Here is a 69,598-nt window from a genome sequence, read left to right on the forward strand (position 1 = left end):
GAATCAGAGGAAACATCCACTTCCTCTCTCCTAGCAGAGGAATGTTCATTCTCCTGATAAAACGGCATCAAACACGGACTGATGGAGACAGTAACTCACGACAAACTGACAAAACTCTGGGCCGAGATGATGAGGATTCGCCCTCAATAATGATCATTCACCCTCAATGATGATCATCCACAGTTAATCGTGACCATTGCCAGTCAATGATGACCATTCAGTGTGAACGATGGTGAAGTCGATTTCGATGATAAATTGTCGTTTTCAGTGTGGAGGTTGGGGGGGGTTTGGGTTCACCTTCTCGATGCAGTCGTCGAAGAAGGCGAGCCCGGTGTCCTTGTCGCTGACGAAGGTGCACTCCTCGATGAAGCGGATGAAGATCTGCGTCTTGGTCAGCTGGCCGTAGAACTTCTGGTGGGTGCGGTCGCGGCTCTTCAGGAACCCTGGAGGAACGCAGGAGGCGTCGTGAGACCAAAACCGGGGACCACTCAACGACTGAGCGTTGAACTAAACGTCTGCATAGCACACATTTCAATTCAGGGCGTTTAGCAGACGCTGTTATCCACAGTGACTTACATTTAGTACATTTGTCAGAAGAGGAGAAACAATATACTGTATACGTCTGTCGGAACAGTGAGGATGTTCATAGAAACAAGTGCCAAGCACTAACAATCGCTCGGTTAACCCATTGCAACACAACACATAGTTAGGATAAGATGCTACACAATGCTAAGTACTAAGTAAGTTCCTTTTGCTTGCATGGTGGAGTTAAGAGAATCTATATTTTCGAGGAGGGGACGTCAAACTTTAAAACATCTCAATTTGTTTTCTTTATTCCCGGTTCGCCCCTTTGCCGTGGATTATTTTGAGTAATGCTTCAATCTATTTCCCAGCCACAGGCCAAACGTCTCTTTAGAGCCAATAGCGTAGATCATTGATCGCTGTACAACACCTAAAATGGCTCCTTAAAATAGATATGCCAATAAAATCAGGCATTAGAAGAGGCGAGCCAGTGAATGAATAATGCATTAAGCTAAGTAACTTGTGTGAGCCAGCTTCTACATAACATCCCATAAAACAAAGACCATCATAATATTGATCCACCGTTAGGCTCTCCTTATTGGTCCCAAATCAACACCTTCACCCCTGTTTATGACTCTGTTCCCACAGGAACAACATAAAGATACAATTCCATGTGTAAACTCATCAACACAACAAAAAACAATATTGTGGGAGAGCGAGTGGGAGAGTGAGGGGGAGAGTGAGGGGGAGAGTGAGGGGGAGAGTGAGGGGGAGACCGGGGGAGAGAGAGAGGGAGAGAGAGTGAGGGAGAGAGCAAAGGGGAGAGAGCGAGGGGGAGAGAGTGAGGGAGAGAGCGAGGGGGAAGAGAGCGAGGGGGAGAGAGCGAGGGGGAGAGAGCGAGGGAGAGAGCGAGGGGGAGAGAGCGAGGGGGAAGAGAGCGAGGGGGAGAGAGCGAGGGGGAGAGAGCGAGGGGGAAGAGAGCGAGGGGGAGAGAGTGAGGGAGAGAGCGAGGGGGAGAGAGCGAGGGGGAGAGAGCGAGGGGGAAGAGAGCGAGGGGGAGAGAGCGAGGGGGAGAGAGTGAGGGAGAGAGCGAGGGGGAGAGAGCGAGGGGGAGAGAGCGAGGGGGAAGAGAGCGAGGGGGAGAGAGCGAGGGGGAAGAGAGTGAGGGAGAGAGAGTGAGGGAGAGAGCGAGGGGGAGAGAGCGAGGGGGAAGAGAGCGAGGGGGAGAGAGCGAGGGGGAGAGCGAGGGGGAAGAGAGCGAGGGGGAGAGAGTGAGGGAGAGAGCGAGGGGGAGAGAGCGAGGGGGAGAGAGCGAGGGGGAGAGAGCGAGGGGGAGAGAGCGAGGGGGAGAGAGCGAGGGGGAGAGAGCGAGGGGGAGAGAGCGAGGGGGAGAGAGCGAGGGGGAGAGAGCGAGGGGGAGAGAGCGAGGGGGAGAGAGCGAGGGGGAGAGATCGAGGGGGAAGAGAGCGAGGGGGAAGAGAGCGAGGGGGAAGAGAGCGAGGGGGAGAGAGCGAGGGGGAGAGAGCGAGGGGGAGAGAGCGAGGGGGAGAGTGCGAGGGGGAAGACAGCGAGGGGGAGAGAGCGAGGGGGAGAGAGCGAGGGGGAGAAAGCGAGGGGGAGAGAGCGAGGGGGAGAGAGCGAGGGGGAAGAGAGCGAGGGGGAATAGAGCGAGGGGGAGAGCGAGGGGGAGAGAGCGAGGGGGAGAGTGCGAGGGGGAAGAGAGCGAGGGGGAGAGAGCGAGGGGGAAGAGAGCGAGGGGGAATAGAGCGAGGCGGAGAGAGCGAGGGGGAGGGCGAGAGAGACGGCGGGCTCCCAGCACCTTGCAGGTCGTAGAGGGAGTCGGCGGAGGTGGCCTTCTCGGACGGCGCCTGGGTGATGGGCTTCAGGTAGCTGCGGTAGCCCTTCAGGATGGTGGCCATGAAGCGCAGGAACACCTCCTGGATCTCCATCTCGCGCAGCGTGGTCTTCTTGTGCAGGGTAAAGTCCACCTCCACGGGGCTCGCCTCCACTGGGGGGCCCTCCGCTCTCCGCGCTACGGGGGGGGGGGGGGGGGGGCGTGACAGCAGACGTTAAAAAATACACCAAATGGTCAAATACAAAACGTTCAAATCTAAAGTAATGTACAGATATGTATCCAGCTGCTATTTGTATAAAACATTTAATGAAAAAATAATAATAATCGAAAACTCCGGTTATATCAGTTTGGTGATCGTTTGACGCTAAAAATCGAAATCGCGATCAAAATTCGATTAATCAGCCAGCCCTAGCAGACGTTTTACAAAAACAGAAGCTAAAGAAATGCGCTTTTGTTATTCGGTTGGATTTTGTGTGTCTTTACGGACACGACGGCCAAGAGAGAGAGAAGAGCAGGTAAGAGAAGAGAGGGGGGGCATGTAGCCTAGCACCCCAGGAGGGATTGAACCCAGGCACACTGCCGACAGCGCCAACGCATGAAGGGGTAGAGACATGAGCCCTCGCAGATCTTTAGCTTTCACTAAACTCCTAGTTTGTGTCATAGTTACAAAGGAGGGTTTTCTTTCCCCTTAAATGGTGATGATCTGTTTATGACCCTTTCAAGTGAAAGAGAAAGAGAGAAAGCGGAAGAGATATTCCTAGAATTTGTTAAATATAAAAACATTTGACTTTATTGTTGCGGAACAATAAAGTCAAGACCAGAACTAGAAGTACGACAGTATGACCTATGATCAGCCACTTAGGAGTAAGGAGTTAGGAGTCGAGGTGTTAGGAGTCAAGGTGAGTCAAGGTGAGGTGAGGCCTGCGTTCGTACCGGCGGCCAGCGTGCTCAGGGAGTTCACCAGGCTCTTGCAAGGCTTCTTGGGAAGGTTCTTCCAGCTGCTGTGTCTCTTCTCGTCAGACCTGTCACAAAGTCAAGAAGAGGAAGATACAGTGAAAAACACCAAAATGGCCGAGTTTAGCCGAGAGCCACCGTCATAACCGAGGTGATTTGTTGAATCTACATCATTTGCCTGGTGAAGCTAAATAAACAGCCCAACAGCGCGTGTTGCTGGTAGAATCCCCTCCTCGTGGAAACACAATTTAGCAGTCGTAGTACAAAAAAAATGCATTCACCATTGTGTAGAATCTTATCCTGGCTATCTTTGCTGTAAACCGGGAATGGTTTAACCTAGCGATTGTAAATGCTTGGCACTTGTTTCGATGAACATCCTTACTGCACCGACAGAGACATATTGTCGTTGTACTTACTGTACGTCGCTTCGGACCAAAGCGTCTGAACGGGCTCTACGACCTGAATGTAAACGTGCATTACGTCGAGCCGCCCAGGCGACCAAGAGGGGGGAGAGAGGAGTGCGGGGAACAGAGCGGCACGTACTGGTAGATGGTCTGGGTGTCCAGGTCCACGCAGACCACGTCGGGGGGGGGGTCGTACAGGTCGAAGTAGCGCGAGTCTACCCCCACGATGAAGGGGCAGGGCGCGTTCAGGACGTCGGCCAGCGAGAGGGGGCACAGGGGGACGTACGGGCACTGCCACTGGAAGGGGAAGATCATCTGGGGAGGGGGTGGATGACACAGGAAGCATTGAAGCCACACTAACCCTCACCACACACATCGGACGGAAGGGACTTTTCGCAGCGCAAAGCCATATACGTCTGTTTCGCTTATGATAATAATGGATTGAATTTATATAGCGCTTTTCTAGACACTCAAAGACGCTTTAGAGTGAAGGGGGGACCTCACTCACCACCACCAGTGTGTCGCACCCACTGGGGGGATGCACGGCAGCCAGTCTGCGCCAGAACGCTCGCCACACACCAGCTGGAGGTGGAGGGTGAGGGAAACCCCTACTCTTTGCGATAAGTGCCCTGGGATCTTTGATGACCTCAGTGAGTCAGGACCTCGGTTTTACGTCTCCTCCGAAGGACGGAATGGCTTTGATCTCGAGAATTGATAAATGACAACTAAACAAAAACACAAAAGAAACGTACTAAACGTTACCCGTAACTGTGAAACAAACTCTCCCGTTCTAGTGAGGGAGAGGGGAGGGAGACAGAGAGGGGGTGAGTGAGGGAGACAGAGAGGGGGTGAGTGAGGGAGACAGAGAGGGGGTAAGTGAGGGAGAGGGGAGGGAGACAGAGAGGGGGTGAGTGAGGGAGAGGGGAGGGAGACAGAGAGGGGGTGAGTGAGGGAGACAGAGAGGGGGTGAGTGAGGGAGACAGAGAGGGGGTAAGTGAGGGAGAGGGGAGGGAGACAGAGAGGGGGTGAGTGAGGGAGACAGAGAGGGGGTGAGTGAGGGAGACAGAGAGGGGGTGAGTGAGGGAGACAGAGAGGGGGTGAGTGAGGAAGACAGAGAGGGGGTGAGTGAGGGAGAGGGGAGGGAGACAGAGAGGGGGTGAGTGAGGGAGACAGAGAGGGGGTGAGGGAGGGAGACAGCGAGGGGGTGAGTGAGGGAGAGGGCGAGGGGGAGAGGTACTCACCCCCACCACGGCCTCGGCCACCCTGGTGGAAGGGGAGGGAGCGAGAGGGGGAGAGCGAGGGGGAGGGCGAGGGAGAGGGCGAGGGAGAGCCCCAGGGGGACAGCCAGGGGAACACCCAGGGGGGGGGATAGTGAGGGGGACTCACGGCCACCACGGCCTCGGCCACGCCGGTCAGCACGTCGGGCCTCAGAGAGTGCAGCAGGATCTTGCTCTCCATCAGCACCAGGTGCAGCAGCGTGCCGCAGTTCTCCGGGCCCAGGTTGGTCACCAGGGTGCCGTAGTCTGCCCCGCTGGGGGCCGCAAGGGGGGACATCGTTCATTTATTCATTCGGTTGTTAAAGAAAGGAAGAAAAAAAAAACGACGGAATTGCATTATAAGTAGGGCTGCGTAAAAAAAAAAATCGATTTAATCGAATTTGGGTAGATTTCATTAAAAAAAAAATGTTGTTACCATCATTATTATTTTTGCACTTTAATAAACAATGCCTTAATGCAATTTGCATTGATGGGATGTTGTAGTTCAAGTACACTTTCACTTGCAATTCCTTTCTAATTTCAAAATTGCACTTTTGAGACTTGAGACACTTTTGTTTACAGCTCGAGCTTAAACTGTCCAATTTACAAGTTTGCACTTAAACCTAATGCACCTAAACCTAAGAAGAAGAGAAAAAATTAAGTACATTTGTATTTCGTAACACAGTTGAGCCATTTTCGAATCGAATCATGATTAATCGATTCAGAACCTTATGAATCGAAATCGAATCGATTTAGGAAATTGGCCCAGCCCTAATTATAAACTAACCTTTGATTCTACTTACTTTTATTCTTTTTCGTTATTTTATTGCCAGTTATGTAACACGCAATATAATACATAAGTTGAAAGGGAGCAGGAAAGAAGGAGATAAGTGCAGAGGCAGTGAGGAAGAGGAGACATGAATGGATGAGGGGATCCAGACAGCTGTTCTGTTTTTAAAACGTTTCACATGAACGGGCCTACGATGAGAAAACCAGGACAACCCAAACAATGTGAGACGTTTACTGAAGACTTGTGAAACTAAATACAGGCAGGGAAACAAAAAGTCTGCGATCGCGATAAACAAGTTCACATCCAAGTTGTCCAAGCGTTATTAAAACTGTTTTTCTAACAATTATCAATCCGAAACCAGGGAAATAAACGCTACAACCATCTGTGCCGTGTGCTATGCTACGGTCTTTGCAGGAGTCATTTAAATAATGGAATCGTTTTTTCACATTTCCCGGAGAAACTGACTTTGGTTTGGGAAGTTGGCAGTGGGAGGGTTGACCTTGGAAAACTTAAAAACGGGCACAATTAGCCCAGTGGCGTGCCAGGAAAATGAAATGGATTTCTTTAATAGCCTCGCTGCTTCCCCTCTGGAACGCTTCGCCTTCTCTGTGATGGTGCAGAGGCACCCCACCCAAACTATGTCTGGAGTAAGACCCAGTCCCCGATCCTACGTCCACTTGGCAGCGGTGTAGAGTAATGAATTAACTACTCCAGCTACTGAAATCTAGTAGCTTTTTAGTGGAGTGTTAATGCACTTTTTGGGGAATTTTTTCTTAAAGGTGTCGTGTGTAGAATTGTGTGGCATCTTGCGGAATATACTTAAATATAATTTTTGTATTTCTAAGTATGTTTGTATTAGTATAAAATCCCTACTAAAATACCTAATATATATATTCTAATGCTGCTACTAACTAAGTGTTTTGTACTTTCACTTTGGACAAAAGAATGTGCTTAAGCACTAAATGTCAACTAATGCTCACCTGAGAGGTAAGGGGGTGCAGACCGGCTGGGAGAGCATCAGGGTGTCAAACAACGAGAGCTGAAAGGAACATTTCAGGTTATGTCATGTGACCAGCCACAGATGTTATGTTATCAGGCCGCAATTAACACAATAAAAGCCCCTCCCCAACATTCATGCAAATAGAGTTAAACAATAGTTTGAACTGTTGGAATACATACATAAACATGTGGTGTGTGTGTGTGTGTGTGTGTGTGTGTGTGTGTGTGTGTGTGTGTGTGTGTGTGTGTGTGTGTGTGTGTGTGTGTGTGTGTGTGTGTGTGTGTGTGTGTGTGTGAGTATGTTCACCTGAACAAGGATTCTTGGCCTCTGTGGGGAAGGAAACGACACGTTGTGCATGAAGTGTGAGATGTGCCTGTGAAGAGATCAACAGAGAGATGGGTTATTGTCTCGCCTCTGTAGTTCAGGGCTGTGAAAACCCCTACGTACACTTCACTTTTTTTGTTTGCTACTGTAACCCTTCAAGTTCCCTTCAGGGATTAATAAAGCATTACATTTTCCTAACCGCTACATGCACTTTCACTTTGTTATTTTGCTCCCATAACCCTGCATGTTCCCTTCAGGGATTAATAAAGTGTTTTCTTTTTTTTGTGTGTCTCATGCTTGTCACTTCACCCGAGTGTATTTATTTTATATAAATTTCCCCAGTATTTTATCGATGCTTTAACTTATTGAGTTTATGAAAAACCCTTTCATATAAAATATACATCTTATCTTATCATCATACATCTCATCGTCTCAGCGTTCTGATGTTGGCAGCTAGCAACCATGTGATGTTCGCTAACTTCAGCAAGCAGCCTTCTGACGGCTAAGCACCGAACCACCACCCTGGGACTACGAGCCACGAGAACGACTATGGCCGCGGCCCGACCCAAACCCTCCTCCATCTCCTTCTCTCCCATACGACCAGCTCCCCCGGCGCCCCCCGACACCCTTACTTCTCGATGGGCAGAGGCTGCGGGCCCGAGACGGACAGCTGGTGCAGGAACACCAGGAACTTGCGGAAGGAGTCGAAGAAGGGCCAGCGGGAGAGCAGGCAGATGCACTTGTTGGCCGTGACGTGGCGGCCCGGCACCGGCTTCTTCTCCACCGTGGTGAGCAGACCCAGCTGGATCTTCTGCTTCTCGCTCAGCAGCTCCTCCGAGTACGGCTCGTAGAACTGGATGGCCGAACCGTACACCTGGTGGAGCAGAGACCGTTTCGATACTCGCGAACAAAACAAACGGCAAATAACGACCGCTTATGCTGTGAATCGCGCCTGATTGCAGATTGTACTCAAAAAACAGACGGAAGAGAACAGAGGGCAGTGGAATCCCCCCCCCCCCCCCCGACCCCATCTTCAGGAAACACCTGAAGACTGACCGACAGGAACGTCTGCATCTCAAGCTGCACTGATGTTCATGTTAATATTTAGCTCTGTTGTACCGTCGCTGAGGGAGTCAAAAGGCATCGGGGAACACGATAGATCTAGTGTAACCGTTTGAATTGCTACTCATACAAAACTAGTTTGGCTTTCATTCCTATGTCTGCTTTGTTCAAAAAATGTAATGTTCTGTTGTGTTTGTTGTTGTCCTCATGTAACTTTGGATAAAAGCGTATGCTGAATGAGCGTCATGTAAACGATAAGAGGTAAGTGGACTGCATTTATACAGCGCTTTTGTAACCAATGGCCACTCAAAGGGCTTTACAATAATGCCCAACATTCAGCCTTTGGCTGGCATGTGGCTCAGGGGTCTGGAGGGGTGGAGGCCAGCTCACCTTCTCCCCCGTGGAGATGGTCAGGACGAAGGTGGAGAACACAGGCAGGGGGTCCTTGGTGCTGGGGGCCCAGCACTCGATCTTGGCCCCCATGGGCAGACAGAAGAGGGGCACGGACTCGGACAGCGGGAAGGACTCGTAGTCCTCCTCCGGGTAACGGAAGATGAGACCTGAGGACAGAGAAACACAAGGAGGAGGAAGAAGAAGAAGAAGAAGAAGAAGAAGAAGAAGAAGAAGAAGAAGAAGAAGAAGAAGAAGAAGAAGAAGAAGAAGAAGAAGAAGAAGAAGAAGAAGAAGAAGGAGGAGGAGGAGGAGGAGGAGGAGGAGGAGGAGGAGGAGGAGGAGGAGGAGGAGGAGGATGTTCATGATGTTGTTGTGAAGCAGAAATTTGAAAACGAGGGACGTAAGCACCAGTCTATGATTCTGTATTTATTTCTGTGCTAAAATACCAGAAAGAATTCACTTAACCTTCACATATCTAGTCAAATAAGTTATTTATTTAAAGAAACAAGGTCTTTGAAGTGAGGCGACATTATGTCAATATTAACTCCTTTTGTGAGAAAAAAATAGACTGACAAGTCATTTCAAAAAACATAAAAATTTGTTTTGACAGGAAACACTGCTGACAAAGATTACTTAAACAGCCGATTCACAGCGAAACATACAGCCGTAGATACCGACACTGTGGGTGAGGTTGCACAAATTCACACTCATGTGTTTGTTTAACGTGTTTGTCTTCTGTGTGTCGTGGTTGTGTATTTATTTCACAAGGAACCATTTCGCAATGTAGATTAAGAGGAATTCAGAAGCAAAGATTACAATTCATAAGTCTAGCAGATGCTACAGCAGTTCCCCAGATCCTATCTCCTAACTGAAGGCATTCTGTCAAATAAGGGTGTGGTTGTGGTCGGTTATAGCGGGAAACACATGGCATTGAGCGTTGCTGGGGTAAGCATTGTAGCTCTCTCGCCAGCAACAGTAAGACCCATAGGAAGTCGAGGCAGAGGGGATGAGCCATCGACCCGTGACTCATGACAAACAACAACACACAGAAAGGTTGGCATTCAAACACAATTGCAGAGCATTTCACAGAGAGAAAGTCAGAAACTCCTGCAAGCAAGGTTGCAGTGCAAAAAAACTGCAGTCGTAATAACATCAACCAAAACTCACCGGCTTTGTACGTGATGGAGTTGGACGAGGACACAGACTTCTTGTAACACAAGAACACATTGGAGCCCCACTGGAAAGACAAAAGGGACACAAGACACAAAGAGGGAACCACCGTTAGAGTCTCAGTTTAGCCGACGACGTTGGAACAAACACTTGAAACTCTGGAGGGTTCCACACCAGCACACAAATGGTAAATGGACTGCATTTATACAGCGCTTCTCAAACCATTGGCCGCTGAAATGATTTTTCAATCATTGCCTAACATTCACCCATTCATGCACACATTCACACGCCGACGGCGGAGTCGACCACGCAGGGCGACAGCCGGCTCGTCGGGAGCAGTCAGGGCGAGGCGCCTCGCTCAGGGACACCTCGGCACTCCGCTAGGGGGAGCCGGGGATCGAACCAGCAACCTTTCCAGTTACAAGCAAACCCGCTCGACCTCCTGAGGCACATGCCGCCCCACGACACCACATATCCAAACTCTGCGCACCCCCCCCAGGTAACCCCTATCCCCTCCTCCCCCTCCATCACCACTCACCATGCCGCAGTTGAGGTTCTTCTCCACCTTGCAGAAGGTGTGCGGGGGCGTCTCGCCCTTGCTGGTGACGATGACGCAGATGTCGGTGACGGCCAGCGAGTTCTGCGGCTGCACGTTGGGCCCCCGGCGGTAGTTGATGAAGATGCGCTGGGAGGTGGTGGAGCTGTTGTTGACGTTGGCACAGCGGCCGTAGGGAGTGGCCTGCAGCACCTCGCAGCCCTGGATTAGGCGCTCCTTGCCCTCATACAGCACCCTGTGGGGTGGGGGGGGACGCAAGGCACCCATGGGTGTCGCTTTAGAATGAGGGGACATCATTGCATTGAGAATCGCCGTACGGTTAGTTAACCTTTAACTATAGGTCTAATCGTGTTTACTAACGGGGTTCATCAGCCAAGGTGTTAATTAATACTTTTTGAATATGGTAGGGGTTAGGGTGGAAACTCACCCTAAGGGTAACCCCTATGCTAATGCTATAAACAAATGCTTAGTACTGCATTTAATAATGTTAAATAATGGTTTATAATTGTACACTTATTGTGTTTCTAATTAATGTGGCTGTCTATGGCTGATACTGACAAATGATATTCATGGAATAAGATGAGAAGAGATTATTGTGCGACATTTGGTATTGTTGTGATACAACTCAAATGCGCTCATTCCTGGAGCTAAAGATAAGGTAATCCATTTTGGCATAAGACTTTGCTGTTAAACCCTTTATACATTTTATTTTAATTATTTCAGTATGTGGATACTAACTTTCCTCTATTAGTCACAGCAGTTGCAATAATAACTGCTGTGACTAATCTCTCGAGCCTTTGCACTAGAGCTAGACTGGGTGTGCACATCATGAGTCCACTTACAATAGTATCTGTCTAACGGCAAATAACTGATAAGGTGCCACAGAAACGAACAAATGCATCGATGCCATTTAGTAAAACCAATTTTGATGCGTTTTAAAATGTCAAGACAAGGTGATTTCCCATCACCAGCTACCCGCTTCATTCCTAACTGTCATATGCTTGATCTGACTTCAAATCACCCCAATTATTTTCACGTCAAATTAACGAACAGCAGTGAGCAGAACTGTCTGAAGCACCCACTCTTTGCTAGCAAAACAATGCAGCACAATAATTATCGCCCTAAAATTATAGTACTGCAAGGCACCCATCAACACAAGAGTTCAGTACATCATCATCCAAGGCCGTGATGTTCCAGCAGAACAACCGGTAGCAGCAACGACCAACAAAAGCTTGAGACTCGACAACACACTGATGAAACCGTGTCAAAACATCCCAATAACACTAATAGGACTGTTGCTCCGTCCTTGCACTTGTGTGTTGAAAGCATCATCATTTGCAGACACTGAACAGAACGCGTTGACATTGACTGTACGCAGGTCGCTGGACATGACAACTTCATGAGCCAGCATGACAGAGGTGAATTAATGGATGCTTGAGGAAGCTGTGATCAAGCAGAAAAGCCTCCCCCACCAAAAGGAACTCAGCCTCATTTAGACTCGTACACAACATTCCCTTTCCTGTCTCGGCAAAATATATACACATTTTAATGTTTTGTGTATTCTATTTTAGAAGGTTTTATTGTGGTTTGTACCATCACTGTTTTATGCTTTTTTTCCATGCCAACGAAGCCAACTGTGGAAGGGAGGGATATAGAGGGAAACGCCGAGAGAGCAAGAGAACAAGTGAGCCAGAGAGACAGAGAGCGAGAGATTCAGGCATAGGGATTTGAAAGACCTGAAGGGAGAGAGAGAGAGCGAGAGCGAGAGAGCGAGTGTGAGAGTGCACGACGGAGAGAAAGAGAGATCAAGAGAGCGAGCAAGAGGGAGAGAAAGCAAGAGAGAGAGCAAGAGAGAGAGAGAGTGAGCGAGAGAGAGCAAGAGAGCGTGAGTGAGCAAGAGAGAGAGAGAGAGTGAGCGAGAGAGAGATTCAGGCATGGAGATTTGAAAGACCTGAAGGCTTTTGCACGGTGGCTCCTCTTTGACCTGCATTCACCAGGTAGGAGTGTCACCCCTGTGTGGAAACCAAGATGGCAGATAGCGCCGCGGCGCTTCAAAGTGCCGCCTGCTCGACGCGGGCTAATGTCCACACGTCTGGCCCAGAAACCAGGCTCTGGGCACACCAGTTCACAGGGAGTGCTTGGTGAAGCAACTCATGAGTCACTGTCTTGATATGCGAATGGTTGATTTCTTTGTTTGTTTTGGGTACAAAGCAGGGCCGACTCAACCCAGCTGTTTCCGGTGTCGCTTCTTTTGACTCAGCTATAGAACTGAGGGAGAACCTTCAAGAGAAGCAGAGGAGAACCGGAAGACATCTTAGGAACTGATGGAGAACCTTCAAGAGAAGCAGAGGAGAGCCTGAAGACGTCTTAGGAACTGAGGAAGAGCCTTCAAGAGAAGCAGAGGAGAGCCTGAAGACGTCTTAGGAACTGAGGAAGAGCCTTCAAGAGAAGCAGAGGAGAGCCTGAAGACGTCTTAGGAACTGAGGGAGAGCCTTCAAGAGAAGCAGAGGAGAGCCTGAAGACGTCTTAGGAACTGAGGGAGAGCCTTCAAGAGAAGCAGAGGAGAGCCTGAAGACGTCTTAGGAACTGAGGAAGAGCCTTCAAGAGAAGCAGAGGAGAGCCTGAAGACGTCTTAGGAACTGAGGAAGAGCCTTCAAGAGAAGCAGAGGAGAGCCTGAAGACGTCTTAGGAACTGAGGAAGAGCCTTCAAGAGAAGCAGAGGAGAGCCTGAAGACGTCTTAGGAACTGAGGAAGAGCCTTCAAGAGAAGCAGAGGAGAGCATGAAGACGTCTTAGGAACTGAGGGAGAACCTTCAAGAGAAGCAGAGGAGAGCCTGAAGACGTCTTAGGAACTGAGGAAGAGCCTTCAAGAGAAGCAGAGGAGAGCCTGAAGACGTCTTAGGAACTGAGGAAGAGCCTTCAAGAGAAGCAGAGGAGAGCATGAAGACGTCTCAGGAACTGAGGGAGAACCTTCAAGAGAATCAGAGGAGAACCGGAAGACATCTTAGGAGCTGATGGAGAACCTTCAAGAGAAGCAGAGGAGAACCGGAAGACATCTTAGGAACTGAGGGAGAACCTTCAAGAGAAGCAGAGGAGAACCAACCAAGAAATCTGTTGGAACGAGAAGGACCTGGTCATTGAACTGCAGTAGCGGGACGACAGCCTTTTGTTCTTAGAGGTCCTCTCTCTCCCTCTCTCCCCCTCCCTCGCTCACTCAGTCTCTCAGTCTCCCCCCCCCCCCCCTCTCTCTCGCTCTCCGTCTCAAAAGAAAGAGAGCGTCCATGAGAGAGATTCCTCGCGGCCGGTTACATTCAGTCAAGTGATCCAAGCGTCACCGCGTCACACGGCTGCAGGGCTTCCACCCCCCCTCCCTCCCTCCCCCCCCCCACCCCCCCACCACACATACACACACACACACATCAACAGCGATGTCAGCTTCTCTCTCTCTCTCTCTCTCTCTCTCCTTCCATCAGGGTCCATCAGACACTTTGTGAGGGAAGGAGATCACTGAGTAACGGCCGTGGAGCGAAGCGTTCCCCGGTGGACAAAGAGGACCGCTCATGGGGAATGATTCGGGGAGGGGGGAACCTCCAGGAGGCCTGCCCAGCGTTTGCCAGGACGTTTAAAAAGGAAACGGCACAATGAAGACAGCCCCAGCAAACGGGCACCACAGTCGTTATTTGTGTAGGGGAATTAACACTTAAAACCCGAGCATTGGGGGTATAGGCCCTAAGGGAGGAGATGTGCCAAGATGCAAATGGCCCTTTAAATGACGGCATCATCTGGGGCTCTCCTGGCGCCGTGTCAGCCAATCGGACGAGAGGAACAGCACTAACACTAAAGCACCAGAGATTGGGCCGGCCAGGTGACTGATTTAAGTGTTTGGCTCTTCGTGTGCCAGGATCTGAACAATGGCTGAATCACAGACCGCCTGCTCTTCATTCCCAGTTAAGGAGTGAGAGGTATACAATTATGATTGTTACCATTTTATAACTGTAGCTCTTGGCTGTTCCAGTGGGGCCAACAAGAACAAAGATACAATTATGCCGAGAGATGGCCTTTAATCTGGCTTCAGGGAGAGGCTGTAATCAAAGCCCATTCTTACTGCCATTGCAAAGTTCAACAGTGGACCTCACAGAGTGGATGTGAAATACACAAAGCGTGTTTATAGTGTGTAGACTACCAAGTCTCATTAGGCTGAACTTAAGTGCACCTGATTTCTGATTGGCCAACAAGTCAGGGGAATCCCTGTATAACCTGGTCTATAACCTATAAACTGGCCTCCCAGCTGGCTGCCTGTCCGTCCAGGCGGGAGTAATCACTCAGAGGAACCACGGCGGGACATATGATCTGCTGTTTACACATATTTGAGCCGCCTCGCACCGCCGTGCTCCCAAACCCGGTCCACAGTCCACAACGTCCCATCCCCCAAACCGTGCAATGGTAAATAGACTGCATTTATACAGCGCTTCTCTAACCAGCGGCCACTCAAAGCGCCTTAAAACACTGCCTGATTTTCACCATTTCGTGCACACATTCACACATCGACGGGGATGTCAGCCACGCAAGGCGACAGCCAGCTCGTCAGGAGCAGGTAGGGTGAGGCGTCTTGGTCAAGGACCCCTTGAAACTCAGCTAGAAGGAGTCGGGGATCGAACTAGCAACCTGCTGGTTGCCAGCCGCCCTGCTCTACCTCCTGAGGCACATGCCACCCCCATGTCACATGCCACCCATGGAGTCCTTAACAAATGCTTCCAACACTGAGCTTTGGTTTTCTTGGAACCGGCGAGGTGACATAATGCAGAGCCCTGCTCCGTCTTGGGAGACGTGTGAACGCGTGCGGTGTGGAAGTACAGGCGTTGACATTCAGCAGACCAGAGCCCGTGGAACTGGAACCTCTAGTTATGAGTTATTGTTCCGAGGAACCGAGAGGGAAACACAGGGCACGGGATTGGTTGCGACATTCCACCAAGGCTGGATCCATCTCGCTTCGGACAGACAAAAGATGTGTGTGAGGGAGCCAAGATAAGCAAGCGTTGGAGTTGCATCATCCTTTCTGTTCCCTCGCCTCATTCACTGGGCTGATTCAAGGTTGAGGCATGACAGTGAAATAGCCTTTTTACGGGAAGGACGGAAAAGTTTTGCCCCCCATATGAGCAAATAACGTTGCAAATATTGACACAGCGCAGCAAGCGACCAGCCCTGAATCAAGAGACGAGCGTGTTATAAACACACCGGTCCTAAATGCCCAATTACCCCCTCCACTCAGGACTCAAAACACCCGTTAATGTCTCCCGTTTGAAGTCAACCGTCACCTAAGAAAGGAGCGGATCGCCTAGCAACCCCGGAACACTCTGTCTGCATTCTAAAATGGAGTCGCTCCGTTCCACTCTTGCTGCAGGCTTTCTCCCTGTCCAGTTCAATTCAATTATATATTTGTATAGCCCTAAATCACAGGTACAGTCTCAAAGGGCTTAACAGGCCGTTTGTTTATGACACCCCCTTGACCCTAGCACCCCAGAGAGCAAGAAAAAACTCCCTCAATTAGCAAGGTAGAAATCTTGAGAAGGAACGCAGAGCGGGAGGATCCCTCCTTCAGAGTGGGGGATCCCTCCTTCAGAGTGGGGGATCCCTCCTTCAGAATGGGGGATCCCTCCTTCAGAGTGGGGGATCCCTCCATCAGAGTGGGGGATCCCTCCTTCCCCCAAGGCTCATTAAGGCTCAACATCTTAAATCGGGAAGGTCCGCTGTGAACCGCACACATGCCACATTAGCCTAGCCTCGGCCCTCTCTCCCCCCTGGTGGGGGGGGGTCCGCTCACCCGATGTCGATGAGGGGGGCCTTGACGCGGCACCTCTTGTAGCAGAGGAACAGCTCGGGACTCTTGAGGCTGCCGTGGTTGAGGTTGGCCTGCAGCCCCCCGGGGGTGCTGTCGATGCAGGTGAAGCCCTCCGGCACCGCCTCCCCTGCCGAGCGGTTGATGACCGCCAGGTCCACGATGGGCGCCTTGGGCCCGCTGGACTTGGTCTCAGACAGGTCCTGTTCCAGGGGCGTGGACTCATCCGTGAGGCCGGCCACCACGAAGTAGTCCGTCACACGGTGACCTTTGTCCTCGATCATGGCTGGGCGGACCTGGGGAGGGAGGAGGAGGGATCAATAACACTGATATTAATATCATGGTGAAAAGAGAAATTGTATTGTCGGACAACCCCACCCGTGTTTGTCCGATGTGTGATGGGGTTATGGCTAGTTGTAGCTAGTACTAGCATAGTAAGCGCAGTTAGTGCTAGTATAGTTTGCACTAGCATGGTTGTCATTCCCTGCATAACAGATTCAGTTTACAGTCGATGCAAAAGGACGGCACACAGTGAGCAAATCTCCACGGCTGAGCACAAAACCGATGACTTTTATTTTGATGATAAACATGAGCCTTTGATTGGTCAGGATTGAGCTTTGGTTGAACCTGATCGCCCAACGAGCAGAGCTTTGTACGCCCCCTATGAGGAGGGAAGGGGCTAGGATTCAGTGGTTGATCCCCACGGTTGAAGGAAGCTGGTTTGTGGTTTGCTGCTCCATCAAACCTTGAGCCACACAAACTGCTCTCAGACACAGAGAGCTGAGGGGACAGACACCGATCGCCCGGGAATGCACCCGGTTAGCGACTGTGGAGTCCCATTGAGAATAGGAATGGAGCCCTCATGCTAATGCAGGATTGGTGATTAACTTGTTCTTAGCTGAAGCGTATGTCTTGAGGCTGTCGCTGTAAAAGGGAGCGGGGAAAACCAGTAAAGAACTCTTGATCACCGAGGGCCGGACTCACTCACACACACACACACACACACACACACACACACACACACACACACACACACACACACACACAGAAGATCAAGACGTCGGGAGAGAGCCTTCGGCGTCCAGACTCCTGCTGAACTCAAAGGAATGTTTCAAAATGCCTGCGTGAGCATAAATCAGGAGGACATCTTAAAAAAAGAAAAGGGAAAATAAGTGTCAGACCCTCGGAATTTCTTTTGCCAGGGATTGGGAACGCGTCCGCCCCCACCGTTGATCCGGAGAGACAGAGCTCTTAACTGCAGACCACAAAATCCAGAGAGATAGTTGTTTGTCCAGTGAAATTTAATGAGTCAGATACGTGTTTGCGACGGTGGACACAGTGGAACGGCGCTCCAGGCAACAGGTCCCCCTGAACCATGTGAGGATCAGGCCTAGTGCGGACAACCAGGCCTGCTCATGAACACCAGCGCAAAATTACGCTGGTGTATTTGCGTAATATAATAATATATACATTTATTTATATTTGTTGTTGCGTTATATTTGTAACGTGGGGTTTGCTGCTGCTGGAAGTGCAATTTCCTGAGGAAACATTCCCGAGGGATTGATAAAGTTCTTATCTATCTATCTAAAAAACTTCACAATAATCTGCCCTTTAGTTCTGTTTCTGTTAACTGCAGTGCCATTCTAAAAGGCCAAAAGCAAACCCACACAACGGACAAAACAACGTTTTATTTTCAAAAAGATAAGTAACTTAAAAGAAAAGGCACAGCGAGCAAATAACTTGCAAAGACGTCCACATGCAAGTCGCAGAAAGGCCCACGAGGCCAACATTTCCCAGCGGTGAGTCAGCTGTGACTTGCAGCACTGGTTAAAGAGTTCAGGCGGTAGAATCACGCACAGCGTCACATTGTACACCACATGTTCCTGCAAGACCTTCCTACCCAGCATTTGATCTTAATAATCTCCTCTGTCCATGAAACCACTGGGCTGCACTAACAGACACAGAAGTAATGCATTACTGTATTTACCTTTTAGTTGTGTGTGTGTGTGTGTGTGTGTGTGTGTGTGTGTGTGTGTGTGTGTGTGTGTGTGTGTGTGTGTGTGTGTGTGTGTGTGTGTGTGTGTGTGTCTTTCAATGCGTCATAGTTCACAATATGCTCTTAAATCCGACTAGACAAAGGATAACTAAAGGCAGAGACCATTAGCAGCCTAACGAGTTGAATATCAGGAGCCAGCCTGCAATTACCAAAGCAGATTATACCGGAGCAGCACAATGACTAATGCACGCTCACAGGAGTTATAAAGTAAAAGTGGCCGAAATAATCAGAGAGGACAAAAGCCTGAGCTGGCATGGAGGCAGCGGATTGGACCAGACACCGACTGACCCACTTCCTGTTCGTGTCGCGCGTGCACACACACACACACACACACACACACACACACACACGAGAGTCCGCCACGTAGATGAAATTAAAAAGACATCCTCAAAACAAAGCCGGTTGCCACAGTAACGGTGCCGCGGCCAATCAGTGCAGGGAGGAGCCGCAGTGTCACCCACCAACGGCACAAACGCGACCCGATAGCTTCCTCCTCGTGCAGGGTGGGGGGGGGGAGACCGTAGACCTCTGCTACCTCTCTCTCTCACTACACACAACACACACCAGGGAGAACGCTTGTCTGATTTCATCTTCCCCCCAGGCCGGCGGTATTTCACTACGCTGTCCATCTCCTGCTCAGAGGCCTGTCCACCAGACCCCCATCCCACCGCGGCCCTCGCTGCTGAGCACAAACACCAGGATCCGTTTGCACCGATGGTCATTTGAAAGGATATTTGAAGGAAGAGGACTATAACGGCAATGAATTGCACAGAGGTCAAGAAACTGCAGTGGCCTCCACACACACACACACACACACACACACACACACACACACACACACACACACAAACACAAACACACACACACAGTGTGGAAATCAGAAGCTCCATATGAACACGCATCTTGAGAAAAAAGCGATTGTCATGAAAGCCATTCAAGTTATAAATAATAATAATTCATTTATTTTGTATAGTGCCTTTCAATGACCCAAAGACGCATGCAGAGAAGGGGGGGACCTCACTAACCACCACCATTATGAAGTATACTTTACATTAATGACAAACAGCAATACATGTTTACATTTACATTTAGGGCATTTAGCAGACGCTTTTATCCAAAGCGACTTACAACAAGTGCATTTGTTACAATAAGTACATTTGTCATAAGAAGTGAAACAATATATCGCCTGTCTGTACAGTAAAGATGTTCATAGAACCAAGTGCAAGTATTACAATCGCTAGGCTAACCCATTCCCTGTGTAAAGCAACGATAGCAGCTACTGTAGATGCTACACAATTAAGTACCTTGAATAAGTGCAATGTGCAAGTGCCAGTACGTACAACATTCAATGGTGGCTGTGCATTGGTTTCTATGCAGAGTCGAGGTGATCTCTGAACAGGTGAGTTTTGAGTCTTTTGCGGAAGCTGGTGAGCGACTCTGCGATCCTGACATCGGTAGGGAGTTCGTTCCACCACTGAGGTCCCAAAACATAGAAAAGTTGTGACTTCGCTGATCGACTTCGCTGATTGTTTACAATGTCATATACGGTGAATGAGGAAGTGAGAGAGGGGTATGTGAGAATCAACACGCTCATCTGGTCTGAATCAAATCCCCCTGGTTTGATTTCAGAAAGCAGAATAACTCCTCTCTGTCTTCCTCCTCCAGAACCATGGTGGACTCCCAGGGTGAAGGCCAAGGGTGAGATTCAGCCGCTACAGTCAACTCTTCCATTACATTTTCCCCAACGCTCAAAAACAATGTGAGAGTTATCGCTTCCCTCGCGTGACGCATTTCCAAGTGAAACAGGAAGCCAGGGCTGCCATTTAACATTGGCGCGGACGCCTTCATCCCTCCGAATTTGGTTTGAGACAGCAACTGGAAAGCATGCGGAGAAGAGGTGCTGGTTTGTAACGCATGCCCACACAGACAAATGTGTGAGGACCCAAACACTTCTAAACACATCCCTTTTGGTTTCACTGAGTCTGTTTTCTACAAGTGTGAGCACACATTACCCCAGACAGGATCTGAGGCGGTAACTAAAGAATGCTTTGCATGCCGATGTTCAAACTAAACCATGGAGGGACGTCATGTTTACATGGGACTGACAGTGCTGTCTCCGTGTTTCCATCTCGTCGGTCCACCATTTCGAGAGAAAGGTTGCACCTTAAGGTTCCACTCAATTACAACTGCCTGCACCCACCCCAGCCCTCTCCAGCAGCGAAGTAGTGATAGGTGTGTGCATGTGGTTGTAGAATCATCTAGACTCTTGACAAAAAGGTGCTTCTGCATTCTTGCAGAACAGAACTACTTAATTCTCATCAGTGTACCGTCATCCATCCGATAGATTATTTGGAGCCTGAGGCCACTACTGGGATGTTTTTCTTTGAGAGGACCAGGTTGTTGCGAGGCTGGAGACAACATGAGTCCACTCAGGCTCTCCACAGGCTTGGCACATTGTCAAATTGTGTCACAAAACATGCCGTGTGCGACACAAAACAACGAGCCCGAAAACCTAACAAACCGCCAATCACACAACATACAGCGTCCGATGCAACGCGGCCCGTTTGTGTGTGATGACAATCTCCCTGTGAAAATATCCGGTGAGACAAATCAGCATGCATTCATTTACTTCGTTTGAATGCCACCAGACAGTTGTCACCTTTTCTCTCCACACACAGTGTGTGTGTGTGTGTGTGTGTGTGTGTGTGTGTGTGTGTGTGTGTGTGTGTGTGTGTGTGTGTGTGTGTGTGTGTGTGTGTGTGTGTGTGTGTGTGTGTGTGTTCTGGCGTCGGTTCTTCCCCCCCAGAGTGCACCTTGCAAAGTGCTTGTTTCCTGCTACGCCCACCCAGGTGGCAGAAGGTCACGCTAAATATAATGAATGATATGCTGTGTTGAACTCATTTCGGATGTTGGAGCAACAAACACACTGCACCCAACTGCGTGCATTCATATAACTCACAAAGAAAGTGAAATAGAAATAGTGTAGAATAGAAAGTGGATGTGGACATCGGGTTGTCCATTTAACAGTACACGTCTCCCTAGGTAGACTCCGGTTCTGTAACAGTAAACTATGTCACAGGGATTGTAACGACACACATTGCATCATGGTGATCCTTGTAGGCCCACTATCAACGCTGCATACAATAAGCAATTCAGCCTGATTTTATTATAACCTCAAAAGGAGTTGTATATCGTACCATATGACATCATAACTAGAAAGCTGCTATAAAATTCAATGCAATAAAACAACAGATTTCCCTTCTCCTCGAGTGGGCCGCAGTCTTAGACGCTTGACAACCAGTCACTATTTACTTTACCCACCCCCCATACAGAGCTGTATCTACGCATGTGGTTGTTTGCCGAAACACGCAAGTACCCACAACGTTTGTAACCCCGCCCCCCACCCCCTTCCTCCCTGTCCAGTCAACCAGCCAACCACCCAGCGCCATACAAACATCTCTTTGTGAGATGCACCATAGACCAACATTGAGGCTGCCATGACAACCGCGCCCCCAACAATACCAGGTTTCACTTCAGGGCAGCGCCTCGTGTTACTATCACCCTGCAGATCAGACATGATGACGGCCGTAAATAGTGAGCGGGAAACTGTGAGGGGCTTCACACAGACGGCCCACGCCGGCGACGATGCACGTGGACGCTCGATGCAGCCGCGCTGTATGCAAACAGGAGATGCAAGTTGTTGGGAGCACCTCTGACCAGGCTGGGCTGGACTTGTTGCGGCATGCAGAGAAAACAAGATTCACCCACACAGCACACTGGGGCGCTAGTTCGATCCCCGGCTCCTCCTAGCTGAGCGTCAAGGTGTCCCTTAGCGAGACACCTCACCCTGACTGCTTCAGACGAGCTGGCTGTCGACTTGTGTGGCTGACTCCGCCGTTGGTGTGAATGTGTGCATGAATGGGTGAATGGGTGTGTAAATGGGTGAATGATAGGCGATATTGTACAGTGCTTTGACCGGCTACTGTTTAGAGAAGTGCTATACAAATGCAGTCCGTTAACCATTTACCCACAGGACATTCAAGTGTTAATAATAGCTGAATGCATTGGGATTACAACGTGTATGGTTGTGCGGAGAAACAAGAACTCAAAGATAAGGGGTTTAATGTTCCTGGTGAGGAAATACGCTGAGTTGAAAACTGCCCGTAGTCAACTTAGGGAGTAGTTTGGTAATTAAAAACGTTTCTGAGGGAAGGAGAGTAACCAGTGCCTGCATGTTGTTGTATTTTGAGGGTTTTTCCACCCTGAGAAGAATGGGTCTGGCACTGATAACACATTTTTTATTCATTCATAGATTACATCATAGATCAGATCTTAAGCTCTACAATTGTACTTTGCTAGAAGTTCTCAGGTAAGGGTAGTAAAAATGTCAAAATTAAACCAGTTTGCAATTCTGTGAAGACCATCTAAGAAAAAGTCCAGAGTTGTTCAAAGTCAATGAGAAAACCGGACCGTTTCATTTCATTCCTGTTGTAGCACCCTCAGGTTGGGGCCTCACTCTCTGGGCCTCACTCTCTGGGCCTCACTCTCTGGGCCTCACTCTCTGGGCCTCACTCTCTGGGCCTCACTCCCTAAGCCTCACTCTCTAGGCCTCCCTCAGGCTCCAGGTCTACCCCCCCAGGCCGGTGGCTCCCCTCCCAACCCGGGCAGAGAACCAGTTTGTCCCCTGCTCCTGGTGTCAGGTGTCTACTCCATTGTTTGGGCTACGCACTGCTCTACTGATCAGGAGGACAATACCGGCCTGTATTACACTGTATATTCTCCGAAGATCCCACATGTTAGGTGATATGACATATTAATCCCAGAATTAACTTAGCTACTGATGGTGATATATATCAACAGGATTAGCTAAAATAATGCTAATAACTCTGTGTGTGTGTGTGTGTGTGTGTGTGTGTTGAAGTCATGGCAAAGAGGACGTGGGGGGGAGGGGGGAGCAGGGGTTGTCTCCAAATGTATCCTCGCTGTGACCTCATCGCTGCCGGGAGCACACACACACAAACAGTGCATCTATTTATGTGCAAACCGGTGTGTGTGTGTGTGTGTGTGTGTGTGTGTGTGTGTGTGTGTGTGTGTGTGTGTGTGTGTGTGTGTGTGTGTGTGTGTGTGTGTGTGTGTGTGTGTGTGTGTGTGTGTGTGTGTGTCTCCTGTGATGACACGTGTGGGTGCACGCCCACGCATGTGCTGGACAATGGACGGCCCTGTCGTTCCTCTGCCTCTTACTACAGCGGAGATCCTCCGCTCAGATCCACTCTGTCTCCACGTTACAACCCAGCCCTCAACCACTGCCATGGCTGTGTGTCTGACATCACAACAGAGGAGGATAAACCGCACTGGTCGGCCCTGATTGGACGCACAGCGGGGAGACCGAGAGGGAGCGAGGCATGCTCACAGCACAGGGGTTGGAGAAGCCATTCTGACGAGAGAAGTAGCCGCCGGGCCAGGGCAGTGTCAGTGCGACCGCTTCATATACCGTCTGACAGCCAGAGGCAAAAGGGGAATAAACCGTTTCCAGGGTAACCGGTGGCCATTGCGTACATTTGCCCCCGAGGTTCGAACCGTGTTTGGACAGTTACCCGTAACGCTGCCAACAACACAGTCATGGCGGGACGCGACAGGTCCGCAGACAGACAGTTTGTCCTGATTTGACACTAAAATGTAAATAGAGTAGGGCGATACGGTATAGGGTTTGAATCGCGTGTGTGTGCGTGTGCGCGTGTGTGTGTGTGTGTCCCCCAAATGGCCGTGATAAATACACGGTGATGAAAGCGGGCCAAAAGCTTAGGATTGAGGACGGTCCCGACCTGACAGCAAACGACCCGGTTTGGACCGGAGGATTAAGGTTTCACCGGAACGACACCGTGACCCAGCGCTCGAGGAGGGTTTGAGAGAGGGCAGGTCCGACCTGCCCTCTCTCAAACCCTCCTCGAGCGCTGGGTCCTGGAAATGGGGACTGAGTCAGGGTTCTCATACACACCAGACATGACGAAGACAAAAAGAGAAAAACAGATGACAGCGTGGAAACATTATTCCCTCCCCTACCCCTCACACTCACACTCGTTCATTCATTCATCCCAGACTGCTCAGTCTCACCGCTTCCTTGTTTTTCCCCGGCACAACAGTGCAGCCATTATGGCCCCACAGGTGTGTTCAACACAGAGCGAAGAACAGAGCGTGTTTTGGATCAGACAGGCAACACGTCAAAAGGAAGTGTACCACGCGCAACGGGAGAAGTTGTGCTCGCGCGCACACACACACACACACACACACACACACACACACAAGAAAAAAGAAATGGCCGCCAAATCAGTTGGAAATAATTTGCATCAGCGGTGCCCCAGAAGGAGGGGGGCTGGGGGGGGGGATAGGCTAGGTTAGCTGGGGAGGGCAGAGGCTGAGCGCTAAAGCCCAAGCCGGCATCACAAGACCGGGGCCCACCTGCAGCGGGTGGCCTGCGAGACCCGCGGAAACAAATTCTTTCCGCGCCGAGGTGAAAGGGAGAGAGGGCAAACTCGTTGCCCTCGCTCACCGGCCGAGACCCTTACATTCCCCGGCGAAACACAACAGGAGCCGGACCGCCCGCAGACACACTGCGAGGGCCGGTGTAGTGGCTCTAAGGTGGATAAGAGTTATCCTTGTTTCAGTGGGAGACGGTTGATGTGAAAGAGCCTGAAGGAGCAGGATAACAGGTAAGCAGACCCAAACAAAGAGGACGACGCAAACATGGTACAGCCTTGTTTGAATGATGGGGGGGGGAACTGGTGGCTGATCCCAGCTCTGAGCAAACTCTTCCAGGTAAGAATCAGTCACAGTCTGCCTTCATTGCTCACTGCCTAACAAAGCAACGCTGGAGAAGGAGAAGGAGAGCTTTGCACAGGCCTGAGTAATCATTTCCCACCATCAACAGAAAATAAAATAATATTGCCCCAACGATACCTGTCCACTTCTTCGTCAGAGACGTCTACTGCTTGTATTCACGTGCCGGGAAACACTTAAATCATCAGGTGAAAGTCACTGAACTCTCATTCGCCTCGGAAAGGCAACCAACCAAGTTTATCATTCATTAACTACCCACGCAACACATCAAAGCAAGCAGGCCTATGCACTATTTTTTTATGCTTCAGTCCAAACACACATCAATTGTGAATAAGCATGACTGACAGCCATGCAGTCTATCTATCAAGTTTATTCTGGTCCCAGACAGTAAATGCTCTATACAGATGGGGGAAATCAATTTTCCAAGCCAGTCTGCCTGCTGCCAATGCTGCCGTGGACAGCCTGTCCACTTCCTTATTCTCTGGGTCACCTGACAGGACCTCTGGGAGGGAAGAGAGTAGCGGCGGTGTCAAAGTACAACTCCAGCACTGAAGTCTTGAGGTCACCTTGACCTTTCCTTTCACCTCAAATCAAAAGGCGAGGAGTGGGTGGTCCACCTACACTTCTAAAGTAGGCTAAAAGCATGACGCGCGCACGCTCACACACACACACACACACACGCACACACACACACACACACACAGTTCTGATGTGTATAATTCAAATTGATTGTGCAACAGGTATTTCCACACATATCAATTCAGGGTTAGGCATCACATGCATACGCACGTGGCGGAGATTCTCGTTTTTTGCCTGGTACGTCGCTGCAGAACAGGGAAGGAAGGATTGTGTTTTAGCTTTCCTTATGCACAGCTGGCTATAGGAAGTGTTATATAGTTATGAGCATGTGGCAAGCAATATAAGTATGGTGGGTTGACGTCAACATTCACCAACCAAAGACTAATCTATAGACATCTGCTGCGCATTTTGTTCCTTATGGGTTCGGTCAAACGCCAACTGTCACATACATCAAAGCATTAGGAATCACCATAAAGTCAAAGTTTGTGGATTTTCCATGAGTAACTCATCATACCCCCGCATGTATGAAGTTATCAAAGGAAGTGTTGTTATCAAAGGAAACGCACATAGGACTGTTTTTAAGTGCATCATCAGAACAACAAGTGTTGTGTTATTATCAAATCATGCAACTGAGCGATCTACACAAATGTTGTCCAAAACTCAAAAGCTGCTTGCAACAATCAACAAGTATCTCACTCACACACACACCCCTCTCCCTGAGAGGTGGCACCTGCCGGGTTTGATAAGGAACATGAGCCAAGCAGCATCCATTATCTTGATGGGGGGGTTGGGGGTGGTTAGAGGTGGGGAGGAGTAGGGTCGTTAGTATTGTGTTCCCCAACTAATGCACCCTCCTCCACAACGAAAGTGGGTCAACTTTACTTCACACAGATACCAACGGGGGGGGGGGAAGAGAGAAACACCCCTGGTCGGGGAGAAGGACCTGTAGAGCCGGGATGTGGAGGATCACAGCGTTATACTGTTCACCCAACGCACAGGAAGATGAAGACCACCTCACACATCCAGTCAGTAGGGAAAGAAGTTTGAGTTCAACAAAGACGCAGACAAAGTTAGCCCTCATTTAAACAAGCGCATACCTTCTGTTCTGTTGTTGTAACACCAAAGTAGAAGGCTTTTAACCCACATTGCTGAACACAAGGCGGGTACTCACCAGCTGTTCAGAGCGCTGACATGAAGAAGACACTTTGTTGCTGTTCCACCTTTACTTGTATCCCCCTGGTTGGTATCTCCCGACGGAGGGCTGCTCTAAGACACCCCCGACCTCCTTTTAGCGCAAAACAGATAAAGCCAATGTGCACCGCGACACTTTCACGTGAAGTTGTCGGTCGAAGCGGGCGCCATGTTGGTGTTTGGGGCTGATAGTTTTCTTCTTCCGTGCGTAGTTCTCTCTGTGGAGGCGTGGCTCCGGGCGCAGTGGACCCGCCCAGAGGCGTGGCCATTGTGTCTCCAGGCGCAGTGGACCCGCCCAGAGGCGTGGCTCCAGGCGCAGTGGACCAACCCAGAGGCGTGGCTCCCGCTTCTCTGACATTAGGCCCTTTCCCATGGGCCTTTAGAGAAAACACGTTTCTAGCGCCCCCCATCTTCATAGTATAAATATGTGCATCTTATTGATACATTAAATATTTTCTTGGGATTCTTCACGTGTCCCTTGCTTTTATGCATGAATGACATGACGCTATAATCTGTTTTCATGCGATTAATACAGTGAATCAATCATGTGCAAAAGTGTCAGTGCCTTAAAGTGTTCTTTAAAGTTAGTTTATGCCATGTTCAGATCAGCATACTGTATCGCAAGAATGGCAAACTACCCTAGTGTATTTGTCATAGCCAAACTACAACCCTATGTTAACACATGGAACTCTGCAATTTATACTGTTGATACCCTTTGTCCTATTTACTTTAGCATTTGTTTTTCCTTAGTATCTTTATTGTATTGCGTTGTATCCTGTGGCTTTCACTGCGAAGGAAATTCCACTGGGGATTAAGTTTTATTTATCAACCATTGTAAAGGTCTGGACGGGCCCGTCGTTCCTCTGGAAGGAGGATTTAAATGAATACGGGTTTCTCAAAACATTAGCGTAGAACCTATTTCCTAAGCAGATCTGCCATTCATCAGCACATAGCGGGTTAAATGGGAACTTTATGACAAAAGTGGATTTTAGTTTGGCAATCAGATGTGTTAAGACACCATTTACCATATAACCAGCCATCAAAAGGCTACTCAAGAAGTTTATTTATTAAAAGTGGAACAGACGCTAATGCGTTACAACAGCCAATGTCCCTAAGCTCATGTTATCAATACCAAGCCTAATATGTATTGAAAATAAATCCATTTTATTCTACAGGTTAGCCAGAATTAAAACAATTTAGCAATGCGAAGCAAAGAACCTGAAGAGGTTCATACTTCCCTTCCATTTTAAATAATATTTAAATGTCCTAAAGAGCTGTTACTTATACAACTATATACACAAAGCGACGCATCTGCTGCAGATAGCACAATTAAGACAAAGTCAATTAAGACAGTCAACGTCTTCAGTGGTCTTCCTCTAATCCCGCCGCTGCCCCCCCCCCCCCCCTAGAGGTCATCCATGGGGGAGATGGTCACCAGCTGGGGCAGGCTGTACTCCCGTCGGGGCGGGGTCAGGCCGTCCAGCGCCTCCAGATCCAGCAGGAGGACCGAGTCCGAGGCCGGGGTGGCCCCCGCCTCAGGCCAGCCCCCGGCCGCCCCCCGGGTCGAGGGGCAGAGCGGCGTCCCCGCCGCCGTCCCCAGGTAGGACGCCTCGTCGTTGCTGAGGTCCAGGAGGGACATGGTCCGACCGGTCGCCGGGGGCGACAGGAGGAGGAGGTCCCCGTCTACGTCCTCGTCCTCGCTGCCCGCCATGTCCGGCAGCGTCTCGTCGACCAGGCTGTAGGGGACTTCGCCGCCGCCCACGTGGGGGTACCCCTCCGAGTCGGGGAAGCCCCAGGCCGGGGGCGACCCCCGGGAGGTCCACAGGGGGTGAGGGGCGGAGCCGCAGTGAAGCGCGCTGCCGCCGCCGCTGCTCACGCCGCGGGGTCCCTCCGTGGTGGGGGAGCCCTCAGTGTAGGGGGGAAACGATGTCCCAGGGAAGCCCTCCATGTGGGGGATCAAGTCCTTGTGGGGGAACCCCTCCATGTGAGGGAACCCCTCCATGTGGGGGAGGCCCTCCATGTGGGAGATCAAGTCCTTGTCGGGGAGGCCCTCCATGTGGGGGAGGCCCTCTGTGTCGGGGGAGCCCCAGGCGGGGGGAAGCTGCTGGGGGGTGAGGCAGGGGGTAAGGCAGGCGTTGGCGGCAGAGGGCGTGGCTCCGCTGGGCGTGGCTCCGCTGGGCGTGGCATGAAACGAGAAAGTCAAGGGGCCCCCGGGGGTCCTGTAGGACTGGTCCCAGGGGGCCTGCTGCGCGGCGATGTCATCCCTGTCGGACGCGGGCGACCGGTTGGTGCCGGTTTGTACTTTGCATTCCTCGACCGCCTTACGCCAGGAACTCTTCACGTCTGAAACTGGGAGCAAAGAAAAAAAAAAAAGGTTTTATTTTCCCTGACGCCAAAAACAAAGGGCGTAATAGACGAGCGTATAATTACGTTTCCCTGCATAATTTCCCTCTAATGATGGAGAAATGATTCCGCCAGCGCCTTCCAAAGCTCTGACCTAATCTTATGGAAAAGACGCTGCGCCATCACGATACACTGGGAACCTCAAGCATTCTGGGGGGTGGGGGGACAGAACCTCCTCAAGCCCCGGAGGGGGGGGAAACCTCCTCCTCTAGCCCTCGGGGGGGGGGGGGGGAACCTACTCAAGCTCTCGGGGGTGCGGTGCAGCTGCTTCCTGGTGGAGAAGGGGTCTGCACCCAGATTGCAGAGTAGATCCCCCAGAGCCAAACCCCTCCTCTTGCCGTCCGTGGGACTGGTTGTGGTGATGGCCTCGGCAAACTGAAATTTAAAAAAACACAAACATAGCTTCACAAATCCGAAGGGAAAAAGAATCAAGTTCCAGTTTTCCAACCTCTTGTTCCAATAGAGGTGGGGAAAGCTGAGCGTGGTACCTGGCTTGCCAAGTTGTCACACTCCCAGTCCAATATCGTGGCCTTGTTCCTGGTGGGAGCCGCCTCACAGCCGGAGGGGGTCTTCTTGTCCCTGGCCTACATGGGGAACAGAAAGAAACCATTATTTCACGTGGGAAACTTAAAACCTCGGCTGACCTCGATTTCAAAATGCCTGTCCTCACATTCCCATTGTGGGCAGCAAGACGACTGCCAACGAGCTTGTGTGGTGAAAAAAAAAAAAAAAGCCGATTGTGAGGAAGCCCAAGGCGTGTCCGCTCCGTATCTGTCCGCTGTGATTTCCCTCAGGTCACCTCGGTCATCAGAGAGCAGGGATGCTCTAGGGAGGACCAGTGCCGGGCAGAGCACCGACCAGCCCTGCCCAGGTACCCTCCTCCCTCGGTGCTGAACGGTCGACCCAAACTAAAAAGCTAAACTACACTGACAGGGCAAATGTCCTGAACCGCTAAGTGCCCAAAGTGTAATATTGCCAACGTTTGTGGTGAACTACCCCTGCAACATTTACAATGGCATAATGAGAAACTTTAGTCATGTCATTTACTACATACATTAATCGTAATACATTAACAAATAAAAACAAACCATGCATCTGAAGGTACCCACCTGTCCCACCTGTCGCGGTGGACTAGGGGACGGACCCCTGGGGGGAGAGGAAAGAGTGTGCAGCAGATCAGCGAGGGACGAGTTGGGACAGTAGGACGGGGCCACGGCTCCAGGGCTTTCAACCCTCACGAGGGGGGCCGGGCAGACGGGGCCCCTGAAAGAGACAATCACAGGGTCAGGGCCACCAGCTCACTCTGCACTCATAAAGCTGCTGGATCACGGCAACATTTTATATTAAAAAAAAAACTATTGTTACATTTATTAAAAACAGGTTTCTATATCACACACTGACAATGTTCGTCCCTTTCAATAGTACTAGGACATGGTGTGCTTCTAAAGAGAGCACATGATTGGTCGCTATAAAAAACAAGGCGTGTCTGCTCCGTATCTGTCCGCTGTGATTTCTCTCAGGTCACCTCGGTCATCAGAGAGCAGGGATGCTCTAGGGAGGACTAGTGACGGGCAGAGCACCAACCAGCCCTGCCCAGGTATCTGCCTCCCTCTCTGTCTGTCATACAGCTGCAACTAATTAAAGCAAAACGACACCGTCCGATACAGCGAGCGTCCTGAACCGTGCTACAAAGACAAAGGGTTCATTACCTGCTCTGGCGAGTGTTCTGAACCTCTTGGATCTCCTCCTTGGAGATCTCCTGCCTAAAGACGAACAAAACTTTTAATGGAACTTCTCAATCGATGTAGCAATTTACTACACAAAAATACACTTAAAATAGAGCAGTTTGTCTCAAAATGTATTTTTAGATAAGCTAAAAGCCAGTCATTCATTAAAAACAATCTTACACACAAACAACGCTCATCCCTTCCAATAGGACGAGGACATGACCCGCTCCTAAACAGAGCACATGATTGGTCGCTATAAAAAACAAGGCGTGTCTGCTCCGTATCTGTCCGCTGTGATTTCCCTCAGGTCACCTCGGTCATCAGAGAGCAGGGATGCTCTAGGGAGGACTAGTGATGGGCAGAGCACCGACCAGCCCTGCCCAGGTATCCGCCTCCCTCTGTACCAAATTAATGAAGCGAAACTACCCCGTCCGATAAAGCGAACGTCCGTTACCGCGCTACCAAGCCAAAGGGTTCATTACCTGCTCAACTCAGGACTGCAGTCGCCAAACTCTCCCTGGGAGTCAGCCCGGGGCGGCTCCCCTTCTGAAACAAAGGGAGGGGTGAGGTACAGCCCAAGAAGGGTAGATGACAGGAAAGAGCTTCAGCCGTCTGCTGCTTACCGCGGGGGGACTCTCGGGGCAGCTTGGCAGCGTAGCAGGAGAACACCCTGGAGCTGACGGCCCCCGGGTCGAACGACAGTGGCGCCATGGGGGAGAGGAAGCACAGCACCTGCAGGGCAGACGCCACAAGGTCAGCCTGCCTTCCGCTCAACGCGTGATTCCGTAACCCAAAGTATCCCATGGAAAAGTACTGCTGACAAAGCCCAGCCCGGTTGCTTTCAAATTGATAGCCGTCTAGGGAGGTTGCAGTTCGACAACCGTTTGTCGGTCGGAGAAAGGTGTTGAACCCACACGTACGTTAACAGTGAAATTTCTCTATCATTTCATAGTAACATAAACAACATCCGGCACCCGACCCAACCCGGGTACAGAGCCGCCAACCTCCTCTACTCACAGGATCGTCCGACAGGAAGGAGGCCAGCGGTTTGTCCTGTAGGGCGTCTCTCCAGCGGCGCTCCCAGTCCAGCTCCAAGCTCCGGGAGGCGTTCCGAACCTCTGGGATCTCCTCCTTGGAGATCTTCTGTCTGAAGACCAACAGACGACGCTCGTCAGTTGTTAAAGCAATTGACTACACAAAATACATTAAGAAAAACAAGTTTCCCACAGCTCCCAAAATGTATTTATATAATAACTATTAAAAAGTTCAGCGATATTATATAGTAGGGCGGGGTATTGCCAGGTACCTCACAATTTAATTTGATTCTTTAGGTCTTGATTCGATATTGATCCAATTGCTTCGATATCGATTCAATAATACATGCAGATGACAAAAATACCTAAACATTTAGAATTAACCATTTCAAAATGAATTAATTGTGCTTTAACTACCAAAAAGGGAATACACCATTGTATAGTATTGTTCCTGAGCTAAACTTGCAGCATAAAGAGTAATAATCATAACATGGACAAATGTAAAAGGGCCAGTACATTCAGACTCGCTTCTGGAATACAATGACTGAGTACGCTTTTTTTTGGGAAATAATCGATTTAAAAAAGATCCTGAAACGATTGGTCGGTTTAAAAGGAACAAGGCGTGTCCGCTCCGTATCTGTCCGCTGTGATTTCCCTGAGGTCACCTCGGTCATCAGAGAGCAGGGATGCTCTAGGGAGGACTAGTGGCGGGCAGAGCACCGACCAGCCCTGCCCAGGTACCCTCCTCCCTCGGTGAGGACAAAAACAGACTCACCTGAGGACCTTCAGCTCCTCCAGCACGCGGCCCACCTGCCCGCTCTTGGCCTGCAGCTCCTGGAGGCGAAGCAGGGCCAGGGGCCGGGGGCCCGCCACCACGCCTCGCTCCTCCCTCAGCAGCAGCAGGGCGTGGTTCAGCAGCTCCAGCGTGCTCAGCGGGCTCAGCTGGCCCGCCTCGTACACGTTGCCCGAGCTCAGCTGCAGAACACGTGGACGTGGCATTCGTCATCAGAGGGCGGTGCCACCGGTCAGTTCGATTTAGTAGAGACGTTATTGTCATTGCACAGGTCACAAGTACAGAGCAACAAAATTACCGGTTAGAGCCCGTCCCAAGACACATAAAAAGACAGTGTGGGGAGACAGGACGGAGACTGTCGGGGCGCATGCGCTCCCTCATTAGATAAGAAAAGGAAAAGAGGGAAAACAAGCTCTTGATCCCCATTACGGTCTCAAAGGGCTTCACAGGGCAAATATTTATGACACCCCCCTTTACCCAAGCCCCCACAAGGCAAGAAAAAAAACTGCCTTTAAAATCAGTAAAGGAAGAAATCTTAGCAGGGCATCCCTCCTTCCAGGGATGTTCAGGAGTGCAGTGGCCAGCATAATTGACACACAGGTTCATAAACAGACGCTCTAGAGGTCCATGTTTGTATGGTGGATTTTGCAGTCTGCCTCGTTAGTTGATCTGGTGAAATAGACCCGTCACAGAGGAGTCACCGAAAGACCAACAGGTGTCACTTATATGGGTCTGCTCCTCTTATGAACCAGGACACAGGTAGCCTCATCTTCACTGGTTCTGTTCGCCTCTGTGAAGAGGGTCTATAGGGGCATGAACACCATAATGCATCATGGGTCCACGATACTCCATTATTTTGTGATGCAGAGAGAAAGTTGTAGTAATATAAAATCTGAATCAACGGAAAAGTTTAGCTTGAGAAACGCTGTTGGCAGTTTTACCCAATAAGGTCTCCCCACAAAGTAATCGCACGATTTACAACACCAAAGGCAACCAAACAACCACCAATATATTCGGTTCCACCGCTCTCCAGCATAAACACAGGAAGCCACTGGGATGTGTTCACGACGTAAAAGCCCAATTTAAGTCCTTTAGCTTCGTGGCAGGGCGCCCACCGCAGGCTCAACTAGGGCTGGGCGATTAATCTAATTTTTAATCACGATTTTGATTTTAGCGTCAAACAATCAGACAATTAACCTAATCTCGTTTTTTCGATTTTTTATTTATTTTATGATTTAGAAAAAAGGGCAGAACAGCTGGACGCATATCTGTATATCATTTGTCAGTTACAAGTTCTTTTAACAAGTTCTCAATTACACAGTAAATTCCCCAGTGTTAAATATGCAGTGTCAAACTCCATTAACTCTATCTGAGTTAATATAACAGCTGGAGTAGTTAAAACACGGGGTGTAAAAAGTACTCTATAAAGCTCCGCCCACCCCTTTCTCATTTCAAAACTGCACCGACTCTGCACTCCGCCATTTTCAACTGCTTTCGTCGAAGAAGTCTGTTAAGTGTCTCCTCTTCTTTCATTTCACCAAATGTTTAGCATATCTACATGACTAATGTTTTTAAACTGCCTTGTTGTCATTTACCGTGTACTGCAGTTAGTTGTGTACTGTAGAAATAGAAAATCCAGTTGTGGCTAGCTGAACAAATAAGCAGTACCTAGCTTCTTCATTTCGGCTAACCTGCTACCATAATCTGGATTTAGTCGGTAAGAGGTTACTTTCACATTATGAAGGTTTATAAAAGTGCATTGGTGGTTATCCTGTAATAATTTTAGACTCCTGTAGGTAAAATTGGAAGACTGCATATGTGGGAAGTGGACCAAATTGCGCGGGCAATACAATTGTGTAGCCTTACTAGCCTAGCCACTCTAACTTTACCCTAACCCTATTAAATTAATTTCAGATTTACAATTTACTGTGAACGTTATCCAAATAAAGTTACTGTTAATTACTTTCACCTCCGCTTAAATTGTAGGCACTCTTTCTGATGCCTGGCAGTTTTAAACTTGTGATTTCGGTGCAGTTACGAGACAGTTTGAAACAGGCTTATTGCATGTCAAAGAACGTGGTTTTCAGCGGGGTCATCCCTATGTTCCCCGTTTTTCCCAAAAAGGGTCCTATGTTCCCCTGTAGCCATACATACCGGGGAACATATGACCCTTTTTGGGAAAAGCGGGGAACATGGGACCCTTTTCTGGGAAAAAGGTCATATTTTCGACTCCCGGAGCTCTTTATATAATAGTATATAATCTACTATAATTGTATAATAATATCAGGGCCAAAAGCTCTGTTCGCCTCCGGATGGCCGCGGGAAGCTCTCGTAGGGATTGGGCTTCTCGGGGTTTGATTACCGGTGTATGAATAGACTGCGTCAGGTTCTCCGACGTCTCTCACTCTTTCACAAAAGGTAAAGACTTGAAATGGTAGTTATCTCGGCCGGAATTTGGCAGTAATGGTGAGAAAAAGTAACAGACCGGGGAACATAAAACCCTTTTTTTGAAAAAGGGTTCCGGGGAACATAGGACCCGGGGAACATAGACACGCTCCCGTTTTCAGCCACGGTGCGTGTCTTCAGTTTATGGTCACTGTCTGGTGCTCACATTACGCGCGCGCCAAAGTCCACCATTTTGCTTTGTCCGCCATCGGGAACAGCACATCCAAGTGCAACGCCGCTGCTTCTGCCTGTCACTTTGTCACGGGATAGCCATCGGTGGAGGCAGACATTTTATCAATAATCTAAATCATCATTACTTGCTAAATTTTCAAACGATTTTCAAGCCGTTTGCTTTGCATGGCATGGGTATTTGCGGTGAAGGATACTTGGTTACCAAAAGTAAACAGTAGTTCTGTATGAATGCATATTATTCTATTTATTATTATAATTTATATACATTTTTGTGCATTTGACACACAGGTATGCAATAATACATTTCAGGTTGCACTAAAATATAAAGTTTAACAACTAAACTTTGCAATGATGCTGAAATATATTATGGATCTTAACAGTGTGTGTGTGTCAAAAATTGCACCCGGTTATGTATTTTGATTGTAATAAGACAGACATTAATTGGGAAATGTTTTTTTTGCAGGGAGAATGTTACTGAAGGTGAAACTCGGTGATTGCCAAAAATTTGTCCGAATGCTGGCGCCGAATCTCAGAGTTCAGAGTTTCTGATTGCAGGTAAGCTTTTGACTTAGTCGATATTTGTGATCAGCTTTAAGTCACTTAAATTTATATCCACATGGCTTTGGATGCACACATTACTCTGGAAAAATGCTTCCACTAAGTGAGCTCAAAAATGGCCCAGACATTGCTTCCAAATTACGAGCTGAATTGTCAACCAGTATTTTTTCTGCCAAATGGATTAAATACCATGGTACCGAGTACCGCCGTGACTTCATTATCTGTACTGAGGTAGCATTTGAGATGCCTGTGTTTTGTAAGATAGAGTCTATTGCTGTGAAGGATGAAAATGTATTACTCTGTGGAAAACTGATGGAAACTGTTTGTTTTGATCATAACCATGCCTTTAAGATCAGACTGCATCCAGAAAATGTTTGAAAAGTGTTGCACATTGATGAGCTGTGTTACTTCAAACCATTTGATGTTCAAATGTGTTATGGAAATATAGATTGCTCAAAGTACATAATCCCATACTGCCATTTTATGTAGCCCTCAATGATTGAATAAATTGTCTCTTGCTGCCTTGACATTCAAGCCTGTCCGCCTGACAGTTTGCACTAAAAACATGTTGAACGGCGTTATTTTCTGATAACTTGTCATTTTTTAAATATTCTGCTTTTTAGAACATTCAGAAGTTTTAATGATACTTCAGCGTTATTATTTTACTGTTTAACTGCACAAGAGTAACTTTTCAACACAGTAGTGTGTAACATCAACACTAGCCAGAGCTACCTTTTCACTGCAATAGAGTAACTTTTCAACACAGTAGTGTGTAACATCAACACTAGCCAGTTATTTTAATGGCCAGTGTTACCTTCAAATAACTCAATGCAGTGTCAATCAGCATTCAAATTAACACCATCAGAGTTGATTCGTTATCACAGAAGAGTTATTTATTAACACTGCTGGGAATAATATTAACACTCTAGTGAGTTGTTCAGTGTTCAATTTACATAACACTATACAGTGTATACGAGTGTTAATTTTTAACTCTATTTGGAGTTAATTTAACTCTAAAATTGTAACACTTTGAAAAGAGTTAATTTAACTCCAATTCAGAGTAGGACCAAATACACTCAGAAATGGTGTTAAATTTAACTCTTTTAGTGTTATTATTAACACTTCAAAATTTACTGTGTACAAAGTTTTTTTTGGGAGAGACATGGTGAACAAATACAACACGTTTTCGATCTCAAAAATAATTGTTTGAATAATCGTGATTTCCATATTGACCAAAATAATCGTGATTATGATTTTCCACATAGGCTTACCCAATCGGGGTGGTCTGGTTCTCACCTGCTGCGGGAGCTGCTCGATCTTCTCCAGGAGCAACCGGGGGATTTTGAGGGAGAGGGCGGCCCCGTCCAGGACGTACTGGTCCGCGTCGGGCTTCAGCACGCAGGCCACGCCCTGCTGCTCCTCCCGGAGCGCCGACAGCATGTCGTCGATGGTGGCCCACAGGGAGCGCACCTTAGGCAGAGCAGAACGGAGCGCCGTTACACAGGGCTGAGCGATTCATCCAATTTAAATCGAAATGTAATATTACACAGTATGCAAAGGCTATAATAAAATTAAAATAAAGCGATTTGTTACCGTTACTGGCTGGAAATCAGTACGATTCATATATTTTACAATTCAATAGTTAAATAACAGTTTATAATATAAATGACTCTCAACACATCGGCCTGGCCTAAAGGAAAGAGCAGTTTTTATGTTGACTGCTTCCAATGTTGTGTTGGTCATACTAGAGAATGATTTATTTCTTTGTTAGTGAATAATACACAACATAAGGAACCTAATAAATTATAAAAAAAATTGCAATATTGGTCATAATAGTCGCAATTGGATTATTTCCCCAAATCGTTCAAGCCCTACTGTTACATGATACATGAAGGAGCTGTATTACCGGGAAAGGTCTGTTCCCCCACCCTCCCCTTACACACAGATCAGTAATCAAGGAAATATCTTGATAACCATGGATATATTGTCCAAAATAGCGGTGCATTGATACATTAATGAAAAGGGGGAATAAAGTAATTTAAAAACAAATCTTGAGTCCACTGGGATCACACAGAACATACCTTGAGGAGCTTTTGAGCCGAAGCCTCTTCCATGTACGAATCATTTTCTTGACGTCTAGAAGGAGAAGAAGAGGTAAAGTGACTCTCCGCACGGTACGGTAACAGGGCCAAAAACAGGTGCAACGCATTCGGTTAACTAGGGCTCTGGGCCATCCAGCGGCCCTAATTAAGGTCATGAGATACACCTGTGATCGCCCCTACTGGTACCACCACTACTGTGAAACAGGACTTCATGTCGGGAAAGCGGGTCACACATACTTGAGCAGATTGTCATACTTGGCTCCCTCTGCCCGGATCTTCTGAATAGACGGACCCAGGGTCCTTCATGAGGGTAACACAAAAGGATATCCAGGCTGAGCGCACAAAAGAAGATCAAATCCCTCAAAGAAGAGCAAAATAACTTAGGACGCAAGCGAGCTCTGGCCTCATGACACAAACCTGTTGACTGCAGCACTGTTTCTGAGCAGAGTGTCTCTGCATGCCCAGCTGGCTCTTAAATGAGCCGACAGGTGTGTACACTAACAAAATGGGCCAGCCATCAATCATTGTAGAAGACGTTAACGTCCAATCACAGGGAGCTTTTGTTTGCATCAATGCTTAATCAGCCAGTCACAGGGTAACACTTTCAGCCAATCAGACGTTAGCAGTGTTGTTTGTTTAGTACTTTAGAGGTGATCTACATTTTTGTTTAGCAGACACTTTTATCCAAAGAGTCTTACAATTTGGACATTTGTTACAGTAAGAATATTCATAGTGCCAAGCACTAACTATCGCTAGGTTAACCCATTCCCTGTATACAACAAAGATAGATGGATTAGATGCAACACAATGCTAAGTACAGTTTTTAAGTGCAAGGACGTACAACATACAGTAAGTGCTTTATAGGGGTACTTTTAGGGGAGTAAGGGAGGAGAAGGGGTGGGGGAGGGGGTAAGGGGTAAACTATGCAGTCCAGGTGAACTCTGACCTTGAAGTGAGTCTTAAGTCTCTTGCGGACCTCAAGCCCAAAGTGTATATACATTATGAGTACCAATGAGAGTCAAGAGATAGGAAGAGAGGTGCCTATGATGGAGCCGCCTCCCTGTACTCACTGGGCGCGTCTCCGGTCCTCCTGCAGCAGGCGGTCCTGGGCCAGGGCCGACTGCAGGAGCCTGGCTTTGGTCAGCTTCAGTCTCTTCATGGCGATGTCCACGGTAGAGGCGGGCACGGCGGCTTCCTCAGGGGCCCACCGGCCATCTAATGGAAACGAAACAGGACAGCAATGGTCATGTACATTGGCTGTTGACAAATACATCCAACTACACATCGGGTGGCAGTAGCTCAGCAGGTAGAGCGGGTTGGGCTGGTAACCGGAAGGTGGCTAGTTCGATCCCTTTCATAGCAGAGTTTTGAGGGGTCCCTGAGCGAGACGCCTCACCCTGACTGCTCCTGACGAGCTGGCTGTCACCCTGCGTGGTTGACTCCGCCGTCGGTGTGAATGTGTGAATAAATGGTTGTAAGACACTTTGGATAAAAGTGTCAGCAAAAATCGACTAAATGTACACATTCTAACACCAAGAGCAGTATTTACACATGGAGGAAACTTAAACATAAAAAATGTATTGCATCTAAGAACAATACACGAATAGGAACTGGAGGCATATGAATCTGTACAAATCGTACCACTGCTAAATGTTTTCATCTCCTGCAGCATGACATGTTTTGCCAGGTGAAGCATCACCGCGATAAACTTGGGCCCCCCCGGAGACAGGAACAGAGACGCCAACACTTTAGGGGCGGACCTGCTGTTCTCATCCTGGCAGGGAGAGGAGGACAAAGCCAGCGTGACAACATGCTTCACAACGAACCATCCGTTTCTTCTTTATTGACCCATGAGTACATTCTGAATTCAGTTCTTACCACGATGTCTTTAAGCCAGGCGAGTGTGATTTTCCTGAACTCAGTGTCTGCTTTGCGGTCAAAGACAGGCCAGCAGTATCTACACAACAGACAACCGCTATTTGAGTTAAATATGGACAATAGACTTAATACATAAGAGTAGAATATGGACTACAGACTTCATACATGTGAACTGAATATGGACAACAGATTTCATACATGAGAGTTGAATATGGACAACAAACTCTATACATGAGAGTTGAATATGAACAACACACTTACTACATGCGATTTGAATATAGACAACAGACTTAATACATGTGAGTTGAATATGGACAACAGACTTATAACATGAGAGTTGAATATGGATAACAGACTTCATACATATGAGTTAAACATTGACACAGGTCAATGTAGATACTGACCTGTACGCCTCACTGAACCGAGTGGGGTCCAGTTTATCCAACAGGAAATGGACCACAATGTAGAAGGCGTCTTTGTTGGGTTTGTCAAACATGTGTCTGTGGACAAGTAGAACAATGTTGTTACATGGACGCGGAATTTAACCATCAGCTGTGCAAGGAGAGCGATGTTTAGGGGTGTGAAAGACAGCTGAACAGCAGCTACTCCCACTCCCAGGTTGATGTTTAGGAAGGTTAGAGAAAGATTAACAGCAGCAACTTACACTCCCAGGTTGATGTACTTGACGTTGGTCTTGCCCACCAGGTTGGAGATCTCGGCCTCGGGGGTGAAGCCCAGACTAAGCAGGGAGCACCAGAGGTATCTCCCCGGACTGCTCTGGACACACGCCGGGCTCGCCATTCTCCCTTAAAGGTGAGTTGTGCTCCGTAGTTTTTAACACGATCGCGGTCGAGTTAGGTTTGAATATAAATGTGTTTTAAAGGTTATTGTTGAACCCATACGTACTTTCAAAGCAGTTAAATTATTTATTAAACTCGTGATAATAACATAAACAGCATCCCGCTACTGAACTGACCCAACCCGGGAACAGCCGCCAATTTTTTTTAACAAAGGCGGATGTTGTATGACGCACTTCCAGTAACATGGTGGACTCTTACCGTTTGTTTTGTTTGAAAATAAAATGAGATTTTACTTTTTATAACAAATATGTATTTTTAATATATTTATATATATTTCAGAATAATAATATATAATAGTAAAAACTGTTTGTATAATAGTAAAAACCGATATCGCCCCCAAAGAAACAGCGCCCCAAGTGTTCAAAAGCAGTAAGCACGTTTACCAGAAGAGCCGTTACGTTCCTATGGTTACGTCACGTTCCTATGGTTACGGCTCTGTGATGGAGCTTGTGTGTTGTGTGGTCCTGTCACCATCTTCAGTGTTATTGTTAATTTTGGTCTGTGGGGTTGCTTATTGGAATCAGGCTGACTATACTGAGAAATGCAATGCTGTTAACCATTTTCAGGAATTCAAGCATGAAAGGGTGTTATGCGTTCTTCTGACAAATCTTTATATTGCCTTCTTAAGTCCCTGGTTGAGACATATAAACTTAATTCGATATCTTTCCCCCACTTTTTTTGCTTAATTGCTCAAGCATTGAAAACCTAACTTTATTCTTCTATAATATGTTTCCAGTCCAAACATGTCAAACATCTGCATCATTCAACTTGCATTCAGCCTAGATATGTGACCAAGATCTTGGGTAAACATGACGTGCGTTTAATCGATTTACACCAGCATAAATAAAAAAAAGTTTATTCAAATTTGCAATTTGTACATCTTTTTTATTGCTGCACGTGCATTAGTCATGTATCCACCACAAACCACTGATGAACAAAAACGGGATACTGAAACCGATATTAAGCCAGGAAACCGCGTCCCTCTCTCCCCCACGTCACTGCAGTTCATTCAGCACCAGCTGGCAGCACTCGCCCACCTTGGCCGGGTCCGCCACCGACGAGTACTTGGCGATCTGGGAGGTGACCCCCAGGGAGCGGGCCAGGTCGCGGGCCGTCTGGTCCGAGGCCAGGGTCGTGCCCAGCGCCACCAGCAGCCGGAACACCGCCTCCTTGTCCTGCACCGACTCCAGCGCGCTGCTGGCCACCGCCAGGCACTGCGCCTTGGCCTCCAGGTCGGGCCGCCCGTGCAGGCAGCCCGCGTAGTTCAGCAGCAGCGTGGCCAGCGCCACCTGGGTGTTCTTGCTGCCGCCGACGGCCAGCTCCGCCGCGCGCGCCAGCACGGCCTCCCGCTGGGCCAGCAGAAGGGCGCGGCCCTGCGGCCCGCCAAAGCAGTTGCACAGAGTCCTCAGGGCCAGCATCTGGTTGGCCGGCCGGCCCTGGGGGGCCATCAGGCCCAGCAGGTGGTTGCAGAGCTGCACGCCCTCCGCCTCGCCGCACAGGCTCTCGTTGACCTGCGGGTGGCGCACTGCCAGCCGCAGGATGTCCAGCACGGGGAACACGATGTCTGTGGGGGGGCGGGGAGGGAGGGAGGAGGGGGCGAGACGGAGGGTTATGGTAAATGGACTGCATTTATACAGCGCTTTTCTAACCAGTGGCCACTCGACGTACTTAACAGTAACGTTCAGCCATTCGTGCACACAGTCACACACCGACGGCGGAGTCCACCATGCAAGGAGACGGCCGGCTGGTCGGGGGGGGGGGGGGGGGGGGGGGGGGGGGGGGGGGTGAGGGTTAGGTGCCTTGCTCAGGGACACCTCGACAATCTACGCTAGGAGGAGCTGCAACCTTGCGGTTACAAGTCAACCTGAACTACCTCCTGAAGTCAGCCCAGGTCGGAGGCAGGCAGGACAGAGTAAAGAGGGGGAGACGCAGGAGGGGGATAAGGGCGGGCGGACCGCAGCGTGGTCTGGAGCCATGTTTTGAATGCTTGTTATGCATGAGGTACTTAGAGGAGAAAGTATGAGGGGCACGCATTACAAGTCTATCTATTGGAACAGATTAATGTTTCCATTAACATCCTCCGGAGCCATATATTGACTGATTATTATAGTAGTGATTTTAGAGTAAAAGGTACATGCTCTGCAAATAACTTGGTGCCCACCATGGAGCCTTTTGCGACGGGAATCTGACTCGTCTTCATGTTTTATTAAACTAAGAAAAAATATATATCATTTTTACTACTCGTTAATTTTGTGGTTTCGAAGGGTACAAAAGTCCTACTGCTTTAAAACATGATGATGCTGACTGTGTTCTTTTCGGTGGTGTACCTTCAGGCCAATGGGACGCCTTCCAGAGCAGGTTGATCTGCTGGAGGCTGGGTGGCGGCGTGGAGTGGTTGGCTCCGCCCACCACGCTGTCCAGCATTCTCTCCAGGCTCTCCACAAACTCCTCCGACAGCTTGTGCTCCGGGGCCGTCGTGCCGTTCAGCTCCTTCAGCTTGGCTGGGGGACAACAGTTCACCATGGGGTCAACGGATATATCACATTTACATTCAGGGCGTTTAGTAGATGCTTTCGTCCAAAGCGACTATAATATATACATTTTTAAGAAGAAAGGGAAACAATATATCACTGTGGGTAAAGTAAGGATGTTCTTAGAAATAAGTGCCAAGCACTAACAATCGCTAGGTTAACCCATTCCCTGTAAACAACAAAGATAGCTAGGATAAGATGCTACACAATACTACTATTTCTAAGTGCCAGGATGTAAAACATAAAATATGTGCAATAAGAGTCCAGGTGAACTCTGAACTTGAAGTTAGTCTTAAACCAATCTCAGTCAGTCTCAAGTCATTGCTGTCTATTGTACATTTTCCTGTGCCAAGGTGAAACGCTGTTACACCTGAAATGTTAATCCATTATCTCAAAAAAGGGTTACTTATATATACAACTCTGGGTTTTTTCTGATGTGAATTTCTTACCCATAATCTGTGTGGCGTTGGCCTGGTCGAAGGTCACGCCGTCCGTCTTGGGGAAGTAGATGTTGGTGGCGGTCTGCCTGAAGGCTGTGGAGGAGTAGGCACCTCCACCTGGAGGGAGGAGGGGGGAGAGACAAGGACAGAGAAGTGGAGCGGTCAGAACCAAACATCTCCAGGGCTCTTAGCCCCAGCTTGGTCAACATTACATAATAATAATGAAATATTAATATGGACAGAATGTGGTTTTGGTTAAGGAGAAGGGATAAGACGGTTGTTCACTAATCCCAGACTCTGAATCAGGATATTTGTAGAGAGATTCTGATACAATTTGATTCATAACATTCAATGACATTTGAACACAATTGAAGTTTGACTTGAGGAGAACTTGGGATCAAAACACATAACCCATGGCCATTCATTACAAGCTAGATTCAGGGCACCCTTTCACTATTTTTGTGACTGCACAACAACGCAGGTCTGCATTTACACGGTTATTCACCAGGTTCCCTAGGTGACTTGGAGCTCACCTGTAAACGGGTCGGTCGCACCTGTAGAACCGCCTGTGGATCCTGACCCTGGGATGTATCGACCAGAGCCTGGCCACAAACAACAGCAACAACACGTTAAATAATTACACATTTTCCTCCATGTCAAAGTCAAGCGGCCGGGCGATTCTTTTATTGTTGTGAGTGACAACAGGTAACCCCACCTGTGAAGGGGTCCGCCCCGAAGCCCGTCCTGCCGTCCGCTCCTCCCGGGACGTAGCGCCCAGATCCTGTTCACAAGGACCGGGTAAAACACGTTTACCTCCGGCCTATAAAACCAACAGCGCTGCTGTCATGTGGAACGCCAGTGTCAAGTTAATTAGCCTGAGGCGCGTTAGAGACAGGTTTACAAGTTTAGCCTTTAAATGCTTAAATTACAGGCCCTCTGGAACCGCGCAGTGTTCATTAACAAGCAGTGCACATTTCAAAGAGACAAAAGATCCATAAAACACTTTGTAACTAATACCTTTGATATTTCCCCTTAAAAAATAGACCAAATGGTCAAATCTAAAATGTTCAAATGTAAAATAATGTACAGATATGTATCCAGCTGCTCTGCAATTTCTATAAAACATTTAATGAATAAAATAAATAAAAAGATTCAAAAAAAAGAAAAAATCTTTTCAACTCAAATATATTGGTTTGTTGATTATTTGAAGTAAAAATCGAAATCGCAATAGAAATTCGATTCTAAAATCCTGTATGCACCCGTCTCAGGCGGCGGGGCTCACCAGTGAAGGGGTCTACTGCACTGGGGGTGGTCGGGCCCACCACATGCCCCTTGGAGTTCTCAATGATGAAGTTGGCCACCTGGTCCAGGAAGGCGGAGCTCAGGTCGTTCTTCTGCAGGAAGTTGTGTGCGGTGAGCCAGGGATCCTCGGACATGTTGTAGGGCAGCTTCATGGACGGCCCTCCCTCGTTCACGTCGATGGTGAACACAAAGTCGTACTCCTGCGCAGGGACGTCGTGGTCAACGGCGGGGTTTGTTTGCAAAAGACTCAACAGTTCAGAGATCACCTAGACTCGTCACGCCTCCCCCCTAACCCACTTACTGTATGTTGTACGTCCTGGAACTTAAAAGCAGTACTTAGCATCGTGTAGCATCTTATCCTAGCTTTATTGTTTACGGGAATGGGTTAACCTAGTGATAGTTAGTACTTGGCACTTGGTTCTATGAACATCCTTACTGTACCAACAGAGATATATTGTTGTTTCTCTCTCTTCTGACAAATGTACGCTTTTGATAAGAGCGTCTGCTAAACGCCCTCAATGTAAATGTAAATGTTTGGTCTTTTCTCCGAGGACGTGGAGGTAACCCTCGAGTGACAACATGAATCCTCCTACCTTCCCCTCGTACGTGACCTTCTTGGTGGTGTGCTGGCTGGACCCCCCCACCACGTCTCCGATCTTCATCCAGCGGCTCTCACTGACGCTCCACTGGTACGCCTCCACCTTGTCCGCCTCCTTGATCAGACGCGTCTGTCCGTCGCGGTTCCCTGCAAGAAGAGCAACGTCGTGGTGGACAGTGAGACGGGAACATCAAACCACACGATTCGTTACAGATGATCCGATACCATTTTTTCCTTCCCGACTCGATTCCTGAACTTGAATATCGGCCGATACCGAGTTATCCGATACAGCATCTAGCGTTGTAACTGCTAACAGCACTTGTTCTTACTGAAGGCTTCTCTTAGGGTGACAGCGATGTATAGTCGGTTAACTTAATTCAGAAAATTCAGAGCTATCATATCATATCATCATTTATATTTTTTATCTATAATTATAAATGATACATTGTATTCTTGAAGTTACGCGTCCATGCATCCATGTTTTTCCGACTTGGTAGCTCGAACACACGTTGGTCGGAGATGTCGCGTATTCCGACTTTCCACCTCTGACCGTTAACGAACGTGATGCATCGGATCGGCGCACAGACTTGCGTGCTCGCCCATACACGATGCTGCACGTTAGGCAGTATCGCTATCTGAACATCTCTACGTTTCGTGGAGGATTGCTCCGTGGGTTACCAGGCTCGTCCAGGTGTTCCCTCCCAGGCAGGTCGTCGATCTTGATGTCCCCCAGGTCTCCCGTCTTGGGGTCTATGGTGGTCTTGGAGAGCTCGTCCTCGAAGGCCAGCAGCTCCTGTGGACTGGCCACGCGCTCCTCTGCCTCGGTGAACACTCGGATGAGCCCATCGCTGGTGTGGAAAGAGAGAGAGAGAGATCAGGGCCAAACCGCTCACAGAAAAGAAAAATCACATTGTTTCCAATGTGTGCGAATGTGTGACTCAAGACACTCCTAGCCCAGTCGCTCAAAGTTCAGTGTTCATGAAAGAACAATTGACATGCAATGAGTTACTTAATACTTAGTTAATAAATGCAATTAGCAACATGTTTTTCTGTATTCAAAATAGTAGACACCCAATCAAAATACAGCTCTGCGTCACAGTCAAACCTCTAATGCAAAAACGAATACGTATGTTCTCTGCGCTTCCACTAAGGATCAGACGGCCACACATCTTCCTCGATGGGAAGTTGAGAGCATATGGGAGAGCTGCGTTACCTGGCCCCCACCGCTATGTCGTTGTTGGGCAGAATGCAGCAGCTCCACACCGACTGGGCCGGTAGGCGGATGGTCTGATGGCACACCCCCTTCCTCCATATCCTCACTGTCCTGTCCTCTCCTGTGCTTATGAAGTCTATGAAGTGACAGAGAAACAGTAATTACAATTAGGGCATTTAGCAGACGCTTTTATCCAAAGCGACTTACATCGTTTCATAAACACATTGACTAAGCGACGGCAGTCAACCATGCAAGGTGACAGCCAGCTCGTCAGGAGCAGTTAGGGTTAAGTGTCTCGCTCAGGGACAAATCAACACCCAGCTAGGAGGAGCTGGGGATCGAACTAGCTACATTTACAAGACAACTGCTCTACCTCCTGAGCTAAGCCGACCTCCCAGCAAGTGGTAGACTGTGGTTAGGATCGCACAGCTGGTGTCAACAAGAATAAAAACGGTTCTGCAGGCAAGAATTGACTAGTAGTATTTGAGTAATTAGTTATAAATGGCATAGCCATTCCGTCAGCTATTAGTGAGTGAAATACGCTGTGAGAAAATTTGATCCAATGGACTGTGCTGGCCATCTGTTGGAGCCAAGACCGATTTTGGGGTCGTTCTGGGCTCATATCCGACCAATCAAGGCATTTGTACAGTGATTTGTTCAGTGATTGGTTTGGAGAATCGAGTTGGCTTGTCTATCACAGGTGCTTGGAATGCAACACTCATCAATAGTGGAGAAACACAGGGTGGAAGGGGATATTTCCAAATCTTCCTCCCTCCCGCTTTTCCCTCTCAAATCATACCTTAAATCCCCCTTAATCATTCTACAAACTAGATGAAAACACGTAAGCATTTGAACGGGGTGAATTCCAAACCCGCCAGCAGCTTCTGGTTGTGTGAGTAGCGCACCTTGGCTGTTGGGGAAGATGGCTATGCTGTAGATGTAGTTTGTGTGGCCGAGGTAGACCTGGACACACTCCCCGGTCACCATCCACCTCCTCACACTGGTGTCGTTGCTGCAGGAGAAGAACTCGGTGTCACTGAGGACGGCCAGACCCCTAACGCAGTCCTCATGGCCTTCAGAGGGGGGAGGAGGAGGAAGACTGTTAGGTTTCCCACACTGCTGACTATACCGAGATGGGATGGATTGCGGTGGTTGAAGTTGTGTTGTTGTTGTTGTCGTCGTGTTATTAGTGGCCGACAAGGTTTGTGAATCAGACCTGGAGCTACACTCCAACGAATTGTGTTCTTATACACAATTATACACATATACAGTTTTTATTCTTCTTTGTTCTTATATTGTAATTTTAAAAGGGATTAAAAAATTGCATTTTTATTAGTGGGGGGGGGGGGGGGGGTGCCTCCGCTCACCTGTGTATGTCTTTTCACAGCGGCCGGCTTTCCAAAGCTTAATGGTTTTATCTGCCGAGCCTGACAGCATGAGGCCCTGTTCTGGGAGGATGGCAACTGCCCAGACCGCCGCAGTGTGACCCTGTCATAAATACAACAAGCAACGTTAGGTCAAAGTAGCAGGATTTGTGTGTATGTGTATGTGGAAACATATATTCTAACCTCCAATCTTGGGTTAACATAGAACATTCATATTGTGAAATTTGGGGTGTGAAGATGAAAACATAATTGTCCAACTACAATGGAACATGCATTGTATACAGACCAGACTACAGATACGTTGGGTGTAACTTGTTCATCTTGCAACCCTTTTCCATTCGAGAGGCAGTCAGCCGATGACGCCGACCACCGGCGCCATAGGATAACGCCTGCCCTGAACACCACACCCTACCGTGTGTGTCATCAGACTAAGGAGACACGGTAGCTGCTGCTGGTGTTCATTACCTGCAGTGTCATCATGCACTTCTCGTTGAGCCACACTTTAGCGGTGGTGTCCCAAGAGCCGCTCAGCAGTGTGCCAAACTTCCCGGAGGACAAAGTGCAAACTGGGGAAAAACAAGGCCGCCTGGTTAACACGCAGCTTGCATCAACACAACATCAGAAAACAAGGAGACGACTAAACACTGAAACCTCACCTGTGTTTTTATGGCCTTGCAGCATGAAGAGGGGCTGTGGTTGATCCAGTGAGAACACACAAATGTTGTTATCGTTCCCCCCCGTGGCGATAAGCCCCCTGGGATAAGTCTCGCTCGGGGCGATGATGCACACACAGGACACGAAGTTGGTGTGGCCGGTCATACAGTGCATCTCTGTGAAGCCTTTGTCTGGACTGCATGGGTTGAGAAAATGAAATCAGAAGAGAAAAAATCAGTACATGCCCGTTAATCCATGAGGAACAACTGTACGTCAAATATGAGTTTCGATCTCTTTATTGTGTGTGCTGATGGCATGTACGCACCCTCCCTCTCTCTCTCCATATCTCTCTCCCTCCCTCTTCCTCTGTCTCTCCCACCTTCCTCTGTCTCTCCAACCGTCTCGCCGAAAGCAGCGTCACGCCTGACAGAGCCAGCCATGGTGAATGACAAGGCTTGTTTAAAATCGCCATTACTGACCGGCAAAGGGAAGCCGAGACATAGACTAATCTACCTGAGGTGATACGACCACTCAGTCCGGGCGCCTCTCTCCCCTCCCTGTGCTCTACACACAACCGTATCCCGGTGATCGAGGCTTATGGTGTGTGTGTGTGTGTTTGTGTGTGTTGTCTACCTTGCATTAGGGGTCCAGACCCTTCCAGTCCGGTCTCTGGACACGGACACGAACGCTCCGGCGGGGACCAGTGCGGCCGTGACCCCCCGGACGTCCATCTCATGCCCCGGGATGGAGCACCGGAGCTTATAGGAGTTGGATGAGGCCATGTTTTAGGGCGCCTATGTTACCGATCTTCCGCTCAGCCCCCGATCAAAATAAAAGCTATGGCTAACGTTAGCGGAAGTATAATGACGCACCCTCTACGTAATTTCCGTTTAAACGGAAAAAAAAGAACCGTTGAGTAAATTTATTTAGTTATTTAAAACCAAATATGTAACTATTTGTACTTAAAATAATACTAAATAATTAATCATAGAAAGATGTATTGAACGTTTGATAGAAATGTATAGTATAACGAACACGGCGCAAGCGCAGTACTCAAAATAAAAGCTATCGGCAAATTTTAGCAGAAGTGTGATGACGAGCCCCTTACGTCTTTTCCGTTAAGTAATTTAACGATTTATTTAGTTATTTTAAATTAAAAATATTACTATGTGTACTTAAAATGAACGTATAAAGTAAGTTGTATTGAGCATTTGATGGAAATGCACAGATTTCTTCAGTTCTCTTCCAGCTAACCCTCCTCCTCCACCTGTCGGCCCCGCCCTCCGAGAGGGTCTCGGATGAGGAAGTGCTTCACACACACACGCACCGACACGCACAGACGCGTCGATGTTGTTTTCTTTTAATCAGGCAGCACGAACGAAAAGGTAAATTCTCATGCTGTCCGTATGGAGGGCCAGAATAGTCATGCCTTCAGCCTGTGATGTTGGTGTAGGTTGCTGTATCAGGCTGTCTGTCTCTAGGATTGCTTGGAGCGTTGTGTGACTGCTGCTGAGGAGCAGCCCTCCAGAGGCGGACTGCAGCCCAGCCCATCCATTCATCCTCGGATCAAACTGCAGCCACACCAAGGTCAATAGAAACAGGTTCTGCGTGGGTCAATGTTGGACCAGCTGTAGGCGTCACTGTGGGGGACGTGTGGGACTGTAGGACTGGCGAACACTGAATGGAAGAGACTCAGACTCAGATTTGAATGATGGTTAACATGGATCCTGTACGTAGTAAAGACGCGTGGGGTTAGGTCCGAGGCGTATGTTTTCTACCATCTAAATGTAGGCTGTCATTGGGCTGTACAAAGTACGGTTTAATCAATTACCTGTTATGTTTTATCACTGAATGATTTATAATGCTTATTTAAAGCGCTGTAAACACCACCAAATAGGTAACGTATCGCTGCGCTGTACTATATAATATATATAACTTCTGAGCCATCATATGAGACTATCTTAGTCCTAGTCAAAGCCATTTCTTTATTAGATTAGGGACTGGAGTCATGGATGTCTAATAGGGGTGGACATGTTGAGTAGTTGTTATTGTTATGGTCCTCCTAGGTCCTCCTGGGTCATGAAGCTGCGTCTGCACTTCGTGGTGGACCCTCTGGGGTGGCTGTGTGTCAGCATGGTGTTCGGCATCTGGCTGTACAACAGCGTCTTTGTCCCCACGCTGGTCCTGCTGCCGCACTACAACGAAGGACACATATCCTGGGCCCTGGTCGTCTGTGAGTATAATGATATCAGTACTACTACAACAAAGGCTCTGTTCATACTACTACACCAACAAATGTTCCATTTGTACTACTACTGCTTATGCTGGTACTACTACTGGTACTACTTATGCTGCTACTAATACTACTACTACTGCTACCAATAATAAACTACTACTACTACTAATAATAATGCTGCTACTACTACAGCTTATGCTGATACTGCTACTAGTACTACTTATGCAGCTACTACTACTACTACTACTACTTCTACTACTAATACCAATACAACTACTGCTGCTCTACTACTACAGCAACATATGTTTAATATATACTACTGCTAATGCTAATGCTAAATGTTTAATTTGTAATACTACTATAAAAACAGGCGCAACATGAAATAGCTTCTAAGGAACTAAATCCATACTAAAAGTACATTGAAAAAAAAATACATGCATTAATATTCCAAAATAACCACACCGAGACACACGTAGCATTACTGAGGCAGGCAGCCTGCTCCGTCTCACTTGACTTGATAAACTCGCTACGACCTGCTCAAGCAGGTTTTACCATGTTCTTTTAAATTGGTAATGTGTCTTTTAGTATCTTCAATCCCGTTTTGTCATTATCTCTATAAACAAACCGTCATTTAGAGGAAACCTCACCAGGGTTTGCCAACCAGTTTGGGAACATTCTGCTCTGCTCCGAACTCAGAAGTTGTGTTCTCTTCGAGATGTTGAAGTGCTTTCACCAAGGAACCTCAACGTCCTACCAAGTGATACCGGTGGCGAGATGTGTGTGTGTGGATGGTTTGAGCTCCATCTGGGCGGCGGTCGATGGATGTTTCTGCGACGCTTACAGTGTAACACCCCAGGGCGTGGCGCATTTCATAGTCATCATCGCTCATGTTTGCGTTCATACATGATAAAGGTCACAACAGCGTGTGGGGCATTCACACGGCATCTGACATTATAAGGCTCAGACACAACAACGGTACATGGAGCTTGTGTGGGTCGTAACCACAGGGATTATACGTCTCGGCCCAAAACACCCAATGTGGGCTGAAACCGCGGGTTCAATGCAACAAATGACCGATGAACTCATCAGTCCTGGAAAATAGTCCAATAGCATTGAAATGCATCACTATGGAAAGAAAACTACAAACATTAAACCAAATTAACTCTAGCAGTAGCTATAGCATCTCCATCTCAGCATGTGCTGTGATTTGCACTATATATACATACATACTAAATACTGCATTGTATGTTGTACGTCCTTGCACTTGAAAATATAACTCAGCATGGTGTAGCATCTTACCCTAGCCATCTTTGTTGTAGACGGGGAATGGGTGAACCGGGCGATTGTACACTTTTTGCACTAACAATCGCAAGGCAAATCAGTAGACAAATGTCAATGTAAATGTTCTCCTTCATTACGTGTGTGTGTGTGTGTGTGTGTGTGCGCGCGTCCTTCCTCAGGTTACTACCTGGCGTCGGCGCTCTGCATCCTGGCGCTGTTGAGGGCGTCCACGGCAGACCCCGGCCGCCTGTCCCTGGACCCTCACATCCCCTTCTCCGGTAGGCCGCCGCCCTCCGCACCGTCCACCCCAGCGTCTGCGTTTGCATTGAGGGCCTTGGCAGCCGCTTCTATCCTCAGCCAGCAGCAGTTGTATGAATAGAGCCTCTGTTGTGGTACTACTATCATAGTACTCACATACAACCAACGTGTCCTTCGTTGTAGTGCGGCAGAAGGACAAGTAAAAAAAATAAATAAAAAAAAAAGTACATTTGTCAGAAGGAGAGAAACAACAATATATCGCTGTCGTTGCTGTAAGGATGTTCACAGAACCAAGTGCCAAGCACTAGGTTAACCCATTCCCCGTAGACAACAGAGATAGCTAGGGCAAGGCGCTACACGATGCTGGGTACTCTTTTTAAGTGCAAGGACGTACAACATACAATAAGGGCTTTGGGAGGGGGTAGACGGGCGGCTATGCCTAGTCTCGGTGACAGGCTAGGAATCTTCCACATAATGTTGCTTCCTAGCCTTCCACTTCTACCCGTGTTATTTGTTTAGCGGCGTGTAATCGCATTATGGAGGTCTTAGATGAGAGGACAGCAGGAGGAGCTTTGTGAGGAGACGTTTAGACTGAGTTTGTCTCAGACTCCGGGTCTGAGTGTAATACATACCCCCCGTTTAGGGCAGGTCGATGAGGTGGGTCAGGATGATGTCACTGACAGAGCAGCAAAACAAAGGGGAGAGTTGTGGAGTAGCAGCTGAAGGATGGGGATGTTTTGAATACATCGCCATCATCATTCAAATCATCAACGTGATCATTATTCAAATCATCATCATGCACAGTGTCTGCTGAAAACGTATTCATTCAAAGTGTTTTACGTTTACCTTTTTGATATTTCACATGTTCATATTGTAGACTAGTCCTGAACTAAATTTATTTATCTTCTTGGTATAGTTTCACCTGCTAACGGTTGTGTTCATTGTGCACTAAATTTCACCACAAAATATGAAAAACCTCAGTAACTAAATTTCACGAGTATGAATAGAGTAGGCTTTAGGTGGCTATTTTATGCAGTCTTTTTATTCACTGAATTACCAGAAAACACACTATATCGTGATACACATAACCCGATCAAGATATCAAAGGCCTGACGCGCTCCTCTCCCCCCCAGAGCGAGCCGACTGGGAGCTGTGCAACAAGTGCAACCTGATGAGACCGAAAAGATCCCATCACTGCAGCCGCTGTGGGCACTGCGTCCGCAGGATGGACCACCACTGCCCCTGGTGAGGCCCCCCCACCTGTCAATCTGACCAGGCCCCGCCCCCACGCCCACCTGTCTCTCACCAGGGCCCCGCCCCCACCTGTCTCTCTCACCAGGGCCACGCCCACCTGTCTGTCTGACCAGGGCCACACCCACCTGTCTGTCTCACCAGGGCCACGCCCCCACGCCCACCTGTCTCTCACCAGAGCCCCGCCCCCACGCCCACCTGTCTGTCTCACCGGGGCCCCGCCCCCATGCCCACCTCTCTCTCTCACCAGAGCCCCGCCCCCACGCCCACCTGTCTCTCTCACCAGAGTCCCGCCCACCTGTCTGTCTTACCAGGGATCCCGCCTCCACGCCCACCTGTCTCTCTCACCGCTCCTGTTCCTCTGTGGATTCTTTTAGTTCAGTTTTATACACTTTACACTTTACACACAAGTTTTTCTTTAAGCGCTAAAAAGAAAACTTTGGCTGTAAAGCAGTTTTAGTGTGTAAAACGGAGTTGACATGTGGTGCTGTCCATTGACCCATGACATACAGATGATATGAATAATGAAATACACCGACGTGTTGGCTGTTAGCGCTTAAAGGAAAAACTCCCCAAAACCCAGACGGAAGAACCCTCGGTTAGATCCCAGAGGAGGGGTCCCTCCTCCAGGGACGGTCAGGAGTACAAGAGCCCCCAAACCGGTCCGACACAACGCTGACCGGCATGTCAACAGCGGGGGTTGAGGCCGGATCAGGGTTTGATGAGAGTTCACCCCTCACTCATCACGCTGTGTCGCCTCCCTTCCTCTCAGGATCAACAACTGCGTGGGCGAGGACAACCACTGGCTGTTCCTGCAGCTCTGCTTCTACACCCAGGTGCTGAGCCTCTTCACCCTGGCCATGGACTTCTGCCAGTACTACTACTTCCAGCCCCTGACCGCGTTGGACCAGGTACTGCCGTCGCTGCCTTTAACAATCATGCTTTGCATGCACAGTATCGTCTTTCCTTTATTCAAAACCAGGAGTCTCACTGAGATCCAGGTCTCTTTTTAAAGGGAGGCCTGTGTGCAAATACAGATGTATACAGAAGTTTGACAAGAAATGGACAGTAATCCATAGAGAGAGGAGAGAGTCTAGTCCCAGCCTCTTTTAGAACTAGCTCTGGTTTAACTAGTGCTGTATCTGGATCTCTAAAATCCTGTGACTTTGTGGCATGGGTAATGTTTCTATAGGAGATAAGAGAGGTGAGATGGCTCCTAAAATAGGGCATGTATTGAACTAAGAGGCAGGGCACACATACACACACACACACACACACACACACACACACACACACACACACACACACACACACACACACACATAAACGGTGATGTGTCTGTTTGTAGTGACCACTTCCAAACAGTCAGTCACAGCAGACGTAGCAGTCAAACGCTGAGCCAGTCTAAGAAGCCCGCCCTGTCTCTTCCAGGATACGTTCACCACGCAGCATGAGCTGGCCCTCCTGAGAGTCTCCGCCCTGATGGGTCTGGTGATGTTCGGGGGGATGGGAAGCCTCTTCTACACCCAGATGGCCGGCATCATCTCCGTGAGTCATCTCTCCCTGCTTCATTCCAATTGCTGCTACGCTAACGTACCTTAGCGGTGGGAGCTAGCCCCTCACTAGCATCAGCAGAGGAGCCGTGTGCCTTCTTCTGTTTTAACCTAGTGATGGTTAGTGCTTGGCACTTGTTTCTATGAACATCCTTGCTGTACCGACAGAGATATATTGTTGTTTCTCTTCTTCTTCTGCCAAATGTACTTATTGTTAGTCACTTTGGACAAAGGCGTCTGCTAAATGCCCTAAATGTAAATGTTAATGTTTATCCCTGTGTCGAGGGATGAACATAGTCGTTGTGTTATTTGTGTTTCCATGGCCAATAGCGTCACCAGTTTAGGGAAAGCCGGTCCCCTGAAGAAGTGACAGGCAATCTCTGTCCGAGCGTAACATCCGCTTACAGTGTTTACCTCGAAATATATCTGATGAGGATCGGCTTACTTAGGTGTTGTAACGGGCTTGTATAACCAAAATACTCCTTTTTCTCAAACAGGACACAACCACCATTGAGAAAATGTCTCGGACCTTAGATGAAATGTGAGTATTCTCAGTATCAACAAGCTACACCTGTCGCAATGGCCGCCTCTATTTCAGATATATAGGAGCATAGGAACGCTGTATAAATGCAGTCCATTTATATTAATGAAGTCTATTTACTGTGTAAACTACAGCCCGACCGATATATCGGCTGGCCGATGTTATTGGCCGATATTAGGCATTTTCCAAACTATCGGTATCGGCCGATTAATTAATATAAAAAAATATATCTATATTTATTTTTGGTTATTGTGTTTTAGTTCAAAGGACTTTGAGTTTTATATCTTAAGTTTGTATTTTCATACATTTTATTTATCAGAACTGTAATACATTTTGATTTGGACTTTTCTGTTGTGACAATAAAACAATAAAATAAAGTTTATTTTTAAACTGCATTACCTTATTATATTAGTGAGGACTCTTAAATAACTACAAATAACCAATGTTAGGGAAATCTGTTCATGTTTTGTTACGCGTTTCTGGAATTTCTTTTTAAATATATATTGGCCGATATATCGGAATATCGGATTTTTAAATCACCAAATATTTGTACCGGTGGCGTTAATCGGCCTTAATAATCCTTTATCGGTCGGCCTCTATTTCTAACCACCACACTCCCCCCCCCCGGTGACAGACACGGGACCAAGAGGTCCTGGCAGTGGGCGCTGTCCGAGGTGTTCGGAACGCGCTGGAAGCTCCTGTGGTTGATCCCCCTGCGGAGCAGGCGCCCCCTGCAGGCCGCTCACAGCTACTGCAACGAGGTGTAGTCTGACCACCGACCTCAACCTCTGACCTCTGACCCCCCCCCGGGCCGGGGTCCGGCGGCGAGGGGAGGATCCATCGAGTCACGCTCCACGCCGCGCCGCCGCTTCGCCTTCGACGTCGTCTTGTGTGTGTCCTGCGTCGGCACGGGGACGAACAGCAACGCTTTTTTTTTTTCAGTTTTCTGTCGAAGCCTCGCTCTGTTTTGGGTCTGAGCGGCAGAGCAGAACGGAGCAGAGATGAGGAGTAACACTCCGCGCCGCGAGAGAGTCCCAGGCCCCCTGCTCTTTGTGTCTGTGTTTGTTGCGACTTCTATCGTTTCCAATCGTCACTGTGACTGCTGCTGCTGCTCGCATTCAGGATTCCCTCCTTTCTCTTCATGCAATGTTACACCGGAAACGACGGACATCTTTCCTCACAGTCCCGGGAGCCAGAAGCAGAAAGGACCCCTCTCAGGTTACCTCAATGGGCTTTGTCCACGGAGCGGCCATCTTGGTTCCAAACGCTAGCTGGGTGGGGGGAAGTGGAACCAAGATGGCTGCCAGGTGAACAAGGCCCGTACAACCAATACCGAACCTTTTTAAACGGCAGAACAGACAGAGCTCCGGCAGCGGCGATTCGTCCATCTTAGGAGCGCTGGTTTTAGTGTCGTGTGTGTGTGTGGAGCTTGTGCCTTGGTGGTTTTTTAATTTTGTTTTTAAAGCTTTTTTAATGTACTTTGATTTGTCACGTATCAGGTTGGGGGTTTTGTACGACCTGGGTGTACGATCTCAGCGGTAATGGGGTTGATTAAGTGCTGTTGACTTTGTCTTACGAAGAGAGAGTTGTAGAGAGGCTGATTCTGCTTTGTGTGTTTTTTTAACGGGTGGCTGAAGGATACTCTCGCTGTGTTTCATGAATTGATAAACATTAGATTTTCTGTGCGTATTATTTTATACTTTTGTACTTTTGTTTTAATACTTTGATTTGAAAGTACTTGATGAAACTACTTTTCTCTAACGAAACACGCTGTTTTGTAAGGCATGATCAAATATGTGTAAATTATTTTTTAGGTTTATATAGTAAGCTGTACGAAATGCTAAGTTATCGCCACGTTTTAGAAAGGCCAAAGTGGAATCCAAAGATGTACACTCCACCTACACTTAGATAATCGTAGGTTTTTAATTTGTTGTTTCTCCCGAGAACTACAAGCATACTATAACAGCTGCCTCATGGCCCATCATACTGTCTCCTGTCTGAATGTAGTCTGGAATACAACTTTAACAATGTACGGGAGAGGTTAAAGTAACGCGTATGGGACATAGAGGCTAACTAAAAGCCCCTCACCATCAACCATAACACTTAATGCCTGGAGACACATACGATGGTGTACAATTTAATATATATGCGCAACACGTCTGATTTTATGATCTGTATTGTGAAGAGAAAGTTATTCAACATGACTTTATACCTCCATTCAATGGCACTGGACATGAAAGAACTACACTTTCTAAAATGTATTTTGGGGCACTTATTTTGTAGACGGGCCAATATCGGACAAGATGTTTGTTGTCGGGGGATGTTTCATAATGATGTTATTCCTGGCCTTCGGTTAATTTTTTCCCTTTGTTGTTCTGACGGTGTGTGAGCTGGGGCAGGAGAGGTGGGCCACACTGGGGGGGGGGGCATTGTGCTCGGTGGTTTTAAGTGCCTGTCTTACAGCCTTTTTATGTTTACCTTCATCACTTTTATTCACAGTCCACGGTCCTCCGACAAGCCAAGTACCCCGGTCCCACTTGGGGAAAGGTGATGGAGCGACAGAGGGACTTCAGGGGAAAGATAGAATATAATGTTGCACTGATTAACATTAATTAACTGATTAACAAGTCTTTACACTCCAATAGCATGAGAGGGATGTTATCCATATTAATGTTGTTGTATCGGTTGTGTTTCTGTTGGAATCAATTCACTGTTTGAATGTAAACTGTATATGCTGGGTTTGGAATACGATTTCCCCAATAATGATCAATTTAAACTTTTGAAGTAAATTAAGTTTAATTGATCAGTTGCCAACAACTGCTACAGGTTTTGATTTAGAAATGATTCACGTGATTTTTTTTAAAGCTAAATAAACTGAGGCCTACGGGCTTTGGAAGGTGATGGAAAATAAATAGCATTTTAAAATTATTATTTGAGTGCAGTAATCTGGCCTGATGTTTATTGGGTGTGTGTGTGTGTGTGTGTGTGTGTGTGTGTGTGTGTGTGCGTGCGTGCGTGCATGCTCGCGCGCGTGTGGGGCGAGAGCGCCCATTCATAACGTTTAACCTAATTGCTATTATAGCACCTCGCATGCAGTCCCTCTCCCCGCATTTAATATTGAATATTCCTGAACACATGGGTCGCAATAACACACTGACGTGATAAGGAGCCTGAGGGCACCCTAGGGTGAACTTGATTGATTAATTTGGCCCTGGTTTCCTGGATTAAAGAGCTTCTCCCCTTAACCTTAACTTCAGCGGGCTGCTAATCTCCAACCGCGGTATTGGTCGGCTGCGCTAATGAAGTAAGTGGGCCACCTGCTAGCTGCGGTGGCCCTCGACATCTGGCCGGACAAAGGGAGGCAGGAGCCGCTCAGTGAACACGGAGTATGCGTGCAGCGCTCGCCACGCGGATACAACGTGTCCTATTTTCTGACTTCAAAGGCAAGAATCGGAGCTGGAGTCGGCTTGGCCTGATTGGATTGGGTCAGTAGCCTACTAGACGAGGTGGTTCAGGGATTCAGTCTACTTAAACTGCAGTGTTGGTAGTGTGATGTTATTTTCTTAAATGTTTACAAATATATTTTTTTCATACCATAGCATGTTCTAATCATCTACATTGCTTAGATGAGAATATGGCAGTTTATAAAAATAAAAAAAAAGATCCCCTTTTAATAATATTACCTTAATGCTGCACTTATGTATTCAAATTATTACTTTTGAAAGCAGGCCACTGCGATGAGGTCAGATGTTATGAAGATAAAATAATTTGGACAATGCCCTTAATGTGAGGAAAGTGCAAAAAAACACTTTAAAAATTGGAATTGGCTTCAGGGAGATGCTGAGGGCAGATTAACATAAACCATTGACTCATCATCCACTTACAGACCAAACTTTAAAAAAAACTCCTTTTTGATCCTGGAGATGAATATTCTCCTCTTGAGTGAGCAGCTTCTGGGTGGAGGCTTCTGGCAGCTGGACTTCCGGAACTCGGTAGGGATATTGATTGGCCTATTGATTTTCAAATGAGGTCTGTTCCTACAAAGTAGAAATCCCATTAAAATTTGAACTTGAAACTGTTAATCCAATCTACACGATGAAAAGTATTGATTTTCCACCTTAGAATCAATAGGACGCACCCTGCTCTATAATATATCCTGCTATGATATTCTGACGTTTCTCTTAAGCACACCTAAGGTGAATGAAAAGCATAACCTTTTCTGATGCAATAATTATTTTCTGTATTTTGGTTTAAAGTGTAATCACACTTTTTATTACTGCAGTATTTGTTCAAATTAACATCTATGTCAAACTGATGAGGCAAGTGACATAAACCGGTGAGCCTATTTGTACACCTTGAGAAAGGACTTTACACCATACTTTACATTTTCCAAACAAGACATCCACGCGTCAAACACACGCCATGGCAACAGAACAAACAAATGTCCAAACGTCAATCAAACAAAGACTCCTTCACAGGATTACTTCAAACGTCTTGCGATGCATCATAGGTATTTGCATTCACCCATCAAAGAAATCCTTTATATTAAGAATTATTTTTTTCCTATAGGGCTCCTATTGTCATTCTGGAGTAATCACAAATAATATTTAATAATAATAATAATAATAATAATAATAATAATAATAATAATAATAAAATGGTCTTTTTGAAACTTTATTGATATAGCTTTATTGCCTAGCACAAAAGATTTGAACGCAAATTAAATTCAAAGTGCCTCACATAATAAACACAAACGGGTTACATTAACCAAGAATCAATTAGTACAATTAAAAATAAAATCGACAAATACATAAAAGGACCCCTTACATAAAAGCTATAGTCTAAAATGGTGAGTTTTACATATATCATAAACATATCGAGCATAGCAAAAAACGTTGATGAATGCATTCATACTCATCCTCGTTCATGTGCTCGTAGGCTCAATCCGTCCTAGGTACACAGGGTGGAGGCGCGGGGGGGGAGGGGCTAGACGGATTGCGTCATCAAGTGTCCCGGGACCACTTGCTAATGCCTCCCACGGGTCCCGGTTGTCCAGCTGCCGCTGAATGACTTCAGCGAGGAGGTTTGGAATGCGGCCGGCGGAGAAAAGCTCCATTCAGAGCCAGAGGACATGGGAATGGAGCGGCAGCCATGTTTATTTAGACGGCTTATTCAGATGTGTAAATCCACTGAAACACAGACCGGTGCGCAAAACCATCAAATGGTGATCAGTGCTGGTGAATTAATTTATGAGTCTACTCTCAAGGGTCTAAGACTTGATTTCTATTCAATCTATGATGAGGTGGGAACACATGATGCATGCAACATGAAGGAAAGGTACTTTAATATCCTGTTGCGTCTGGATCATGTTTTTGGAAGGAATTTGGTGCTGGGGTTATACAGTGTACGCATCTTCAATCCCCAGGCCTCTGATTTAGATTTTCAGGAGATTATATAATCAAAATAACCCCATTTGCTACTGCAGTTGATAGAAGCCATGTTTCTCTGCTTCTGTCGCTGGACAGTAACAGATCCTGGCTGGTTCTATTTCATGAAGATTATAAAGATAATAAAGGGGTTGATGTAGCCTCCTAGGCTGGATGCATGATGCCTTTTTCACGCTCTTTACTTCAGAACATGGAAGAAGTTTTTGTACGTGCCTCTCCGTTTAACCTTGACTGTTGACTGTGTGTGTGTGTGTGTGTGTGTGTGTGTGTGTGTGTGTGTGTGTGTGTGTGCACGCACTGTGTTTGTAGCATCCTAACGAGGCTGCATCATTATCCAATCCGTTTTTTTTTTTTTACAATAAGTGAATCATAAATATTCACCAGCTAATGAATATTTATGTGCTACTCATACCTAATACACAATTATCTATCGTGGTGATGTCATTACTTTAACAACACATCGCCCGGGCAACATCACGCAAATACATGGAAGGGGTAAATTAATTAGCGTCAGGCGATCAATTACAGCAATTAACCAGCAGAGTTTATAAGTTATCTGATGAGCGGTGGTTATTATTCATCAGGGTGGACACGGGTCTGTCGTTAGTTCACTGTACCAGATCATCTGCAGTGTAATATCCTGTTCAGTCCCAGCTATTCACTTACAGCTTTGGCTCAGCGACGTATTTAATCTATAACTACTACTTCTGACCTAATGTTTGACTCCAAAAACCGTGTGTTGAACGCCGGCCATGTGATTCGAGTTGAGCAGTAGTGGTGTGTAGGTTTGTGTGCGTGCAAGCCTGGGTGTGTGTGAATGTGTGTGTGCGCGCGAGTGTCTGTGCCTGTGTATGTGTGCCTGTGTATGTGTGAGTGTGTGGTGGCGTGTGTGTTTGTGTGCGTGCGTAGGTGTGTGTGTTTTCGAGCGTGTGCGTGTGCGTGCGAGAAAGCATGCCGGTGTGTGTGTGTGTGTGTGTGTGTGCGAGCGTTTGTGTGTGTGTGCGAGCGTTTGTGTGTGTGTGTGCGAGCGTGTGCGCGCATGCGTCGGCGTGAGCGTGTGCGTGTGTGTGTGGGTACCAGGGCGTTACACACTGCCACAGCTTGTGCCATTACACCCAGCACAGCTTCAAGTCAACAGGGTCAACTTTTGTTGCACTCCACTGTGCCGCCCCCCCCCCCTCGTCCCCCTCATTACGCACAGTCTGTCTCTGCCCGGCTCCGATTGGCCCTCTCCACCGGGGCCCGGCATGCGGTTCCTCCTCCCCCCCCCCCCCCCCCCTGCTCCTCTCCTCTCCTGATGAGGCGTCCCTCTGATCCGGGCGGATGGAGCGGTTCGGAGCCAGCGGCCCCGGTGCCCCCGGCCACGCCGTCAGGATGAGCGGGACGCCAGGCGACCGCGCCGTCAAGTGGCAGCTCTGCTACGACACCACGGCCAGGACCTGGTGGATGGTGAGCGGCCTGCTGCCCGGGGCTGGGCTGGGGGCTGGGCGCTGTCGGGGGGCTGTTGAGGGTGCTGCTCTGGTTCTGTTGTGGGTGCTGCTCTGGTTCTGTTGTGGGTGCTGCTCTGGTTCTGTTGTGGGTGCTGCTCTGGTTCTGTTGTGGGTGCTGCAATGGGTTCTGTTGTGGGTGCTGCAATGGGTTCTGTTGTGGTTCTGTTGTGGGTGCTGTTGTGGTTCTGTTGTGGTTCTGTTGTGGTGCTACTCTGGTTCTGTTGTGGTTCTGTTGTGGTTGCTGTAATGGGTTCTGCTGTGGGTGCTGTGATGGGTGCTGTTGTGGTTCTGTTGTGGTTCTGTTGTGGTTATGTTGTGGGTGCTGTGATGGGTGCTGTTGTGGTTCTGTTGTGGTTCTGTTGTTGGTGCTGTGATGGGTGCTGTTGTGGTTCTGTTGTGGTTCTGTTGGGGTTCTGTTGTGGGTGCTGTGATGGGTGCTGTTGTGGTTCTGTTGTGGGTGCTGTTGTGGTTCTGTTGTGGTTCTGTTGTGGGTGCTGTTGTGGTTCTGTTGTGGGTGCTGTTGTGGTTCTGTTGTGGGTGCTGTTGTGGGTGATGTTGTGGTTCTGTTGTGGTTCTGTTGTGGTTCTGTTGTGGGTTCTGTTGTGGTTCTGTTGTGGGTGATGTTGTGGTTCTGTTGTGGTTCTGTTGTGGGTTCTGTTGTGGTTCTGTTGGGGTTCTGTTGTGGGTGATGTTGTGGTTCTGTTGTGGTTCTGTTGTGGTTCTGTTGTGGTTCTGCTGTGGGTGCTGTGATGGGTGCTGTTGTGGTTCTGTTGTGGGTTCTGCTGTGGGTGCTGTGATGGGTGCTGTTGTGGTTCTGTTGTGGTTCTGTTGTGGGTTCTGCTGTGGGTGCTGTGATGGGTGCTGTTGTGGTTCTGTTGTGGTTCTGTTGTGGGTGCTGTGATGGGTGCTGTTGTGGTTCTGTTGTGGTTCTGTTGTGGTTCTGTTGTGGGTGCTGTTGTGGTTCTGTTGTGGGTGCTGTTGTGGTTCTGTTGTGGGTGCTGTTGTGGGTGATGTTGTGGTTCTGTTGTGGTTCTGTTGTGGTTCTGTTGTGGGTTCTGTTGTGGTTCTGTTGTGGGTGATGTTGTGGTTCTGTTGTGGTTCTGTTGTGGGTTCTGTTGTGGTTCTGTTGTGGGTGATGTTGTGGTTCTGTTGTGGTTCTGTTGTGGTTCTGTTGTGGTGCTGTTGTGGTGACCCTATGGTCAAGGAGACCTTTGCCGTCTGACTCCATCACCCCTCGGGGGGAAGGTGTCTCGGTAAGGGTGGTGTCTCGGTGGTCGGTGTATGGGTGGTGTCTCGGTGGTCGCTGTATGGGTGGTGTCTCGGTGGTCGTTGTATGGGTGGTGTCTCGGTGGTCGCTGTATGGGTGGTGTCTCGGTGGTCGCTGTATGGGTGGTGTCTCGGTGGTCGTTGTATGGGTGGTGTCTCGGTGGTCGCTGTATGGGTGGTGTCTCGGTGGTCGCTGTATGGGTGGTGTCTCGGTGGTCGCTGTATGGGTGGTGTCTCGGTGGTCGTTGTATGGGTGGTGTCTCGGTGGTCGCTGTATGGGTGGTGTCTCGGTGGTCGCTGTATGGGTGGTGTCTCGTTGGTCGCTGTATGGGTGGTGTCTCGGTGGTCGCTGTATGGCTGGTGTCTCGGTGGTCGCTGTATGGGTGGTGTCGCGGTGGTCGCTGTATGGGTGGTGTCTCGGTGGTCGCTGTATGGGTGGTGTCTCGGTGGTCGTTGTATGGGTGGTGTCTCGGTGGTCGCTGTATGGGTAGTGTCATGTTGGGCGTAGATGTGTTTGAAACAGGGAAGTTTAACTACAGGGAGTTCCCACTGAGTACTTTCTGAAGTCGGGAAAGTGTTGTGTGTGATTGGTTGACACAGGTCACGGTGACGTGCGGATCGGAACACGTCTAATTGGTGCATTGTGGGATGTTTTTGAAACTTTGTGAACCGTGAGTCAATTAAAACGCAGCTAATTGTTTCATTGTGGGATGTTTCCAAAACTTTTCGAAACATAAGCAAACGCTTCACCGAGGCCGAACTCTGAACTCTGGTTTGACGCCTATACCGGGATACGTAATTAAAACACATTCTTAAATCCGATCATTGTTTGAGGACAGAACGTGTGTGTGCCAACCTGGTGACAGCTTTCTGTTTAAATTCACGTTGTGCACACTATCCAATTCATTGTTCAGTCTAAAAGGAAAAAACGAAATAAAAACCCAGAAAAGAACCATGCGTACTATCACGCCGACGAACGCGGCGAGAGGAAGCTGTGGTCCCCAACGGATGAGCGACTGTAGGAAGTCTCCAACCCGCAGCGAGCCTCTCCTCAGCGTTAATTTGATAGTGTGAAACAAAGAGCTTCTGTCCAACCCGCGCCTTTCCCAGGCTCAAGAGCCACGCCGGCCTGACATTTCTTTCTGAATATTTATTTTACTCGTGTGACTGCCGCCATTGTTGTGTGTCTCCCCCCCCCCCCCCTCATCTTGATGCTCAGCTGCGTCTCAGATGTTTTCGATTCCTCCACCACCACGCTTTCACCACAGGTCCCACCAAAACAACAACAAGGCTTTATTCTTACCAGACACTCAGCAGTGGCTAGAGCTCAAGACAGCGGTGGTTAGACGCTACAGTGCAGAATCTCTTTATTCTACCGTAGCCAACATTTTCTTAAGCTTTATGATTGATTGGGATGTTTTATGTGGGAGGAGTAGTGGTAGTGTGATCGTCTCCACCGTTGAGGTGCTGGGTTAAAGGGTGGGACACAACCTCAAAGAATGAGGTGGCCGCACACTGCTGCACCTCCCAAATGTTGAATGGTGCTGCAACGGTTCAACACAGCCGGGTCTTCCTCAGGCTACCTCATGTGTGAGGGGAACCTCTGAATGTTTTTTGAAAAGTTTCTGAGCCACTTGTGAGGATTGCCTGTCATCCATCGATGCGTTCATTTGAATGACTTTCTCTTTACTGCTGCCGGCTCCTGGCCCCGGTCACTGAGTGGGTGTGTCTGCATAGTCACACTGTGACGCTATTTCACTGACGCAATGTGCTGTGCTGTCTGTGTGTGAATGTGTGTGTGTGTGTGTGTGTGTGTGTGTGTGTGTGTGTGTGTGTGTGTGTGTGTGTGTGTGTGTGTGCGCGCTTGCATTTTTATCAGTGTGTGTGTGTGTGTGTGTGTGTGTGTGTGTGCTTGCATTTTTATCAGTGTGTGTGTGTGTGTGTGCGTGCATGCTTGTGTGCACACACTTGTGTGTGTCTTTCTTTGTGTGTGTGTGTATGTGTGTGTGAGTGTGTATGTGTGCGCGTGAGCATGTCTGCGTGAAAGTATGTGTGAGCCCCCTGACTCATGCACAGGGGTGCACGTGTCTGCGTGTTTATAGTGCGTGCGTGCGTGCTCGTGCATGCGCGCGGGCGTGTGTGTCAAATCCAAAGGCATTCGCGAAGGCTTCTGCCAGAAAGCCACTTGCACCTATTAGCGCAAAAGTGCTCATACATCATTTGATTACTGAAATCATGAGGGCTAATTGGAAGTGCAAAGGGTGAAGTGTTCGGAGCCGTCGCCACCACCGCCGCAGTGTGCCTCAGGAAGTGAAGTGTCAGCAAATGAAGTGTAATAAAAAAAAAGAGAACAGACAAAGACGAATGCAGAGAGGAAGAGCAAGCATCGCTTCTCATTAGGCGGACGCGGTGAGGGAATGAGTCGAGGAGGATGACGCGTGTCACCGGCGGGATCTGAAACCCTCTCGTCCTCTAAATGTGCACGTCTGCAAACAGAAGTTCTTCGGCCTCGCGGATGCGTCATGTAACTCAGAGTTCCAATGCCTCTCGTTAAAGAACACACACGGGTGATCGAAACTCATCCAGGAGCTCGTTCAATGACAGTGGGGATAGGTCTACTTTGTGTCCACCTAAAACATATTATAAATATATAGAGGGCAGCATAGACCTGTCAAACGCAGTCGGTAATATATGTCTAGATGCAAGTTCTGCCAGATAAACGGTCTCCAGTTTACTCACTTCAGACGTGGTCAAACCCACCACACTCACTGTGAACGTTGTTAAGGTTGTAGCCTACAGTAGCCTATGTGGATGTGTTTGTAACGGCTGATAAAGGGTCAACCAGTAAAAGTTTAAACTAATACAATATTGAATACAAATCAAATAATAATAGTAATGATTATTGTGATTTATATATATATATATTCCATTATATTTCGGCCTATTTCGAATAATTAAAACAACTAAATAATTTGGAAATATATATATAGCTTACATAATTCCAGCGGCTGTAGGGAAACAAGGGTCATCCTTACGTCTCTGACGGGTCTTACTGCGCATGCACCTCGCTGATAAGCAAACGAGTGTGTTCATAGTACACCTTTTAGTGTTTCACGCAGCCTGTGTGTGTGGCTCAACACACTCCCACCTATAGAGGCCTGATGTGTGGTGCATCGAGGAGGATAGGAGGCTGGTTCCAGCTGCTGCTTCTGAAACGAGGCGCAAGGTGAGGGAGGACCTCCATGTGCGTAAAGATACCTTCGGTTCTCTCTACGCACGCAGGTTGGGTTTTTAAAAACTAAACCACGTTGAATTCCTGTCACGCATATCAATGCCTTACATTAAGCAAAAAAAATAAATAAAATAAAAGATAAAATTAAGAATTATTCTCATTTCAAACCAAATAATAAAATATTTTTACGATGATTATTTCAATAAGAAAGGAAAAAAACACTCGCCTTTTCGTCTCCTATGGTTTCAGATCTCCTTACGTGGTATTTTCTATCTCCTCAACGTGGCCCATGAGCAAAGTGGCCACGAGGCGGCAGCACCTCCTCAGCAGAAGGGATCGGAACCCTCCGTCTGCTCCTCCGCCGTCAGAGGAACACACAACACGAGTTCAGGCCCGCAGAACCACAGCTTATTATAATATATATATATATAAACTGAGTAGCGTTTAAAGTCCTGCAAACATCCACTACAATTCACAACCCCCAAAAACCTATAATTAATCTTTGATTTCAGGGTAATACGGTAAAGAAAAAACACCGCCAGGACGTGCTATTAATTTATATTAAATTGTATTATTATAATGGACAGAGTGCATCGTATTGGGTGTGTGCGTGTGCCTTGATGTGAGGGGGGGGGGGGGGGGGGGGGGGGGTATTCCAAAAATCACACCGTTATGCATGAGGCGAATGAATCCAAACGCTGTAACGACATGAATGACCATCTGATCCTCAATCAGGAATATTAACATGAATATAAATATGGGTGTGGTGACATGTTGGTTAATGACGAGATAATGCGAGAGGTTTGGTCAGCTTTTAAGGCAGGTCTACTCAAAACCAAGTTCCCGGAGCCGAGGCCTGCTCACAGAATAGCCCTACATCTGGGTGATTTATTATTTTAATCATTCGTGCTATTACCGAATTATCTATAAATAGCAGATATATCGCATTTTCCCCTCTGCTAATGTTGATAATGATGACCCTCTTTTCCAATTAAATTAGGGCTTGAATTATTCTTATTCTCCGTGCTTCCTGCCAAATTGTGGCCCACCAGGAATGTCCGCGACCATGGCGGTATAACTTTATTATCTCGACCTCCTCGCTGCAGACTTTACCCGCCGTGCGCAAAGTCATGCATGTTCCCCTCCAGTGTCCAGTAGTGGGCTGTCACGTGTCAGGCGACCACTGCTCTGCAAACCCACCAGCAGTGCGTCAGGCGAGCGGAAGTCAGGGGCCTGGGGTGCAGAGTTTAGTCCCGGGGCAGTGGCTCTGGCCAATAGGGAGGCGAGGATTCAAGTTCTAGTGCAAAAGGGTTTTTTCCCTTCCTGGCTGGAAAGCCGGACGGCGGGACGGAGAGAGTGGAGGCGGAGACCCAGAGCACCGAGAACTCCTCTTCTGGACCCGGTTCAAGTCCGCAGCGTCGAGCCCATCCGAGGAGAAAGACTCGCAAAGGGAAGGGAAGATCAGGAAAAAAAAAGTTTGCACGCTTTTTATTTTTTTTTCTCAACTGCATTGTGCCAAGATTTGTCTTCCGGTGTTGACTTTTTTTTTTTGCACTGCGAGGGGAAAACAAATCCAGAGCAGAAAGTTGAACGTGAGAAATGTGAAGCTGACGGCTTGGGTGTCCACAGACTCCAGGATCCCCCCCAGTTAACACATGCAGTACAGTGCCATGGTACGTGGAACGGCTTACTACTGGTTTGCGGCGTGCTGCTGCGCAATAACGTGTCATAATAACGTGTAATAACGTGTGTAACAGACGTGTTGGGTGTATGTCGTGCCTGGCCGTGGTGAGTATCACGCGTGCCAAGGGAAACGCGAACAGTCATTCGACTGGAGAGGAAAAAAAAAAAAGAGAAAGTGGGTTACATGGCTGACGCGAATGAGTGGACGACGGCAGCGCCAGAATAGTAGTGGATTTGGCACCGAATCCCTTCGCCTGCGCTAACCTTCCCGCCCGGTTATTGGCGAATGAACTTCTGCTGGAATGTGGACAATTCTATAGGTCACCATACACAGATACGCACTCACATGCTTACACACACACACACACACACACACACACACACACACACACACACACACACACACACACACACACACACACACAACAAAACAATGCACACTAAAAACAAAACAATGCACAGGT

At 48.1% G+C, this 69,598-nt stretch overlaps 4 protein-coding genes across 7 annotated transcripts in view; 1 reads left to right on the forward strand and 3 right to left on the reverse strand.

The window, feature by feature from the left end:
- Nucleotides 1-26,972, reverse strand: part of dennd4c (DENN/MADD domain containing 4C) — a 46,686-nt gene extending 19,714 nt beyond the window's left edge. For both annotated transcript variants that reach the window (XM_079757933.1, XM_079757932.1), the window contains exons 1-13: nt 26,762-26,972; nt 16,107-16,417; nt 10,269-10,521; nt 9,728-9,797; nt 8,558-8,727; nt 7,738-7,979; nt 7,088-7,154; nt 6,762-6,820; nt 5,122-5,266; nt 3,875-4,050; nt 3,311-3,399; nt 2,342-2,554; nt 298-443 (exon numbers count right to left, since the gene is read on the reverse strand). In XM_079757933.1, coding sequence (XP_079614059.1) covers nt 298-443; nt 2,342-2,554; nt 3,311-3,399; nt 3,875-4,050; nt 5,122-5,266; nt 6,762-6,820; nt 7,088-7,154; nt 7,738-7,979; nt 8,558-8,727; nt 9,728-9,797; nt 10,269-10,521; nt 16,107-16,405 — 1,929 coding nt within the window. In that variant the 5' untranslated portion in view covers nt 16,406-16,417; nt 26,762-26,972. The remainder of the gene's footprint in view (nt 1-297; nt 444-2,341; nt 2,555-3,310; nt 3,400-3,874; nt 4,051-5,121; nt 5,267-6,761; nt 6,821-7,087; nt 7,155-7,737; nt 7,980-8,557; nt 8,728-9,727; nt 9,798-10,268; nt 10,522-16,106; nt 16,418-26,761) is intronic.
- Nucleotides 26,973-27,878: 906 nt separating this feature from the next.
- Nucleotides 27,879-40,898, reverse strand: haus6 (HAUS augmin-like complex, subunit 6). 2 transcript variants are annotated; one of them, XM_079758454.1, is made up of 17 exons: nt 40,578-40,898; nt 40,318-40,413; nt 39,914-39,992; nt 39,677-39,809; nt 39,106-39,250; nt 38,273-38,335; nt 38,015-38,069; nt 37,230-37,403; nt 32,721-32,920; nt 31,929-32,058; nt 31,535-31,643; nt 31,394-31,457; nt 30,894-30,947; nt 30,294-30,447; nt 29,673-29,768; nt 29,424-29,559; nt 27,879-29,130 (listed from the first exon to the last, which is right to left on the reverse strand). In XM_079758454.1, the coding sequence occupies exons 1-17, from the start codon at nt 40,712-40,714 to the stop codon at nt 28,187-28,189; spliced, it is 2,769 nt and encodes a 922-aa protein (XP_079614580.1). In that variant the 5' UTR covers nt 40,715-40,898; the 3' UTR covers nt 27,879-28,186. The 2 variants fall into 2 exon arrangements, with proteins under 2 accessions (XP_079614580.1, XP_079614579.1); XM_079758453.1 differs by having other exon boundaries at nt 30,273-30,447.
- A 721-nt stretch (nt 40,899-41,619) lies between these two features.
- On the reverse strand, nt 41,620-49,738 carry plaa (phospholipase A2-activating protein). Its single transcript, XM_079758069.1, has 14 exons — nt 49,530-49,738; nt 48,899-49,092; nt 48,708-48,808; nt 48,225-48,345; nt 47,763-47,930; nt 46,858-46,993; nt 46,323-46,492; nt 45,640-45,791; nt 45,027-45,246; nt 44,460-44,525; nt 44,278-44,346; nt 43,754-43,861; nt 43,101-43,274; nt 41,620-42,337 (listed from the first exon to the last, which is right to left on the reverse strand). The coding sequence occupies exons 1-14, from the start codon at nt 49,676-49,678 to the stop codon at nt 41,769-41,771; spliced, it is 2,397 nt and encodes a 798-aa protein (XP_079614195.1). The 5' UTR covers nt 49,679-49,738; the 3' UTR covers nt 41,620-41,768.
- A 444-nt stretch (nt 49,739-50,182) lies between these two features.
- On the forward strand, nt 50,183-58,935 carry zdhhc21 (zDHHC palmitoyltransferase 21). 2 transcript variants are annotated; one of them, XM_079757892.1, is made up of 9 exons: nt 50,183-50,281; nt 50,378-50,483; nt 50,963-51,129; nt 52,593-52,691; nt 53,805-53,916; nt 54,695-54,833; nt 55,354-55,470; nt 55,973-56,016; nt 56,651-58,935. In XM_079757892.1, exons 3-9 carry the CDS (start codon nt 50,976-50,978, stop codon nt 56,781-56,783), a joined length of 798 nt encoding a protein of 265 aa, XP_079614018.1. In that variant the 5' UTR covers nt 50,183-50,281; nt 50,378-50,483; nt 50,963-50,975; the 3' UTR covers nt 56,784-58,935. The 2 variants fall into 2 exon arrangements, with proteins under 2 accessions (XP_079614018.1, XP_079614017.1); XM_079757891.1 differs by having other exon boundaries at nt 50,207-50,483.
- Nucleotides 58,936-69,598: the final 10,663 nt, after the last annotated feature.

The sequence above is a fragment of the Pollachius pollachius genome, assembly GCF_949987615.1.
Source record: "Pollachius pollachius genome assembly, chromosome: 20".
NCBI classification, from domain to species: Eukaryota; Metazoa; Chordata; class Actinopteri; order Gadiformes; family Gadidae; genus Pollachius; species Pollachius pollachius.

What these genes read in the sequence shown, in the direction of transcription:
- haus6 (XM_079758453.1), bottom strand. Translation starts at nt 40,714, where the DNA reads ATGGCGAGCCCGGCGTGTGTCCAGAGCAGTCCGGGGAGATACCTCTGG. An exon ending in GAGGACCGGAGACGCGCCCA is followed by an intron (nt 38,336 to 39,105) that starts GTGAGTACAGGG and finishes ACCCTCATGAAG; the next exon opens with GACCCTGGGTCCGTCTATTC. An exon ending in AAGTATGACAATCTGCTCAA is followed by an intron (nt 38,070 to 38,272) that starts GTATGTGTGACC and finishes TTCTCCTTCTAG; the next exon opens with ACGTCAAGAAAATGATTCGT.
- plaa (XM_079758069.1), bottom strand. Translation starts at nt 49,678, where the DNA reads ATGGCCTCATCCAACTCCTATAAGCTCCGGTGCTCCATCCCGGGGCAT. An exon ending in AGTGCATGATGACACTGCAG is followed by an intron (nt 48,346 to 48,707) that starts GTAATGAACACC and finishes TATTTATGACAG; the next exon opens with GGTCACACTGCGGCGGTCTG. An exon ending in CATCTTCCCCAACAGCCAAG is followed by an intron (nt 46,994 to 47,762) that starts GTGCGCTACTCA and finishes GTCACTTCATAG; the next exon opens with ACTTCATAAGCACAGGAGAG.
- zdhhc21 (XM_079757892.1), top strand. Translation starts at nt 50,976, where the DNA reads ATGAAGCTGCGTCTGCACTTCGTGGTGGACCCTCTGGGGTGGCTGTGT. An exon ending in AGATGGCCGGCATCATCTCC is followed by an intron (nt 55,471 to 55,972) that starts GTGAGTCATCTC and finishes TTTCTCAAACAG; the next exon opens with GACACAACCACCATTGAGAA. An exon ending in TCTCGGACCTTAGATGAAAT is followed by an intron (nt 56,017 to 56,650) that starts GTGAGTATTCTC and finishes CCCCGGTGACAG; the next exon opens with ACACGGGACCAAGAGGTCCT.